General features: G+C 44.5%; 2 protein-coding genes across 2 annotated transcripts; one reads left to right on the forward strand and one right to left on the reverse strand.

Moving 5' to 3' along the window:
* Nucleotides 1-1,081: 1,081 nt before the first annotated feature.
* dzip1l (DAZ interacting zinc finger protein 1-like) lies at nt 1,082-30,902 on the forward strand. Its single transcript, XM_082957085.1, has 17 exons — nt 1,082-1,305; nt 2,964-3,247; nt 3,438-3,730; nt 5,665-5,749; nt 6,573-6,697; nt 11,431-11,592; nt 12,203-12,331; nt 12,879-12,941; nt 13,055-13,195; nt 13,326-13,356; nt 13,696-13,782; nt 13,860-13,993; nt 18,802-19,024; nt 19,251-19,380; nt 27,268-27,518; nt 27,765-27,901; nt 29,467-30,902. The coding sequence occupies exons 2-17, from the start codon at nt 3,022-3,024 to the stop codon at nt 29,638-29,640; spliced, it is 2,391 nt and encodes a 796-aa protein (XP_082813211.1). The 5' UTR covers nt 1,082-1,305; nt 2,964-3,021; the 3' UTR covers nt 29,641-30,902.
* Nucleotides 30,903-31,992: 1,090 nt separating this feature from the next.
* LOC106560615 (claudin-18) lies at nt 31,993-37,988 on the reverse strand. The gene is made up of 5 exons (XM_014123663.3): nt 37,524-37,988; nt 33,866-34,030; nt 33,569-33,713; nt 32,692-32,811; nt 31,993-32,446 (listed from the first exon to the last, which is right to left on the reverse strand). The coding sequence occupies exons 1-5, from the start codon at nt 37,741-37,743 to the stop codon at nt 32,311-32,313; spliced, it is 786 nt and encodes a 261-aa protein (XP_013979138.1). The 5' UTR covers nt 37,744-37,988; the 3' UTR covers nt 31,993-32,310.
* Between the last annotated feature and the right edge of the window lie 34,101 nt (nt 37,989-72,089).

Consider the following 72,089-nt stretch of genomic DNA (forward strand, 5'->3'; position numbering starts at 1 on the left):
TAATGACATTCTAGATGATTCTGTGATTCCAACTTTGTGGCAACAGTTCAGGGAAGGCTCTTTCCTGTTTCAGCATGACAATGCCCCCGTGCACAAAGCGAGGTCCATACAGAAATGGTTTGTTGAGATCGGTGTGGAAGAACTTGACTGGCCTGCACAGAGCCCTGACCTCAACCCCATCGAAGACCTTTGGGATGAATTAGAACGCCGACTGTGAGCCAGGCCGAATCACCCACCATCAGTGCCCAACCTCACTAATTCTCTTGTGGCTGAATGGAAGCAAGTCCCCGCAGCAATGATCCAACATCTATATATTTTTAATTGTATTTATTTAACCTCTATTTAACTAGGCAAGTCAGTTAATAACAAAATCGTATTTACAATAACGGCCTGCCAAAAGGCCTTCTGCGAGGTTGGGGGCTGGGATTAAAAATCAAATAAATAAAATATAAATATAGGACAAAACACACATCATGACAAGTGGTGGAAAGCCTTCCCAGTAGAGTGGAGGCTGTTATAGCAGCAAAGGGACCAACTCCATATTAATGCTGCCCATGACTTTGGAGTGAGATGTTTGACGAGCAGGTATCCACATACTTTTGGTCATGTAGTATGTATATTACATCTTCGGCCGTTGTCAGAAAGAGATGTGTGTTAAAAAGCCTAATGCCACATTCATATGCTATTCGGGAACTAGCAAACTCGGAAATGTCAGACTTGCTAAAAGGTTGTAGTTGTACACGTACTGCGTTCAATCAGTTAGCAAGTCAAACATTTCTGAGTTTCAGAGTTCCGACTAGTACTTGAACGCGGCACAATGGTGGTTTTCAAGACAACTGGGAACTCAGAAGGGTCGGAAAATCGGAGCTCTAGTTCCCGAGTTGGAATTCCGTGCTGGATGACTGTTGTAAATATTTTTTCCCAGTTGGAGCTCGTTTAATCCCGAGTTCCCCAGTTGTCATAAACGCACTGAAATTAGACCCATTAGGGACGAGCGTCACGTAGGAGTGACGTCATTTGACGCAAGACAATGGCCCAAAGGGGCGTTTCGTTTCCTAGGTAACAGTCGAAGCGTGCCTTGTTGCTGCACCTTACCCCTTGTAGAAGGCAGCCCTCCACCCATCACAGTTTTTCTGTGCAAACTAGCGAACACCGCATGCATTATTCGTGCAAATTACTTTTTTTTGTTGTAAAGTTGTACCTCTAGAAACCTTTCACTGAAATATTGCAAATTTGAGAAAAGTGCCAATAAATTCACTTCGCAGGAGCAAGCAAGAACACAAAACAGGGCAACGCCAAGGACAGGTAAGCAAGCTAGCTACGTAACTTGGAAACTTTCGATATGCTATGATGCATTTTCCGGTAACTCTTTGCTGTCAGATCCAGGTAGCTAGTTACGTCTCGTTCCATTTAGTACCGTGAGTTTAGCTAGCCACAATCCTAGTTGTGTGTACGTGATCCATGCGGGAAATTGAACTCACGACCCCTAATCTAATCTTGATTATTGTCCAGTCGTGTTGTCCAGTGCTGCAAGGATAGACCTATTGAAGCTGCAACTGGCCCAGAACAGAGTGGGACGTCTTGCTCTTCATTGTAATCAGAGGGCTGATATAAATACTATGAATGCCAGTCTCTCTTGGCTAAGAGTCGAGGAGAGGCTGACAGCATAACTACTTCTTTTTATAAGAAACATTATTGTGTTGAAAATCCCGAATTGTTTGCATAGTCAATTTACACAACACACACTTATCCCACCAGACATGCCACCAGGGTCTTTTCACAGTCCCCAAAACCAGAACAAATTCAAGAAAGCGTACATTATTACATAGAGCCCTTATTGCTTGGAACTTCCATCTCATATTGCTCAAATGAACAGCAAACCTGGTTTCAAAAACCAGATAAAACACCTCACACCTCTCCCCTATTTGACCTAGACAGTTTGTGTATATGCATTGATATGTAGGCTACTTGTGCCTTTTTTTTATGTATGTAGTTCTGTCCTTGAGCTGTTATTGTCTATTGATGTTCTGTATTATGTCTCATGTTTTGGAAGAGTAGCTGCTAATTTTGCAACAGCTAATGGGGATCCTAATAAAATACATCCCCAAAAAATACCCTTGGCGTTGCTAGCTAGCGCCTCCCTCATATCAACTGCCACACACGACCAGTGAAATCCCTCATGAAAGGAAGGCGGTGAGCTGTTGTTCTCTCTCCTGTTGAAAGGATAGCAACAAGGATGCAGCAACGATCCTGTTTGTTTGTGTTTTGTAAGGCCAGGCTACATTGGAACAATGGATTCTTATGAGCTGATCTGTTTACTTCATTAACTCCAAGGAGACAAGTCTATTAAGCTGCACTTAACACCAGTGCTGTGCCACGTGCAGTCATTCTTCTCCAGGTGTTTATTGAAACAAGATGAGTTATTACCACCAGTTAATGTTCGAGTTCAAGGGGAAGAAGCCCGGATGTGGAGGTCCTGGGCTGGTGCGGTTACACATGGTCTGTGTTGGACATAGTGCCAAATTTTCGAAAATGACCTTGGAGGCGGCTTATGGTAGACAAATGAACATTAAATTCTCTGGCAACAGCTCTGGTGGATATTCCTGCAGTCAGCATTCCAATTGCACACTCCCTCAAAACTTGAGACATCTGTGGCATTGTGTTGTGTGACAAAACTGCACATTTTAGAGTGACGACTATTTTCCCCAGCACAAGGTGCACTTGTGTAATGATCATGCTGTTTAATCAGCTTCTTGATATGTAACACCTGTCAGATGGATGGATTATCTTGGCAAATGGGAAATGCTCACTAACAGGGGATGCAAATAAATTTGTGCACAAAATTTGAGAAATCTGCTTTTTATGCGTATGGGAAATTTCTGGGATCTTTTTATTTCAGCTCATGAAACATGGGACCGACACTTTACATGTTCAGTGTAAATAGGGTTATCTTTCTTTCACAGCAACATCTCCTCCAAGGCCCACTACCCCACCTCCTTCCCTGCCACAGCCTACACCACCATGCCTGGCCAGTTCAGAACCTCCAGTGACCCTCCTGTGTCCAGCCTCCTCTCTTTCCCCTCCTCCTGGAGCCCTGGCCACCTGCACCCCCTACGTTTCCGAGTCCGAACTGAATCCATGGACTGGCGGCGCCTCTCTGCCCTGGATGTGGATCACGTGGCCAGGGAGATGGATGTGGTCGTATTGCAGGAGTACATATCTGCTGTCACCTTCTGTGATGTCACAGGTAACAGAGCAGGGTTGGTCCTGGGGTCAATTCCATTTCACTTCAGTCAATTGAAAAGCAATGACTTCAATTGGAACTGACCTGACCTTTGTCCATTTTTGTGTGTAAACCTCCCATTTTTTATTTGCTTATTGGTTTAATGCACCAAACTGTTTTAGATTTAAAATTGACACCAACTCCATCCCTGAAGGTGAGAGGTGTCCCCACTGCCGTAGTCCTGCTGACCCGGCCCTTGTCAAACTCCTACGTATGTCCCAGCTCAGCACAGAGTACCTGCTGCACTGTCAGGACTACCTGAGCTCCCAGGTGTCTGGGCTGGAGGACCGTCTACAGGGGGCCCTCTCTAAGGCAGACAGAGAGGGAGAGGAGAGGGCCAGGCTGGACTCTGAGCTACAGGCCACTAAACAAGAGAGCAAACTCAGGAAGAAAATGCTAGCCACACAGCAGCTTCTACTACAGGCTAGCTTCAACAACTACCACAAGGTAAACGTTATCTTTGGGCCGTTCCTCCTTTTACCATCCGGATGGACCATCAAATGATATTTTTTTTATTTCTACCCATCCCCAGAAGTGTCAACTCACTTCTGCGCTTTAATGCTGTCTTGAATTTATTCTTTCAAATTGGCTTGTGATACTTGGGTTTAGAATCAAGTGAGCATATTTGTAAATGTCAGTTTGATGAGCTCACAATGTCATTAAACCCATTTGTCCTCCTGGCCAAATAATTTAATTACTGTTACAGTTGAAGTCGGAAGTTTACATACACTTAGGTTGGAGTCATTAAAACTCATTTTTCAACCACTCCCCAAATTTCCTGTTAACAAACTATAGTTTTGGCAAGTCGGTTAGGACATCTACTTTGTGGATGACACAAGTCATTTTTCCAACAATTGTTTACAGACGGATTATTTCACTTATAATTCACTGTATCATAATTCCAGTGGGTCAGAAGTTTACATACACTAAGTTGACTGTGCCTTTAAACAGCTTGGAAAATTCCAGAAAATTATGTCATGGCTTTAGAAGCTTCTGATCGGCTAATTGACATCATTTCAGTCAATTGTAGGTGTACATGTGGATGTATTTCAAGGCCCACCTTCAAACTCAGTGCCTCTTTGCTTGACATCATGGGAAAATCAAAAGAAATCAGCCAAGACCTCAGAAAAATAATGGTAGACTTCCACAAGTCTGGTTCATCCTTGGGAGCAATTTCCAAAAGCCTGAAGGTACCACGTTCATCTGTACAAACAATAGTACGCAAGTATAAACACCATGGGACCACGCAGCCGTCATACCGCTCAGGAAGGAGACACGTTCTATCTCCTAGAGATGAACGTACTTTGGTGCGAAAAGTGCAAATCAATCCCAGAACAACAGCAAAGGACCTTGTGAAGATGATGGAGGAAACAGGTACAAAAGCATCTATATCCACAGTAAAATAAGTCCTATATCGACATAACCTGAAAGGCCGCTCAGCAAGGAAGAAGCCACTGCTCCAAAACCGCCATAAAAAAGCCATACTACGCTTTGCAACTGCACATGAGGACAAAGATCTTACTTTTTGGAGAAATGTCCTCTGGTCTGATGAAACAAAAATAGAAATGTTTGGCCATAATGACCATTATGTTGGAGGAAAAAGGTGGAGGCTTGCAAGCTGAAGAACACCATCCCAACCGTGAAGCACAGGGGTGGCAGCATCATGTTGTGGGGGTGCTTTGCTGCAGGAGGGACTGGTGCACTTCACAAAGTAGATGGCATCATGAGGGAGGAAAATTATGTGGATATATTGAAGCAACATCTCAAGACATCAGTCAGGAAGTTAAAGCTTGGTCGCAAATGGATCTTCCAAATGGACAATGACCCCAAGCACACTTCCAAAGTTGTGTCAAAATGGCTTAAGGACAACAAAGTCATGGTATTGGAGTGGCCATCACAAAGCCCTGACCTCAATCCTATAGAAAATTTGTGGGCAGAACTGAAAAAGCATGTGCGAGCAAGGAGGTCTACAAACCTGACTCAGTTACACCAGCTCTGTCAAGAGGAATGGGCCAAAATGTACCCAACTTATTGTGGGAAGCTTGTGGAAGGCTACCCGAAACATTTGACCCAAGATAAACAATTTAAAGGCAGTGCTACCAAATACTAATTGAGTGTATGTAAACTTCTGACCCACTGGGAATGTGATGAAAGTAATAGAAGCTGAAATAAATCATTCTCACTACTATTATTCTGACATTTCACATTCTTAAAATAATGTGGTGATCCTAACTGACCTAAGACAGCGGAATATTTACTAGGATTAAATGTCAGGAATTGTGAAAAACTGAGTTTAAATGTATTTGGCTAAGGTGTATGTAAACGCCCTGACTATCTCTGTACTGTACCCTCCACCCTGACCAAACTATGCTATTTTTCAGTGCCAATGCTGTGAGAAGTCCTTCATCAACTATTCCTACTTACAAGCCCACCTACAGCGCAGGCATCCAGAGCTGACAGACACAGGTTGGTTTTATAACTACACTCCTCAGACTTCTTTAGTACCTGATTTACTCTTTATTGTAAGTAGTCAGTCAACACAATGGCTATCATTAAACACACAATGCATTATAAAACACGATTATCTGGTTAGGTTTGAACAGTACTATGTTATGTGATTTAGAGTACATTTTTCAATAATGATATGTTCATTTAGTAGCCACTTAATAACTCTTTTATCAAAGTTACTTACAGAACTGTGACCATTGAAAGTGGCGCATATGCCCCATGCAGGAATTTAACCTTCGACCTCATGTTGCCTACCTACATCGTGCTCTAATAGTCACTGAGTGGTTGCACTGTCTGTTGTCCTCTCAGAGTGGCAGATCACTACTGTCTGTTGTCCTCTCAGAGAGGCAGATCACTACTGTCTGTTGTCCTCTCAGAGTGGCAGATCACTACTGTCTGTTGTCCTCTCCTCAGAGTGGCAGATCACTACTGTCTGTTGTCCTCTCCTCAGAGAGGCAGATCACTACTGTCTGTTGTCCTCTCCTCAGAGTGGCAGATCACTACTGTCTGTTGTCCTCTCCTCAGAGTGGCAGATCACTACTGTCTGTTGTCCTCTCCTCAGAGTGGCAGATCACTACTGTCTGTTGTCCTCTCAGAGTGGCAGATCACTACTGTCTGTTGTCCTCTCCTCAGAGTGGCAGATCACTGCTGTCTGTTGTCCTCTCCTCAGAGTGGCAGATCACTGCTGTCTGTTGTCCTCTCCTCAGAGAGGCAGATCACTGCTGTCTGTTGTCCTCTCCTCAGAGCGGCAGATCACTACTGTCTGTTGTCCTCTCCTCAGAGCGACAGAAGAAGAGGCAGGTGGAACAGATGGAGGATGGGATAGAGGAGCTGAGAGAGAGGCTGAAACTGGCCCAGACTAGACTGGACATCGAGAGGGAAGCAGAGGCCCTTAGAAAACAGCAGGTAACACCATACACAAGCGTATTGCCTACCTTGTGAGTGGGAGGGGAAAGGGTGAAGTCAAGGAGGGGATTAATGGAAGGCAGATGGAAGGCAGATGTCGGGAGGTTGAAGCCACTCAGTACGATGAGCCATCGTCAGGAAATGAGCTTATCGAGGTGTCAAGCTCATTGAGGAACTCTCCAAGGGCACCTGGTGGAAGATAGATTACAACAATGTTAAGCTTGAATGGACAAGTGATAGTGACAGCATGGAATTGAAATGAGATGGACAGGTGAGAGAGGGAGAAAAGAAAATCTCCACATAGGATACATTAGTAGTCCTGTTCCACCACCGCGACGACCAGATGCTCTCGGACTATGAGAGGAAACGTAGTCAGATGAAGAGAGAGCAGCTGGAGTAGCAGTGTTCTCTGAGGTTGATCCATGTCTCCGTCAGGGACAAAAGATATAGGGACTGAGATGAACTTGGCATTCTTGACCGCAGACAGGTATTTCCAAAATACTGCCGGAGACCAGGAATTCCTCATGGGTTGTGCACATGGGGTGCACTAAAAGGGTTGCAGCTAAGGGGTAGGGAGCGTCTGTAAAGCCTACAGGGAGAGGTGCGAACAGGTATAGAAAACACACACATAGTTGACAAAGCTTCAAAATGAGAATCTGAAAATAACCACGTTAGATACTCAAGTGAGATCGTGGGTTGGCGCCTTCCTCGAACAACTCTGTAGAACCGTCTTAGTTTTGGCGACAAGATTGCTGCTTACAGCTGCCTCTGAGAAAACAGGGGAGACTGAAGTACTAACACTAATTGCTAATTGCCTAGCAGAAGACAAACCACTTCCCCTCTAATGCAGGCACCGATTACCAAAACGACAATTGTCCCAAATTGTCCTGTCCCTTGATCCTGGTTGATGTGTCAACAATCATCTGCAAGTTATGAGCAGTCAGCACTTCCCACACCAAGTAGGCTGCTGGGAAGACAGGAAGCAGTTCACACACCAAGTAGACTATAGGGAAGACAGGAAGCAGTTCACACACCAAGTAGGCTGCTGGGAAGACAGGAAGCAGTTTAGTTCACACACCAAGTAGACTACTGGGAAGACAGGAAGCACTTCACACACCAAGTAGACTACAGGGAAGACAGGAAGCACTTCACACACCAAGTAGGCTACTGGGAAGACAGGAAGCAGTTCACATACCAAGTAGACTGCAGGGAAGACAGGAAGCAGTTCAGTTCACACACCAAGTAGACTACTGGGAAGACAGGAAGCACTTCACACACCAAGTAGGCTACAGGGAAGACAGGAAGCAGTTCAGTTCACACACCAAGTAGACTACTGGGAAGACAGGAAGCACTTCACACACCAAGTAGGCTACTGGGAAGACAGGAAGCACTCCACACACCAAGTAGACTGCTGGGAAGACAGGAAGCACTTCACACACCAAGTAGACTACAGGGAAGACAGGAAGCAGTTCACACACCAAGTAGGCTACTGGGAAGACAGGAGGCACTTAATATAGATGGCCCTAGCTAGCAAAAAGACAGTAGTAGACAGCAGATAAAGACAACAATTATACTTAGCACTCCTGGAGATATCAGGAATCCTCTAACTATAGGATGAAGCACACTGAGATGGAGCCTGAGAAGCTGGTTATATTCTCAGAAAAGAGGTGAAAACCACTCCCCCTCCAATACAGGCAGATTCAGGACAGTACTCCCCCTCCAATACAGGCAGATTTAGGACAGTACTCCCCCTCCAATACAGGCAGATTCAGGACAGTACTCTCCCTCCAATAAAGGCAGATTCAGGACAGTACTCTCTTTAGTACAGGTAGATTCAGGACAGTACTCCCCCTCCAATACAGGCAGATTCAGGACAGTACTCCCCCTCCAATACAGGCAGATTCAGGACAGTACTCTCCCTCCAATACAGGCAGATTCAGGACAGTACTCTCCCTCCAATACAGGCAGATTCAAGACAGTACTCTCTTTAGTACAGGTAGATTCAGGACAGTACTCCCCCTCCAATACAGGTAGATTCAGGACAGTACTCCTGCTCCAGTACAGGAAGATTCAGGACCGTACTCCCCCTCCAATACAGGCAGATTCAGGACAGTACTCCCCCTCCAATACAGGCAGATTCAGGACAGTACTCCTGCTCCAGTACAGGCAGATTCAGGACAGTACTCCCCCTCCAATACAGGTAGATTCAGGACAGTACTCCTGCTCCAGTACAGGAAGGTTCAAGACAGTACTCCCCCTCCAATACAGGCAGATTCAGGACAGTACTCCCGCTCCAATACAGGCAGATTCAGGACAGTACTCTCTCCAATACAGGCAGATTCAGGACAGTACTCCCCCTCCAATACAGGCAGATTCAGGACAGTACTCTCCCTCCAATACAGGCAGATTCAGGACAGTACTCTCCCTCCAATACAGGCAGATTCAAGACAGTACTCCCCCTCCAATACAGGTAGATTCAGGACAGTACTCCCCCTCCAATACAGGCAGATTCAGGACAGTACTCTCTTTAGTACAGGTAGATTCAGGACAGTACTCCCCCTCCAATACAGGTAGATTCAGGACAGTACTCCTGCTCCAGTACAGGAAGATTCAGGACAGTACTCCCCCTCCAATACAGGCAGATTCAGGACAGTACTCCCCCTCCAATACAGGCAGATTCAGGACCGTACTCTCTCCAATACAGGCATATTCAGGACAGTACTCCCTTTAGTACAGGTAGATTCAGGACAGTACTCTCTTTAGTACAGGCAGGTTCAGGACAGTACTCCCGCGCCAATACAGGCAGATTCAGGACAGTACTCCCCCTCCAATACAGGCAGATTCAGGACAGTACTCTCGCTTCAAAACAGTTAGATTCAGGACAGTACTCTCTCCAATACAGGTAGATTCAGGACAGTACTCCCCCTCCAATACAGGTCGATTCAGGACAGTACTCCCCCTCCAATACAGGTAGATTCAGGACAGTACTCCCCCTCCAATACAGGCTGATTAAAGGACAGTACTCCCCCTCCAATACAGGCAGATTCAGGACAGTACTCCCCCTCCAATACAGGCAGATTCAGGACAATACTCCCCCTCCAATACAGGAAGATCCAGGACAGTACTCCCCCTACAATACAGGAAGATTCAGGACAGTACTCCCCCTCCAATACAGGCAGATTCAGGACAGTACTCCCCCTCCAATGCAGGCAGATTCAGGACAGTACTCCCCCTCCAATACAGGAAGATTCAGGACAGTACTCTCTCCAATACAGGTAGATTCAGGACAGTACTCCCCCTCCAATACAGGCAGATTCAGGACAGTACTCCCCCTCCAATACAGGCAGATTCAGGACAGTACTCCCCCTCCAATACAGGCAGATTCAGGACAGTACTCTCCCTCCAATACAGGCAGATTCAGGACATTACTCTCCCTCTAATACAGGCAGATTCAAGACAGTACTCTCTTTAGTACAGGTAGATTCAGGACAGTACTCCCCCTCCAATACAGGTAGATTCAGGACAGTACTCCTGCTCCAGTACAGGCAGATTCAGGACAGTTCTCCCCCTCCAATACAGGCAGATTCAGGACAGTACGCCTGCTCCAGTACAGGCAGGTTCAGGACAGTACTCCCCCTCCAATACAGGTAGAATCAGGACAGTACTCCCGCTCCAGTACAGGAAGATTCAGGACAGTACTCTCTCCAATACAGGTAGATTCAGGACAGTACTCTCTCCAATACAGGCAGATTCAGGACAGTACTCTCTTTAGTACAGGTAGAATCAGGACAGTACTCTCTTTAGTACAGGCAGGTTCAGGACAGTACTCCCGCGCCAATACAGGCAGATTCAGGACAGTACTCCCCCTCCAATACAGGCAGATTCAGAACAGTACTCCCCCTCCAATACAGGCAGATTCAGGACAGTACTCCCCCTCCAATACAGGCAGATTCAGGACAGTACTCCCCCTCTAATACAGGCAGATTCAGGACAGTACTCTCTCCAATACAGGCAGATTCAGGACAGTGCTCTCTCCAATACAGGCAGATTCAGGACAGTACTCCCCCTCCAATACAGGCGGATTCAGGACAGTGCTCCCCCTCCAATACAGGCAGATTCAGGACAGTACTCCCCCTCCAATACAGGCAGATTCAGGACAGTGCTCCCCCTCCAATACAGGCAGATTCAGGACAGTGCTCCCCCTCCAATACAGCCACTGATTACCATTGACAGTCACTCAATTAGTCCATGTCAGCTAAAATGTTTTAGACTAGACTAACTTACCTATCTAAACTTGTAGTAATCATGGTTGAATTATCGACCGGTTGCCCCTATTTGATTTTGTTAGTCACTCTCACATAGACATCATTTTAAAAACTGTGAACATGTCTCTCTGCTCCATAGCAAAATGTGTAGAATGGCAGGAAATTAACTGTAAAACATTTTTCCCCCTCTGCTGTCAAGAGGGGGGCCAGCTAAAATATTTTTCTCATGAGGTGGGGGGGTTCCTCAAATAAATGTAAGTTAAGACACCCAAAAGGCTAGGGCCGGCACTGACTGCATATGTGGGTATAGATGTGGGTACGTGCAGACCCACGAGCCATTGTGGCCACTCATGATGAGTTCAGATGTGTTGTTGTCGTGTTCCCCCACCCCCATCAAAGTTGCCCATCCCAGATCTATATCTGTACTGCTGTGTCTCTCATGAGTGCTTCAATGGGTTTAACCACCAGGAGCTGGAAGATCAGCGAAGGAAAGACACCTCGGAGCGAGAGAAGGTGGAGAGCTGGAAGGAGGAGGAGAGGAAGAAGTTTAAAGAGGAAATGAGGGACCTGAAGCAGCTGTTTCTGCAGGAGTTCAGAGATATGGCCAGCAGGAGCTCCTCCATCGAGGCTGTGAGTCCTATTCCCATTTTAAAGGACATGCATGAACCAGGGGCTTAGTGGCGATGGTGGTAAAAGTGATGTTGAGCCAGTAGATAGTGTAGTGTTTTGCAGCCACTAGATGGCGCCAAAGTGTAAAGAACGAACAGGTTACAAAAGCTCAAGCACACCCTGCTGCTAGCCTACAACACAATCCAGTATCAGTCATTTTCTGAGGCCTTTTGAAGCTATAATCCTTAATGGTGAAACAGTCACATCCGTTTGGGATATTACAACAACAAGTGAGTTACTGCACACAACCAACGTTGTTTATTTCCGCTCTGACATCATCGCACGCACAGTAGAACATCACAATGAGTACTGCTATTTAATACAGGGTTTTTTTTCACAACGCTGCTGGACGCTCCTCTCATCCGTTTCATCATCAAAACAATAACAGAGCTGCTGAAGCGAACGGTGCCGCTGTTTCCCCCAAATGCAGATGCCATTTTTTGTTTGTTTTTAATACCTTGATGTATTTTTCTAAAACAAATACTTAATGCCAACATGAAAATAAATTCAGTTTTTCTTTACTTACTGTGTTGTCTCATGACTTAACAAGATGGGAAACTTGACTTGACAGAAACTGCAGGAGCTCCAGACCAGAGAAGAAGTGACTGTTTCTAACCTGGGCTCCTATCAAGAGGAGGATGAGCTGCAACAGAGAGAGGAGGCAGAGAAGAGGATGATGAAGAAGAAGATGTCTGAGCAGGTAAGACAGAAGAACACACTATGGGCTGGGCTGGGCTATGTTTTTCCCGGTACTCTTCTGGCCAGTATCTAATCTAATCTAATCTAATCTAATCTAATCTAATCTAATCTATCTATCTATCTATCTATCTATCTATCTATCTATCTATCTATCTATCTATCTATCTATCTATCTATCTATCTATCTATCTATCTATCTATCTATCTATCTATCTATCTATCTATCTATCTATCTATCTATCTATCTATCTATCTATCTATCTATCTATCTATCTATCTATCTATCTATCTATCTATCTATCTATCTATCTATCTATCTATCTATCTATCTATCTATCTATCTATCTATCTATCTATCTATCTATCTATCTATCTATCTATCTATCTATCTATCTATCTATCTATCTATCATCACCCAGCTGAGATGTCAGTATGTGGTCTATTAAGACATGTTGCTATGAAATCAGGAGAATCAACACAAAGCTTAAACTAAAATCCATGTTGGTGTTAGCACTGGCCTTTTTTCAATCTCTGTCCGTCTCCTTCAGAAGCGTGAGTGGAACAGACGGTTTAAGGAGGTCCAGAACAGGCACATGTTGGAAAGAGATGAGGTAAGATCCACGTCTGTGCTTTGGTGCCCCCTTCTTTAGATTTGTGTGTGTCGGGGGTTGGGTTGAATAGCAGACACTAAAGTATTCTCCTCCTAACGTGTTGTCCTCCTCAGCTGCAGAGTGAGAATGATAGGCTGCAGCTGGCCCTGTCTGTAGAACACAGGTCAGACCGACAAAGACTAGAACAACAGGTCACCTCCCTGTCTGCCAGGGTTCAACAGAAAGACCGGCTCATCAGGTCTCAGGAGGATAAGGTATGATCATCAGCTACTAACGCTATGCTGCTGTTGTTGATGCTGTCCGTCTATAATTACAGCAGTATGTTAAGTTGTTGTTTTGTTCGAGAGCGTTTTTATCAGGGTTGTATTACCATCTGTATTACAGATCAACAAGATGTCTAGAAGACCAGTGGCAGGTAATACAAAACACAGGCCTATTTATTCTAGACTTTTATTGTATTCAAGATACTATGTTCTAGAGAGGCAACTCTTGGGGAACTGGGGGGGGGGGGGTCTTGGAGGGTTCGGGTCCCCGTTTTTTGGCCTTGTTGGAAATCTGTCGACGTGCCCTTGAGCAGGGCATTGACCCTGGATGCTTCTGTGTGTCGCTCTGAATGGGAGTCTGTTGGATGACTGGTGTGGTGTAGTTGTTGAGCGGCTTCACTGCAAGTATATTGTATGTTTTGGATATTCAATAAAATAAAATAAAAGATATATATACTATGTTCTATGTTAATGTGATGGTTTTCTGTCAGATACTCCCATCAAACAAGCAGTCCAACACTCCACGGAGGAGGAAGAAGAGGAGGAGGAGGAGGAAGAAGAGGAAGAAGAGGAAGAAAGTATGTATGAATCATGTATCTTTTGTTAGTATTCTTTTTATAGAACAATACAGTCAACATCCTTCGATATCTCCTAGATCTGGAGGACTCTGGTGAGACCAGGAGGAGACTGTTGGAGTCCCTCCGGGGGAACCCCGCCTTGGTGAAGGAGTTCAGACCCATACTAGAAGAAACCCTGGAGGAGAGGCTAGAGAAGATGGGCCTCAGAAAGGTACATGTATTGAATCCATCACTCAGTCAATTAAATCAGCATTTGTCACAAAGTTAAAGTAAATACAGCGCATTGGGAAATTATTCAGACCCTTTGACTTTTTCCACATTTTGTTACCTTACAGCCTTATTCTAAAATTGATTAAATATTTTTTCCCCCCCCTCATCAATCTACAGTCGTGGCCAAAAGTTTTGAGAATGACACAAATATTAATTTTTAAAGTCTGCTGCATCAGTTTGTATGATGGCAATTTGCATATACTCCAGAATGTTATGAAGAGTGATCAGATGAATTGCAATTAATTGCAAAGTCTCTCTTTGCCGTGCAAATGAACTGAATCCCCCCAAAAACATTTCCACTGCATTTCAGCCCTGCCACAAAAGGACCAGCTGACATCATGTCAGTGATTCTCTCGTTAACACAGGTGTGAGTGTTTTCGAGGACAAGGCTGGAGTTCACTCTGTCATGCTGATTGAGTTCGAATAACAGACTGGAAGCTTCAAAAGGAGGGTGGTGGTGCTTGGAATCATTGTTCTTCCTCTGTCAATCATGGTTACCTGCAAGGAAACACGTGCCGTCATCATTGCTTTGCACAAAAAGGGCTTCGCAGGCAAGGATATTGCTGCCAGTAAGATTGCACCTAAATCAACCATTTATCGGATCATCAAGAACTTCAAGGAGAGCGGTTCAGTTGTTGTGAAGAAGGCTTCAGGGCGCCCAAGAAAGTCCAGCAAGCGCCAGGACCGTCTCCTAAAGTTGATTCAGCTGTGGGATCGGGGCACCACCAGTACAGAGCTTGCTCAGGAATGGCAGCAAGCAGGTATGAGTGCATCTGCACGCACAGTGAGGTGAAGACTTTTGGAGGATGGCCTGGTGTCAAGAAGGGCAGCAAAGAAGCCACTTCTCTCCAGGAAAAACATCAGGAACAGACTGATATTCTGCAAAAGGTACAGGGATTGGACTGCTGAGGACTGGGGTAAAGTCATTTTCTCTGATGAATCCCCTTTCCGATTGTTTGGGGCATCCGGAAAAGAGCTTGTCCGGAGAAGACAAGGTGAGCGCTACCATCAGTCCTGTGTCATGCCAACAGTAAAGCATCCTGAGACCATTCATGTGTGGGGTTGCTTCTCAGCCAAGGGAGTGGGCTCACTCACAGTTTTTGCCTAAGAACACAGCCATGAATAAAGAATGGTACCAACACATCCTCCGAGAGCAACTTCTCCCAACCATCCAGGAACAGTTTGGTGACGAACAATGCCTTTTCCAGCATGATGGAGTATCTTGCCATAAGGCAAAAGTGATAACTAAGTGGCTCGGGGAACAAAACATTGATATTTTGGGTCCATGGCCAGGAAACTCCTCAGACCTTAATCCCATTGAGAACTTGTGGTCAATCCAGAGATGTTCGATTGGGTTCAAGTCCAGGTTTTGTCTGGGCCACTCAAGGACATTCAGGGACTTGTCCCGAAGCCACTCCTGAGTTTATCTTGGCTGTGTGCTTAGGGTTGTTGTCCTGTTGGAAGGTGAACCTTCACCCCAGTCTGAGGTCTTGAGCTTTCTGGAGCAGATTTTCATCAAGGATCTCTCTGTACTTTACTCTGTTCATCTTTCCCTCGATCCTGACTAGTCTCCCAGTCCCTGCCGTTGAAAAACATCCCCACAGCATGATGCTGCCACCACCATGCTTCACCATAAATTGTGCCAGGTTTCCTCCAGACGTGATGCTTGGCATTCAGGCCAAAGAGTTAAATATTGGTTTCATCAGACCAGAGAATATTGTTTCTCATGGTCTGAGTCCTTTGGGTGCCTTTTGACAAACTCCAAGCGGGCTGTCATGTGCCTTTTACTGAGGAGTGGCTTCCATCTGGCCACTCTACCATAAAGGCCTGATTGGAGTGCTGCAGAGATGGTTGTCGTTCTGGAAGGTTCTCCCATCTCCACAGAGGAACTTTGGAGCTCTGTCAGAGTGACCATCAGGTTCTTGGTCACCTCCCTGACCAAGGCCCTTCTCCCCAGATTGCTCAGTTTGGCCTGGCGGCCAGCTCTAGGAAGAGTGTTGGTGGTTCCAAACTTCTTCCATTTAAGAATGATGGAGGCCACTGTGTTCTTGGGGACCTTCAATGCTGCAGATATTTTTTGGTACCCTTCCCCAGATCTGTGCCTCGACACAATCCTGTCTCGGAGCTCTACGGACAATTCCTTCGACCTCATGGTTTGGTTTTTGCTCTGACATGCACTGTCAACTGTGGGACCTTATATTGACAGGTGTGTGCCTTTCCAAATCATGTCCAATCAATTGAATTTACCACAGGTGGACTCCAAGTAGAAACATCTCAAGGATGATCAATGTAAACAGGATGCACCTGAGATCAATTTCGAGTTTCATCACAAAGGGTCTGAATACTTATGTAAATAAGGTATTTCTGTTTTTTATTTTGACAAAAAAAAAATATCTAAAAACCTGTTTTCACTTCGTCATTATGGGATATTGTGTGTAGATTGTTGATTTTCGTATTGTAAACAAAATGTGGAATAAAGTCAAGGGGTCTGAATACTTTCAGAATGCTCTGTATATAGGGTGTTCTCTCAGTGCTCTAGAATGTAGTGAAATATAAATGTCTAAATGGCATTTTATTTAGCCGATTGTCATCATGAATTACATACACTGCTCCAAAAAATAAAGGGAACACTTAAACAACACAATGTAACTCCAAGTCAATCACACTTCTGTGAAATCAAACTGTCCACTTAGGAAGCAACACTGATTGACAATAAATTTCACATGCTGTTGTGCAAATGGAATAGACAACAGGTGGAAATTATAGGCAATTAGCAAGACACCCCCAATAAAGGAGTGGTTCTGCAGGTGGGGACCACAGACCACTTCTCAGTTCCTATGCTTACTGGCTGATGTTTTGGTCACTTTTGAATGCTGGCGGTGCTTTCACTCTAGTGGTAGCATGAGACGAAGTCTACAACCCACACAAGTGGCTCAGGTAGTGCAGCTCATCCAGGATGACACATCAATGCGAGCTGTGGCAAGAAGGTTTGCTGTGTCTGTCAGCGTAGTGTCCAGAGCATGGAGGCGCTACCAGGAGACAGGCCAGTACATCAGGAGACGTGGAGGAGGCCGTAGGAGGGCAACAACCCAGCAGCAGGACCGCTACTTCTGCCTTTGTGCAAGGAGGAGCAGGAGGAGCACTGCCAGAGCCCTGCAAAATGACCTCCAGCAGGCCACAAATGTGCATGTGTCTGCTCAAACGGTCAGAAACAGACTCCATGAGGGTGGTATGAGGGCCCGACGTCCACAGGTGGGGGTTGTGCTTACAGCCCAACACCGTGCAGGACGTTTGGCATTTGCCAGAGAACACCAAGATTGGCAAATTCGCCACTGGCGCCCTGTGCTCTTCACAGATGAAAGCAGGTTCACACTGAGCACATGTGACAGACGTGACAGAGTCTGGAGAAGCCGTGGAGAACGTTCTGCTGCCTGCAACATCCTCCAGCATGACCGGTTTGGCGGTGGGTCAGTCATGGTGTGGGGTGGCATTTCTTTGTGGGGCCGCACAGCCCTCCATGTGCTCGCCAGAGGTAGCCTGACTGCCATTAGGTACCGAGATGAGATCCTCAGACCCCTTGTGAGACCATATGCTGGTGCAGTTGGCCCTGGGTTCATCCTAATGCAAGACAATGCTAGACCTCATGTGGCTGGAGTGTGTCAGCAGTTCCTGCAAGAAGAAGGCATTGATGCTATGGACTGGCCCGCCCGTTCCCCAGACCTGAATCCAATTGAGCACATCTGGGACATCATGTCTCACTCCATCCACCAACGCCACATTGCACCACAAACTGTCCAGGAGTTGGCGGATGCTTTAGTCCAGGTCTGGGAGGAGATCCCTCTGGAGACCATCCGCCACCTCATCAGGAGCATGCCCAGGCGTTGTAGGGAGGTCATACAGGCACGTGGAGGCCACACACACTACTGAGCCTCATTTTGACTTGTTTTAAGGACATTACATCAAAGTTGGATCATCCTGTACTGTGGTTTTCCACTTTAATTTTGAGTGTGACTCCAAATCCTGACCTCCATGGGTTGATAAATTGGATTTCCATTGATTATTTTTGTGTGATTTTGTTGTCAGCACATTCAACTATGTAAAGAAAAAACTATTTAATAAGATTATTTCTTTCATTCAGATCTAGGATGTGTTGTTTAAGTGTTCCCTTTATTTTTTTGAGCAGTATATATATATATATATATATATTATGTTATATTATATTTTTTATATATATATATATATATATATATATATATATATATATATATATATATATTATATAGGCTCAATTTTGTTTTGTGTTCCGCCGATTTGGTTTAGTAAAAAGCCCATGTTATCACACACCAACCTGCAGCTACTAGCTAGCTTGTGAGTTGACGTTTAAAGTTAACGCCATTCTGCCCACAGAGCAGTGACAGCGTTCTGTTGAGCAGCGACCACTGTTGACCGTGGCCCATCAGGACGTTTTATTCGCTCTAATCATGCTAAATTCTCAAGAGGTAGATTGTCTAACATTTTGAACCATATATGGAAGAGACATACGGGTTGAACTAATGTTTTTCTGATTTAATTCTCTCATTAACATTAAATGAAATAATCATTTTATGGGTGAACACCCTACATGCAAGGAGATCCATATATTCAAGACAGTACAGTACTCTCTCACTGAAGTCCAAATCTGTCATTTTATAATAACAAATACCTAATGGGAGAAGTGAAGTATCTAAAATACCTTATGTTACATTCCAGGGAACCAAGGGTATATCCAAAAAGTCCTTTAAGAGCCTGAGAGCGTTGTTATCTGGTCAGCGACATCAGATGTCCAGACAGAAAGCAGACCTTCTGGAGCTCAGAGAGAGCCTGGCCAGAGAGCTGACGCGCAGGGTGCACGCCCTGCAGAGGAGCCAGGGGACCACCGTACCTACTTTACCCAGACAGGTTACCATACCCAGTACCACCCCTCAGTCCCACAGTAAGGACCAACACCCACCTCCGTATTGTACCTAACCCTCAGGTCCAAGAGCCATGTAACACAGCCTCATCTCCACGGAGATGTGCTTCTCAGTACCTACGTTTTCACACACACTCTCCTGCTCTTAGTACAAGCGTTGGGCTCAATTATATTTCAATTTACTCAATTCAGGAAGTAAACTGAAATCCCCCAGATCTGCTTAGCACACTAACATGTTTGTCTTTAGAGAAGAGGAGTCCTAGCCGGGAGAAGAGTCCAGAAAGCAGACAGACACCAGTGAAGGTGAAGGCCTCTCAGAGGAGAGAGAAGGCGCCACAATCTCAACAGACACCAAGCACTCGTAGAAAAAAGAACAGGTATGCCCACAGTATATACTGAACGTACCCCACTGCCATGCCCACAGTATATACTGAACGTACCCCACTGCCATGCCCACAGTATATACTGAACGTACCCCACTGCCATGCCCACAGTATATACTGAACGTACCCCACTGCCATGCCCACAGTATATACTGAACGTACCCCACTGCCATGCCCACAGTATATACTGAACGTACCCCACTGCCATGCCCACAGTATATACTGAACGTACCCCACTGCCATGCCCACAGTATATACTGAACGTACCCCACTGCCATGCCCACAGTATATACTGAACGTACCCCACTGCCATGCCCACAGTATCTACTGAACGTACCCCACTGCCATGCCCACAGTATATACTGAACGTACCCCACTGCCATGCCCACAGTATATACTGAACGTACCCCACTGCCATGCCCACAGTATATACTGAACGTACCCCACTGCCATGCCCACAGTATATACTGAACGTACCCCACTGCCATGCCCACAGTATATACTGAACGTACCCCACTGCCATGCCCACAGTATATACTGAACGTACCCCACTGCCATGCCCACAGTATATACTGAACGTACCCCACTGCCATGCCCACAGTATATACTGAACGTACCCCACTGCCATGCCCACAGTATATACTGAACGTACCCCACTGCCATGCCCACAGTATATACTGAACGTACCCCACTGCCATGCCCACAGTATATACTGAACGTACCCCACTGCCATGCCCACAGTATATACTGAACGTACCCCACTGCCATGCCCACAGTATATACTGAACGTACCCCACTGCCATGCCCACAGTATATACTGAACGTACCCCACTGCCATGCCCACAGTATATACTGAACGTACCCCACTGCCATGCCCACAGTATATACTGAACGTACCCCACTGCCATGCCCACAGTATATACTGAACGTACCCCACTGCCATGCCCACAGTATATACTGAACGTACCCCACTGCCATGCCCACAGTATATACTGAACGTACCCCACTGCCATGCCCACAGTATATACTGAACGTACCCCACTGCCATGCCCACAGTATATACTGAACGTACCCCACTGCCATGCCCACAGTATATACTGAACGTACCCCACTGCCATGCCCACAGTATATACTGAACGTACCCCACTGCCATGCCCACAGTATATACTGAACGTACCCCACTGCCATGCCCACAGTATATACTGAACGTACCCCACTGCCATGCCCACAGTATATACTGAACGTACCCCACTGCCATGCCCACAGTATATACTGAACGTACCCCACTGCCATGCCCACAGTATATACTGAACGTACCCCACTGCCATGCCCACAGTATATACTGAACGTACCCCACTGCCATGCCCACAGTATATACTGAACGTACCCCACTGCCATGCCCACAGTATATACTGAACGTACCCCACTGCCATGCCCACAGTATCTACTGAACGTACCCCACTGCCATGCCCACAGTATATACTGAACGTACCCCACTGCCATGCCCACAGTATATACTGAACGTACCCCACTGCCATGCCCACAGTATATACTGAACGTACCCCACTGCCATGCCCACAGTATATACTGAACGTACCCCACTGCCATGCCCACAGTATATACTGAACGTACCCCACTGCCATGCCCACAGTATATACTGAACGTACCCCACTGCCATGCCCACAGTATATACTGAACGTACCCCACTGCCATGCCCACAGTATATACTGAACGTACCCCACTGCCATGCCCACAGTATATACTGAACGTACCCCACTGCCATGCCCACAGTATATACTGAACGTACCCCACTGCCATGCCCACAGTATATACTGAACGTACCCCACTGCCATGCCCACAGTATATACTGAACGTACCCCACTGCCATGCCCACAGTATATACTGAACGTACCCCACTGCCATGCCCACAGTATATACTGAACGTACCCCACTGCCATGCCCACAGTATATACTGAACGTACCCCACTGCCATGCCCTACAGTATCATACTGAACGTACCCCACTGCCATGCCCACAGTATATACTGAACGTACCCCACTGCCATGCCCACAGTATATACTGAACGTACCCCACTGCCATGCCCACAGTATATACTGAACGTACCCCACTGCCATGCCCACAGTATATACTGAACGTACCCCACTGCCATGCCCACAGTATATACTGAACGTACCCCACTGCCATGCCCACAGTATATACTGAACGTACCCCACTGCCATGCCCACAGTATATACTGAACGTACCCCACTGCCATGCCCACAGTATATACTGAACGTACCCCACTGCCATGCCCACAGTATATACTGAACGTACCCCACTGCCATGCCCACAGTATATACTGAACGTACCCCACTGCCATGCCCACAGTATATACTGAACGTACCCCACTGCCATGCCCACAGTATATACTGAACGTACCCCACTGCCATGCCCACAGTATATACTGAACGTACCCCACTGCCATGCCCACAGTATATACTGAACGTACCCCACTGCCATGCCCACAGTATATACTGAACGTACCCCACTGCCATGCCCACAGTATATACTGAACGTACCCCACTGCCATGCCCACAGTATATACTGAACGTACCCCACTGCCATGCCCACAGTATATACTGAACGTACCCCACTGCCATGCCCACAGTATATACTGAACGTACCCCACTGCCATGCCCACAGTATATACTGAACGTACCCCACTGCCATGCCCACAGTATATACTGAACGTACCCCACTGCCATGCCCACAGTATATACTGAACGTACCCCACTGCCATGCCCACAGTATATACTGAACGTACCCCACTGCCATGCCCACAGTATATACTGAACGTACCCCACTGCCATGCCCACAGTATATACTGAACGTACCCCACTGCCATGCCCACAGTATATACTGAACGTACCCCACTGCCATGCCCACAGTATATACTGAACGTACCCCACTGCCATGCCCACAGTATATACTGAACGTACCCCACTGCCATGCCCACAGTATATACTGAACGTACCCCACTGCCATGCCCACAGTATATACTGAACGTACCCCACTGCCATGCCCACAGTATATACTGAACGTACCCCACTGCCATGCCCACAGTATATACTGAACGTACCCCACTGCCATGCCCACAGTATATACTGAACGTACCCCACTGCCATGCCCACAGTATCTACTGAACGTACCCCACTGCCATGCCCACAGTATATACTGAACGTACCCCACTGCCATGCCCACAGTATCTACTGAACGTACCCCACTGCCATGCCCACAGTATATACTGAACGTACCCCACTGCCATGCCCACAGTATATACTGAACGTACCCCACTGCCATGCCCACAGTATATACTGAACGTACCCCACTGCCATGCCCACAGTATCTACTGAACGTACCCCACTGCCATGCCCACAGTATATACTGAACGTACCCCACTGCCATGCCCACAGTATATACTGAACGTACCCCACTGCCATGCCCACAGTATCTACTGAACGTACCCCACTGCCATGCCCACAGTATATACTGAACGTACCCCACTGCCATGCCCACAGTATCTACTGAACGTACCCCACTGCCATGCCCACAGTATCTACTGAACGTACCCCACTGCCATGCCCACAGTATCTACTGAACGTACCCCACTGCCATGTTTACAGTATCTACTGAACGTACCCCACTGCCATGCCCACAGTATATACTGAACGTACCCCACTGCCATGCCCACAGTATCTACTGAACGTACCCCACTGCCATGTCCACAGTATCTACTGAACGTACCCCACTGCCATGCCCACAGTATATACTGAACGTACCCCACTGCCATGCCCACAGTATCTACTGAACGTACCCCACTGCCATGCCCACAGTATATACTGAACGTACCCCACTGCCATGCCCACAGTATCTACTGAACGTACCCCACTGCCATGCCCACAGTATCTACTGAACGTACCCCACTGCCATGCCCACAGTATCTACTGAACGTACCCCACTGCCATGCCCACAGTATATACTGAACGTACCCCACTGCCATGCCCACAGTATCTACTGAACGTACCCCACTGCCATGCCCACAGTATCTACTGAACGTACCCCACTGCCATGCCCACAGTATATACTGAACGTACCCCACTGCCATGCCCACAGTATCTACTGAACGTACCCCACTGCCATGCCCACAGTATCTACTGAACGTACCCCACTGCCATGCCCACAGTATCTACTGAATGTACCCCACTGCCATGCCCACAGTATCTACTGAACGTACCCCAATGTCATGTACACTACCGTTCAAAAGTTTGGGGTCACTTAGAAATGTCCTTGTTTTTGAAAGAAAAGCTAATTTTGTGTCCATTAAAATAACATCAATTTGATCATAAATACAGTGAAGACATTGTTAATGTTGTAAATTACTATTGTAGCTGGAAACTGACGTTTTTTTTTTAATGGAATATCTACATAGGCGTATAGAGGCCCATTATCAGCAACCATCACTCCTGTGTTCCAATGGCACGTTGTGTTAGCTAATCCAAGTTTATCATTTTAAAAGGCTAATTGATCATTAGAAAGCCCTTTTGCAATTATGTTAGCGCAGCTGAAAACTGTTGTACTGATTTTAAAGAAGCAATAAAACTGTCCTTCTTTAGACTAGTTGAGTATCTGGAGCGTCAGCATTTGTGGGTTCGATTACAGGCTCAAAATGGCCAGAAACAAAGATCTTTCTTCTGAAACTCATCAGTCTATTCTTGTTCTGAGAAATGGCTATTCCATGAGAGAAATTGCCAAGAAACTGAAGATCTCGTACAACGCTGTGTACTACTCCCTTCACAGAACAGCGCAAACTGGCTCTAACCAGAATAGAAAGAAGAGTGGGAGGCCAAGGTGCACAACTGGGCAAGAGGACAAGTACATTAGAGTGTCTAGTTTGACAAACAGATGCCTCACAAGTCCTCAACTGGAAGCTTCATTAAATAGTCCCCGCAAAACACCAGTCTCAACGTCAACAGTGAAGAGGCGACTCTGAGATTCTGGCCTTCTAGGCAGAGTTGCAAAGAAAAAGCCATATCTCAGACTGGCCAATAAAAATAAAGGATGGGCAAAAGAACACAGACACTGGACAGAGGAACTCTGCCTAGAAGGCCAGAATCCCGGAGTCGCCTCTTCACTGTTGACGTTGAGACTGGTGTTTTGCAGGGACTATGTAATGAAGCTGCCAGTTGAGGACTTGTGCGGCGAAAATCAGCCGTTTCCAGCTACAATAGTAATTTACAACATTAACAATGTCTACACTGTATTTCTGAGCAATTTGATGTTATTTTAATGGGCAAAAATGTTTGCTTTTCTTTCAAAAACAAGGACATTTTGAAGAGACCCCAAACTTTTGAACAGTAGAGTATATACTGAACGTACCCTACTGTCATGTATACAGTATCTACTGAACATACCCCATTGCCATGTTTACAATATATACTGAACATACCCCACTGTTATGTATCTACTGAACATACCCCACTGTCATGTATCTACTGAACATACCCCACTGTCATGTCTTCCCTGTGGCTCAGTTGGTAGAGCATGGTGTTTGCAACACCAGCATAGTGTGTGCAACGCCAGGGTTGTGGGTTCGATTCCCACGGGGGGCCAGTACAACAAAAAAGTATACACTGCTCAAAAAAATAAAGGGAACACTTAAACAACACAATGTAACTCCAAGTCAATCACACTTCTGTGAAATCAAACTGTCCACTTAGGAAGCAACATTGATTGACAATAAATTTCACATGCTGTTGTGCAAATGGAATAGACAACAGGTGGAAATTATAGGCAATTAGCAAGACACCCCCAATAAAGGAGTGGTTCTGCAGGTGGGGACCACAGACCACTTCTCAGTTCCTATGCTTCCTGGCTGATGTTTTGGTCACTTTTGAATGCTGGCGGTGCTTTCACTCTAGTGGTAGCATGAGACGGAGTCTACAACCCACACAAGTGGCTCAGGTAGTGCAGCTCATCCAGGATGGCACATCAATGCGAGCTGTGGCAAGAAGGTTTGCTGTGTCTGTCAGCGTAGTGTCCAGAGCATGGAGGCGCTACCAGGAGACAGGCCAGTACATCAGGAGACGTGGAGGAGGCCGTAGGAGGGCAACAACCCAGCAGCAGGACCGCTACCTCCACCTTTGTGCAAGGAGGAGCAGGAGAAGCACTGCCAGAGCCCTGCAAAATGATCTCCAGCAGGCCACAAATGTGCATGTGTCTGCTCAAACGGTCAGAAACAGACTCCATGAGGGTGGTATGAGGGCCCGACGTCCACAGGTGGGGGTTGTGCTTACAGCCCAACACCGTGCAGGACGTTTGGCATTTGCCAGAGAACACCAAGATTGGCAAATTCGCCACTGGCGCCCTGTGCTCTTCAAAGATGAAAGCAGGTTTACACTGAGCACGTGACAGACGTGACAGAGTCTGGAGACGCCGTGGAGAACGTTCTGCTGCCTGCAACATCCTCCAGCATGACCGGTTTGGCGGTGGCTCAGTCATGGTGTGGGGTGGCATTTCTTTGGGGGGCCGCACAGCCCTCTGTGCTCGCCAGAGGTAGCCTGACTGCCATTAGGTACCGAGATGAGATCCTCAGACCCCTTGTGAGACCATATGCTGGTGCAGTTGGCCCTGGGTTCATCCTAATGCAAGACAATGCTAGACCTCATGTGGCTGGAGTGTGTCAGCAGTTCCTGCAAGAGGAAGGCATTGATGCTATGGACTGGCCCGCCCGTTCCCCAGACCTGAATCCAATTGAGCACATCTGAGATATCATGTCTCGCTCCATCCACCAACGCCACGTTGCACCACAGACTGTCCAGGAGTTGGCGGATGCTTTAGTCCAGGTCTGGGAGGAGATCCCTCAGGAGACCATCCGCCACCTCATCAGGAGCATGCCCAGGTGTTGTAGGGAGGTCATACAGGCACGTGAAGGCCACACACACTACTGAGCCTCATTTTGACTTGTTTTAAGGACATTACATCAAAGTTGGATCAGCCTGTAGTGTGGTTTTCCACTTTAATTTTGAGTGTGACTCGAAATCCAGACCTCCATGGGTTGATAAATTGGATTTCCATTGATTATCTTTGTGTGATTTTGTTGTCAGCACATTCAACTATGTAAAGAAAAAAGTATTTAATAAGATTATTTATTTCATTCAGATCTAGGATGTGTTGTTTAAGTGTTCCCTTTATTTTTTTGAGCAGTATATATAAAAAAAATGCATGAAATGAAATGTATGCATTCACTACTGTAAGTCGCTCTGGATAAGAGCGTCTGCTAAATGACTAAAATGTAAATTTAACGAATACCTGGGATAGGATAAAGTAATGTACTATTGTAAAGTGGTTGTTCCACTGGATATCATAAGGTGAATGCACCAATTTGTAAGTCGCTCTGGATAAGAGCGTCTGCTAAATGACGTTAATGTAATGTAATGTAATGTAAAAAATGTAAAATGTACTGAACATACCCCACTGTCATGTATCTACTGAACATACCCCATTGTCATGTATCTTCTGAACATACCCCACTCTTCTCCTGTCCTCTCCTGTACTGTTTTGTCTTGTCACGTATTGTACTTACTTTAACCTCCATGAGGAGTGTAACCCCTCCTCTATAAGTGTGTGGTATTAATGACAAATATGTATTTCTCTTTCAGCACCTCTCCCTAGCTTGGGATTTGTTTTGTAAGAATGTGTTTTGAATAGGTTTCGTTTCTATAATTGTGTCTGTTTTAATGTTTTATGTAAAAAAGAATATATACATTTCCCACCCCTCTTTTAAAAGCGCGTTAATGTCAGAAACATGTCTTTCTCTTTCAGCACCCCTCCCTTCAGTTCTGAGGATGAGGCATCAGGAGAAGACATTCCCTCTGTCACCAGCCCTGGCAGTAGGTCTGGCCCCTCTGTCACCAGCCCTGGCAGTAGGTCTGGCCCCTCTGTGAGGGTGGTGCAGTCTGGATCCAGCCCAAGGCAGAAGTACTCAATGTCTGATTCTACCCAGGGAGAGGACTGGTCTGGGACAGACACAGAGCTCTCAGAAGGGCCTACAAGTCTAACAACCCACCGTGGAGGTCAGACTGGTTTGTTTATTTGGATCGATTTTAGCCCACAATAAGGGCCAATCTATCATGAATCCAAAACGTATCATCTCACTATGTAAACCTTACAATTCTACAAATTGTGTTGTCATTGCATTGCTATACAGTAAGTTTTCATCTTGCCCAGGGTTGTATTTTATGTTTTTGAATAATGAGTAGTGAAGAAGTATCAGGATTATTTCAGCTGGGTCCCTTGTTTTGTGTTGACTGGGTCTGTAGTTAAAACCCTGACCAGAAGCTTGGAGAGACAATTGAGCTCTCCAATGAACAAGCCAGTAGGAGGAACCAGATTGGTGGTGCCACCAGCAGCAACCAAGGTCTTACCCAAACCCAGGACAGCGTTAAAAACCCTACAGGTAAGAAATACAGCACCTTCAGAAAGTATTCGCACTCTCTGACTTTTTCCACATTTTGATGTGTTACAGTCTGAATTTTAAATGGACACATTTTTTGTCACTGGCCTAGACACAAAACCCCATAATGTCAAAGTAGAACTATAAAAAAAAGTTTACAAATTAAAAATGAAAAGCTGAAATGTCTTGATTATTCAATCCCTTTGTTATGGCAAGCCTACATACTGTAGTTCAGGAGTAAAAATTTGCTTAACAAGTCACATATGTTGCATGGACTCACTGTGTGCAATAACAGTGTTTAACATGATTTTTGAATAACTACCTCTTCTCTGTACCCCACACATACAATTATCTGTACAGTCCCTCAGTCAAGCAGTGAATTTCAAACAGCAGGGAGGTTTTCTAATGCCTTGCAAAAGACACATATTGGTAGATGGGTAAACAAAAGAAAACAGACATTGAATATCCCTTTGAGCATGGTGAAGTTATTAATTTCACTTTGGATGGTGTACCAATACACCCAGTCACTACAAAGATACAGGCGACCTTCCTAACTCAGTTGCCGGAGAGGAAGGAAACCGCTCAAGGATTTCACCACGAGGCCAATGGTGACTTTAAAACAATTACAGAGAAAAGAAGAAAGCCTGTACAGAATAAAAATATTCCAAAACCTGCATCGTGTTTGCAACAAGGCACTAAAGTAATACTGAACCAATTGCGGAGCCTCCGGAGGAATGTAGAGGCCAAATTTAGCTCTGTACCGCATCGCCGTGCACCTCCCAAATTTTGTAACAATGTGGATTGCTCTGTATAGCTCCGCAATGACATGATTGGTTGATGGTAGGTGGGGGCGGTACATCCTGTATAAACACAAACTCACTTCCTTGAGAACTTCCTTCACAACAGCTCTGCTCAACAGCTCTGCGCTGCTCCGCAAAGTACAAGAAGTATGAATGCCCTGACTTCTGCAGAGGCCGTATCACCGTAAATGCTGCACGGCAAATGCAAACGTCGGATTGGCCATGCAGCGCCTTTTACCTAGAAAGCCTGACAGCTCTAGATTGCTGCCAAAGGTGCTTCTACAAAGTATTGACTCGTGTGTGTGTGTGTGTGTGTGTGTGTGTGTGTGTGCGTGTGTGTGTGTGTGTGTGTGTGAATACTTATGTGAATTTGATATTTCTGTATTTTATTTTCAATACATTTGCTAAGATTTCTAAAAACATGTTTTCACTTTGTCATTATTGGGTATTGTGTGTAGATGGGTGAAAATATATATATCAATTTAATCCATTTTGAATTTAGGCTGTAACACAACAACATGTAGAATAAGTCAAGGGGTAGGAATACTTTCTGAAGGCACTGTATACTCTAACACTTTACTTAAGGTTGTAGATATAATTATTTATAATTTGTTATAAGCATGTATGAGCCTTTATAATGTCTCTCTATGTATCAATATACTTTTATTGTATATTTTCTCTCTCAATACTTATATAGCATAGACCTGTTTCTTTGTGTGATACCTATACGAGTGATTCAATATTCATACATGTTCCATTTTGTCCTAGTTATCGGATGAGGAGAGCGACCTAGAATTGTCTTCCATCGAGGAGCTCCTGTCCCTGCCGGTAGGGGGCCAGTCTCAGTCCCTAAGGGGGCAAGGGAGCACCGAGGTGGGCCTGGGAGGAACCTCAGGAACCAGCGTGTGGAGCTCCTCAAACAGCAGAGCAGGAGGGCTTTAATGCACTTTTCATGTTTTTGATTTTATTTAGTGCTATGTATCCTTTATTTATCCAGATGAGTGCCTTTTTGAGATAGAAATCTATTTTTCAATGGGCGTATGTGATATATGAATTACTCTTTTTTCCAGTTTTAAAACAATTAACAGAAGATGCATTCCAACGTGATGAGGAGCTGGTGTGTAATACCAGTTATAAAACAATAACAGAATAAATAGCCTTTCAGTTGTATTCAATTTTCCAGAATCAAACTATACTCAGAAAAAATTGAAACGCAACATGTAAAGTGTTGGTCCAATGTGTCATGAGCTGAAATAAAATATTCCAGAAATGTTCCATATGCGCAAAAAGCATATTTCTCTAAAAAGTGTATTTCTATCAAATTTTTGGCACTAATTTGTTTATCCCTGTTAGCGAGCATTTCTCCTTTGCCAAGATAATCTATCCACTTGACAGGTGTGGCATATCAAGAAGCTGATTAAACAGCATGATCATTACAGGTATACAGGTAATTATATAGGTAACAAGCTGCGGTTAGGAGCACTCCCTTTAAGAGTGTGCTCCTAATCTCATCTTGTTACCTGTATAAAAGACACCTGGGAGCCAGAAATCTTTCTGATTGAGAGGGGGTCAAATACTTATTTCCCTCATTAAAATGCTGGGGACAATAAAAGGCCACTCCTAAAATGTGCAGTTTTGTCACACAACACAATGCCACGGATGTCTCAAATTTTCAGGGAGCATGCAATTGGCATGCTGACTGCAAGAATGTCCACCAAAGATGTTACCAGAGAATTGAATGTTCATTTCTCTACCAATGTCGTTTTAGATAATTTGGCAGTACGTCCAACTGGCCTCACAACCGCAGACCACGTGTAACCACGCCAGCCCAGGTCCTCCACATCAGGCTTCTTCACCTACAGGATTGTCTGAGACCAGCCACCCTGATAGATATCTGTCAGTAATAAAGACCTTTTGTGGGGGAAAAACTCATTCTGATTGGGTGGGCCTATGCCCTACCAGGCCCAACCATGGCTGCTCCCTTGCCCAGTCATTTGAAATCCATAGATTAGGGCCTAATGATTTTTTTCAATTTACTGATTTCCTTATATGAACTGTAACTCAGTAACAGTTGAAAATGGTGCATGTTGCGTTTTATATTTTTATTCCGTGTGTATATATAGGGACTTTCTTGGTAGGACTCGAACTATGTTGGTACTTTGAATGTGGTAATGACTTGTTTTTTTTTATAATCAGGAGATATAGTGCCTTCAGAAAGTTATGGTAAGCCTAAATAAGTTCAGGAGTAAAAATGTGCTTAACAAGTCACATAATACGTTGCATGGACAATGTGTGCAATAATAGTGGAAACACGATGCAGGTTTTGGAATATTTTTTTATTTGGTACAGGCTTCCTTCTTTCCTCTGTAATTGTTTTAAAGTCACCATTGGCCTCGTGGTGAAATCCTTGAGCGGTTTCTTTCCTCTCCGGCAACTGAGTTAGGAAGGTCGCCTGTATCTTTGTAGTGACTGGGTGTATTGATACACCATCCAAAGTATAATTAATAACTTCACCATGCTCAAAGGGATATTCAATGTCTGCTTTACATTTTTTTACTACTAATAGGTTCCCTTCTTTGCGAGGCATTAGAAAACCTCCCTGGTCTTTGTGGTTGAATCTGTGTTTGAAATTCACTGCTCGACTGAGGGACTTTACAATTATCTGCATGTGTGGGGTACAGAGATAAGGTAGTCATTCACAAATCATGTTAAACACTATTATTGCACACAGAGTGAGTCGATGCAACTTATTATGTGACTTAAGCACATTTTTACTCCTGAACCTAATTAGGCTTACCATAACAAAAGGGTTCAATACTTATTGACAGTTTGAGCTTTTAATTTTTAATGAATCTGTAAAAACGTCTAAAAACATAATTCCCCTTTGACAATATGGGGTATTGTTTGTGTGTGTGTGTGTGTGTGTGTGTGTGTGTGTGTGTGTGTGTGTGTGTGTGTAGGCCAGTGACACATATATCAATTTAATCCATTTTAAATGCAGGCTGTAAAACAACAAAATGTGGAAAAAGCAAAAGTGGTGAATACTTTCTGCCACTGTAGGGAATTAGTATTTTTTTTTTATTTTTTTTTTATGATTTTGATATAGCTACTGTTTTTTATTTTCAAATTTTAAAGGAAATTAACAATTCATATTTATAACATATTTCCAACTATTTGCACTATGAATAAATAATTAAATATTTCTCAAATCAATGTGTGAAGAAATTGATTGTTCATTAACCTTTTTTTCTATATTTTATACTGCGTTTGAAAATAAAAAAAACAAACATGAAGTTCTGGAAATTTGATTGACTTTTAATACAGATGCATTAGAAAATTACAATATTGTCCCCTGAAATGCAGAATAACAAAAACATAGAATATAAGAGAGCTCCAAGTACAAAAATAACTAATCAAACCTGAAGAAGGTTTTCCTATGAAACCTCTATGAAGGACACCCTCTATAGCAACCCTCTGAAACCTCTATAGCAACCCACTATGAAATCTTCTAAGCCCCTCAGAGCTACATGTGATTGGCATCGATACATTAAAACAGTTTTTGCTTATTTTCAGAGAACCTCTAAAACCTAACAGTACATAATATTATATTCTTCACACATATTGCTGGTTGGATTGTCTTCCATCCATACTCTGGGCTCTGAAAGACTCGTCATAGGCCGTTCTGGGTCTGGCATTAGCTTTGTAAACTGTTGTGTGTTGGGAAGCAGGCTTGTAGGCCATCCCATAACTGAGGTAGAAAGAAAACAAAATGATTATGGATTCTATTTGTGATTAAGAATAACACAAGAATATTCAGGAATTACTTGAAAGTTTGGTAACACTATAACTTTAATTTATAAGCTGTGTATGAGGCATGTGTTTCATGATTTGAAAGTTCTTGTATGTTTTGTTTTCTTGAGAATGATGCCATTTTATTGAGGGAATGAGCATGTTTCTCTCACTCATGATATGATGGAGAAAAATGAACCTTACTTTTGTCTCTTCTCCTCTGGTGGAACCATCCCCCGACAGGCCATACACATCATAACCCCTCCCACGACCAGCACGGCTCCGCCTATCCACCCCACAAAGAGGGCGGAGCCAAAGGTGTACCTGAGAAACCAAGGAGATACATTGACACGTTAAAAAAATGACAAATTGGCATCATCACCTTATAATTGATACCAGCTTATGTACCAAGGCTTGCCACCCAAATGCCACACTCTTCCTTACATAGTGTACTACTTTTAACCAGGGCCCACATATTCATTTTATACCACTTGTTCATGTCCACTAATAGAAACAAATGCCGTATCTTATCCCATAAGACTCTGGTCAATAGTAGTGCACTATATATGGAATAGGGTGCCATTTGGGACACAACAAAAGTGAATCCTTCTCATGTTGCAGTTTAAGGTGCCAGTGCAGTTAAAAAAAATATATATATTTTCCTATTTGTTTTGATGATATTTCCACACTATGAGGTCGAAAATAACCCCAAAAAATCCTGTAAGAGCTGTTTGAAAAATAATGCCTGGAATTTTTGGCCCAGATCATGACATCACAATCTGATCTGATTATTTTGACCAATGACCAGTCATCTTTTATTTGCATATGTATCCTCCTACTTTAAAGGGGTAAGCTGGGTCTAGACGATCCTATCCACGAATCAGGGCTGTGTACGTAAATATATTTACATTTGCATTGACACGCCCACACGATTAGACTGAGCGTTTTCAATTACACAAATGATACAAAAATATACTTGGAGTTACTCTATTTCAATAAAATTAAACACACACACTGATTTATTAGATTACAGTGACGATTAAAAAAATGAATAAAAGACTGTATGAGGGCTTTAATGTACCTGGGCGTGAGAGATCCTCCCATTCCCCCTAATCCTCCCCCCAGTACTCCTCCTCCTCCATATCCACCATCTGCATAGGTGGTGAACCGGAAGCTGCTAACGATTAGGTTGGCAAAGACCGACACTCCAGCAATGCCACAAACACCTAGGAGGATGGAAATTACATTGTGTCATTTTCAGATCACAGAAATGTGTCTTTTTGGCTTTAAACCCAAATTGAATGAGAATGATTTTGCTTGCCAGTTATGAACATCAATACCAAAACATCACAAAAACATTACCACAACATCACCTCACCTCCGAGCAGAAACATGACCCCAGAGGTCAACGTCATGGTAGCCTTGACGCTGTCCTCCATGTTCCCCATCTTCAGACACTTGAGGGCAAAGATGGCGACCAGACAACCGATGGCTCCCAGGACCATCCCCACTATCATCAGGGCCCGCACAGCTTGGAGCATAGCTGCAGGTCAAACCAAAACACACAGTCAGCTAAACTAGTCTACAGGTCAAACCAAAACACACAGTCAGATAGACTAGTCTACAGGTCAAACCAAAACACACAGTCAGATAGACTAGTCTACAGGTCAAACCAAAACACACAGTCAGATAAACTAGTCTATAGGTCAAACCAAAACACACAGTCAGATAAACTAGTCTACAGATCAAACCAAAACACACAGTCAGATAAACTAATCTATAGGTCAAACCAAAACACACAGTCAGATAGACTAGTCTATAGGTCAAACTAAAACATACAGTCAGATCTACTTGTCTTTATTTGGTACTTAGGTAACCCGTTATTGTGTGTATCCTATAAGTACTGCTTTCCTATTAGTATTCTATCCATCTACCAAAGTACTGTGGTATTCAATGTGGATTGCAGACATTCCAACATTTAAAAAGCTAAAACTACATTTATTCTAAAATCTACATTCAAAAGACAAAACAGTTGTATTGACTAGGCCCCTATAGTACTCCTGTTTTGTTGTATTGACTAGGCCCCTATAGTACTCCTGTTTTGTTGTATTGATTAGGCCCCTATAGTACTCCTGTTTTGTTGTATTGATTAGGCCCCTATAGTACTCCTGTTTTGTTGTATTGACTAGGCCCCTATAGTACTCCTGTTTTGTTGTATTGATTAGGCCCCTATAGTACTCCTGTTTTGTTGTATTGATTAGGCCTCTATAGTACTCCTGTTTTGTTGTATTGATTAGGCCCCTATAGTACTCCTGTTTTGTTGTATTGATTAGGCCCCTATAGTACTCCTGTTTTGTTGTATTGATTAGGCCCCTATAGTATTCCTGTTTTGTTGTATTGATTAGGCCCCTATAGTACTCCTGTTTTGTTGTATTGATTAGGCCCCTATAGTACTCCTGTTTTGTTGTATTGACTAGGCCCCTATAGTACTCCTGTTTTGTTGTATTGATTAGGCCTCTATAGTACTCCTGTTTTGTTGTATTGATTAGGCCCCTATAGTACTCCTGTTTTGTTGTATTGATTAGGCCCCTATAGTACTCCTGTTTTGTTGTATTGATTAGGCCCCTATAGTACTCCTGTTTTGTTGTATTGACTAGGCCCCTATAGTACTCCTGTTTTGTTGTATTGATTAGGCCTCTATAGTACTCCTGTTTTGTTGTATTGATTAGGCCTCTATAGTACTCCTGTTTTGTTGTATTGATTAGGCCCTATAGTACTCCTGTTTTGTTGTATTGATTAGGCCCCTATAGTATTCCTGTTTTGTTATATTGATTAGACCCCTATAGTACTCCTGTTTTGTTGTATTGATTAGGCCCCTATAGTACTCCTGTTTTGAGGGGCCACTTAACTATATTTTTGTGCCTGGAAGATAATCTTACTCCCTGCTCTTGAATGTAGTTGTATACAATTATTTAACCCATAAAGGTCTAAGCCTTTGTGTGTGTGTGTGTGTGGGGGGGGGGGGGGGGGGGGTACTAAGCTAACATTTTGAATTATTTTAAGAAGGTCATACCATGGATCATTTAGCTATTTGGTTTTGAATTTTAGGACCCCTTTAGGTCTCAATTTAAAAATATATATCATTTTCTGATAAAATATAGAATTTGGCTTTTACTGCAATAGCCCATAGAAACTTATTAAATAACACATTCATAAATTTCAAAACAATACATTCAAAAAATAAATCATAAGTAATAAGGTTTGAAGTGTCTGTCCTATATCTAGGAGATATAAAAAAGCTCAGGAAAAATGTTAGTTTTTTTGGGACACATTTTTAATCCAAACATTGTTTTTGCGGACTGACACAAAACTACTTCCATACTTCCAGAATCTTTTTTAACCGGTAACGGGTTACCTTCAGACAAGTCCCATGACACTTGTGGGAGCTGTAGAACACCAGCGTGTTCGTGAGAGTCTCCTCTTTCCATAGTGGGGTCATATTAGTTGTTAGGCCAAACCGTTCGGACGCTACAGACATTTTCATGAGAAGACCGATTTTCCGGGATATCTCGTGACGAACAGGGTTGTAGCTCTGCCACATTCCACTGCAGATGCGGAAGAATTACATCGACGGATGTGGTGGATTAAAACGCAGCCCGTGCTAAAACAAATGTCTCTGGTGCGTCTATCAACTCTAGGTTTTTAAAAAAGAAGATTGAACCGATCTAGTAAAGTTGTTTAAATCAACACAACTAGATTTTGTGAGACAAAAACAAACTTGACCTTTTATTGATCATGGCCTTGAACTCTATTCTTTAAAATGACCCACTTTACTAAACTAGATTTTGTTTCCCAGGAAGATAATCTCACTTCCCGCTTTTAACACGCACTCTTAAAGAACAAACACTGCTGAAGAAACTAGATTAGAAATGCTCAAAATGGTTTGTTTCAAAGTCAAGTGAAATAAACAAATGTTTGTTTTATTCCACTAATTAATGTGTACTTATATAAACAAATGTAATATATTTTTTTAGACAGAGTCACACCTTTGAGATGTACTCGACATACAAAGCTCAATCGAGATGTTACAACTGAGAAATGATAGTTCTGTAAACCCCACATGACTGTGGCAGCAGATATCAAAAACGCACCCAATGCACCCAGCATAAAGCCGCTAAAATAATCTTTGTGGCGGCCATTTTAGGTTCCCTTTTTGTTCGATGTCAAACCCCTCCTTGGCTTTGTGATGTAAATGAAGTCATGAAATGGCTGTCTATCCTCTGGTTTTTATCACTATGTACTCTTGAACAGGGAACGAACCTTATCAGGTGTTTGAAAAACATTTGCATGAGTTGCTGTCACAGTTTCGGGCAACGGTTGTATTTTCAGTAAGAGTTTCCGCGCTTTCGTTACTAACGAAGGGTGTGTCTCGACTGACCTTTTTATATGTGGTTCTCAGGTAACAAAATCCAAACTATTTAGACATTTCCCAATCACCACACTACAATATTGACCTACTTCTCAATTAGTCTATCCCCACGGTGGTGTGACTTTTACTGATCCATCAATATTACCATCTATTCATACATAATGTAAATTAACCTAGCATAAACTAATGTCCTACTTTTCCTGACTTTCTTGGCTTTATGTGTAATAAAATGGGAATTTGTCCCAACTTACTTTAGTCAGTTGCATTCAATGAACTATTGAACTGGATCCATAGTAACTGAGTAAACTAAACTATCACAGTAAATCAACAAGTTACTATTACGTGTTGAGTCATAGAGCTTGTGTCATGTCAACTTGTTGCTCTGGTCACTACTGTGTAGAGTAGAGGCTGCTGCAACTGTATGAGGACAATGGCGTTCGTTGTACCTGGTAGACCCAGGAAGTAAGGTTGGCAATGGTGAACGTTTAAAAATAAGGAAAACTCCAGCACGTCAGTGATCTTGATACACAACCATTTAATGGATCTAATTCATCAATGTTTTGGTCTCAGTCAACCTTTATCAGGATATTTGGTATAGTGTACGTACCTGGTAACCCCAGGATGGTGAAGTAGGGTCGGCACTCTGTGAATCCGGAGCTCTGCCGGACGCAGGATCTCCAGAGTCCTGAGTAGGAGAAGATGGCGGTCACAGGGTTGTCGTACAGGTCCTCCGTCGCCCACTGGTCCATCCCAGTGGCGGCTATAATCCCACCCACCCCCAGCAGGCTCAGCACAAAGCCCATCACCTGGCACAGGGTCGCCGCCATGATGCAGATGCCTCTCTCTCTTCTCTCTCGGTGGGAAACCAACTCCTGCCTCTCTCTCTGTGGCAAAGCTAACGTTCAACACTATCACAACCTTCTTCTTTCTCTCTCGGTAGGCAAAAATAACGAACCAAAAAAATCTGAACCTTAGCTACTGCAGAGTCTCTCAGCTTCTGATTGTTTCTAATGCCCCAATGCCAACACTGAGACTGGGCTTTTGACTCGCTGTGTTTGAAGTGAATCTGATACTGGCAGGCTTGACCTCATGAAAGACTGTTACATCTGTCCTTCTGTGTTTGCCCACTGTTGCCAAGTCATCCCCTGTGTCCCAAATGCCACCCTATTCCCTATATGGTGCACTACATTTGACCATGATCTCTAGTCAAAAGTAGTTCACTACATAGCAAATAAGGTGCCATTTGGGACGTACCCCTTACTGTTGGGTGGGGCGTAGGAGGTTACGGTTGGTGTAACGGTCACACAGAAAGTTAAGAGGTTGACCAATACTTTGATAACAAGACTATGTATTCAATTTCTGAATTGATACTCCACATTTAACCCAGGGGGGTTTTCCTCTCATTACATCAAGAGTTTCTCAAACTGATCTGAGAACCTAGAAGTCAAATGAACACTCATCCTACACTATTTAACATATTGTATCTTTGATGTCTATACTTTGCAGCCAGCAGCATGAAGTCCGATATTTCTCTATACAAGCAGTTTTTTTTTTTTGAATCATGCCTTAAACTTAAGGGTACTCAGTAAGTATCTAACGCATCCTTGATGTGGATAGAAAAGCATTTGCTACTTTGGTTCTGTGTTTTGTGCCTGTTTCTGTCCCTTTTTAATAATGATACCCGATGACTCTATTGACACACTGTAGTTCTGTATCACCACCAGCCAGCCAGCCAGCCAGTCAGTCAGCCAGTCAAGCTAAGGTAAATAGAAAATACTGATATGATTGTATCATTGTGGAGAACTGAAACCAATTTAACAAAGGCTGATATCTTGAAAAGAAATGTCAGGCACCTGCGTTCGAGAGAGAGACACAAAATATCTGTAATTTCAGGTCATTGAAACCTAACATCCAAAAGATGAAATGGATTTATCCAACAGAATATGTAGGTTCCTGACAGAAAAATATCTGTTATAGTAGCACAAATTTAATTTGGAAATGTATTTTTTTTTACTTTGCTAGAAGTACGTTATATATTTAATATTATAGAAAGTGACAGAAAGAATGATGGCTATACCTGAAAGCAATACTGGCTCATTCTAACAAACAGAAAGGCCAATGTCTCTATGTAGTTTATGAAAAATGTGAGAGTCAACAGAGATATCCTTTGAGACTGTATTGTAGTGGAATGGCCTTCTCAGGTCGTTAGAACTCTAATCAGTTAGATAAAGAGATTAGATGGGGGTCCGCCCAGAGAAATGGAACAGATATGGTGACTGTAGTAGACCACCTTAACTGTCTGATAAGACAGGACCAGAACACAAGTATTTTTCTCATTCCTGGGAACATTATAGCTCAATAAATACTCAGCTATAATATTTCATAAAAATTGTTTCTAGTTTTAGAAAAATGGAACTTAGGTGTCACGGATCCCTCCGGAACTTTCATTACGTACACCTGGCTCCTATTTCCCACTGATTCTATTTGTATATATGTGCCCTTTGGACGGTCGACTATTGTTACAATGTCCGTTGGAGCGTGTGAGTACCTGTGCTATGTGTTTTGGGCTTTCGTGCCATTGTGGATTGCTCAGATGATTATGGGTCTCGTCCCGTTTGTTAAACATTGTGTGCGTGTGTTAATTATTCGAGGTACTCCTCGCTCTTTTGTTTGGGGTTCATCCCTGTGTTTTGTTACGTGTTTGTTTGGTCTTCGTCCCCGTGCCTTTACACTGCACGCCGTAATATGGGCTTAATAAAAAATCCTATTACGCATTCCTGCTTCAGTCTCCGGATCCTTCACACCAATGTGACATTAGGCCGTATTCAAGTATTATACTAGTAGTAGTATTTTGTACATATTCACACAGCGACCTGACTACTTAGTGTTATCACTGTCAGTAGAGTGGTACTGTAGTTCTTGCAGCAGAGTAGACTATGGCCTAATCCAAAATGCACTCTATTCCCTACAGATGTAGGATCTTCTCTTAAAACGTGTAGTGTATTTGAGGTTTAAAAAGGCCTATGATTATAATCCATATGATAATTCACTTTTCCCAGTTGCTGCAGGATTGTTTTCTTGTTGTAGCACATACACATTATGACCCTACATCTGTAGATAGTGTACTACTTTTTACCCAGGCCAACAAAATCTCACGTTTTTACCAATTTCACTTCAGATTCTGACGTTTATTCATGTTTCTCCAAACATCATATTTCCAAGTGTGACACCCTGGGTTGCTCCTGCTGCTCCTCATCATTTAGTTTTTACAAACGTAAAATTTCGAAGTTAATGTTTTGGATCGGGTTACAACCTTAAATTGAGTGAAGGGTTAAGGTTTGGCATAAGATTAAGTAAAAAAAAAAAAATTGTCTAACGCTGATATTGAAGACACGACCTTTGTTTCTGGAGTCATGTGATTATAACCATCCACCACCTCTGTCTACAATACCCTAGCAAACCCATGCCTAGTTGATGGTAATTGTGCTCACTACTGCCCCTAGTGGCCGGTTATGAAAGCATTTCCAGACATCCTGAGGACATGGACAGACGTCCAATTTCGAAGTCAATCTTGAGCGATCTGGCTGCTTTATCAGCTCACTGTCATTTTACAAGTGCTGAACATGTTGTAGAAAAGTTTTCAGGGCTGTAACTTTTAGGGGGCATCTTTCTTTACACCGAGTTCCATTTCATTAGTGAATTTGGACTTCCATTAGTGAGGCCACAGAGAAAAGGAAGGAACACAAAACACACCTATCTCTGTTGAAAATGATGAAAGGCTGCCCTGGGAAATGGTGGTAAAATAGGTGCATTTATTTACTACCAACTACCTTCCTTTCACCGTCAGATGCCTGCCTTGACCTCCTCGACTGAGTCCTAAATGGCACCCTATTCCCTTTTTAACATGGGCCCCGGTATAACATGGGCCCTGGTCAAAAGTAGTGCACTTTATATGGAATAGGGTCCCATTGGGGAAAGCAGAACTCCTCCTCAAATGGGCTCTTGTTCTGCCAGCAATCACTTTACTACCAGCCTTTCACCACTAGAGGGCAGAGCTGGAGCAGGCTGTCTCCAACCAGGCTGTCTCCACCAGGCTGTCTCCACCATCACAGCAGGGGAGACGTTTGCAGAGAGCGTGATAAGAACGCCTTCATTCACGCAAAGAGGCCTTGAGCGGAAATGTGCCATTTGTATTTCTCAACGGGCCTCAGGAACTTTTAGAGAATGTGAACAGGTCAGAAGGAGGACAATTAGGATTTCAGCACACATTTGACTATTCTGTCAAATAGAGGCCATAAAGAGAGAGAGAGAGAGAGAGAGAGAGAGAGAGAGAGAGAGAGAGAGAGAGAGAGAGAGAGAGAGAGAAGGAGAGAGAGTGGAGAGGAACGGAGAGGAGAGGAAGGGAGTCTCACACCTCACCGTTCTGTTCCATTTTGAAGAATGACTGAAAACTTCTAAAATCCCTGAGCAATTAACCAATCGGAGTCTAGCAGGACGGTGTGACAGAGTGCACACATCATTGGCCGACAGGCGTGCATCCGTTATGCATTCAGTGGGGCGAGATCTAAATTAGAGAGTCAATTAACCAGGCTAATAGCCCTCTCCAATTTAATCTGAGAGACAATGAGGATTGAAGAAGATGCTTTATTAAAGACAATGCAATATCATCTATTCTGCCACGATTCCGAGGGCCGCCGCTCGCCTCCTTGTTGCCACTTCAATTAGCCCACTGCTTTCTATGATTAAGTGCCTATAATTATTTTTCAATTACGGCTTTGATCTGGTATGTACTGTATACAGCTACTTGGCGCAGCTGAAAGAATGAGGATGAGACAGTAAATTAGTTCCCGTCTGTTTGGCGTTGAGGGGGGTGCATGAGAGATTAAGTTTGCTGGACCTCCGGGACAGACAGACGGTAGCTACTCTACCTCGGCTGAAACTTGATAAAACAAAACTGTTCTGGAAAAAGAACTGGGCTTCTGTTAGTTCTTTCCCTGCTTGGTAGGGGAGTTAGAATCTGTCAGATTTTTGTGCACCGTCTTGTATCAGCACGATACACATTGCCTTGCTCCGAGTAGGCCTAGATCTTGGTTTAGTGTGCAGACAGTCTACCTAGCAACAAAGACTTACAATAGCCTACATGTCGGCATTTTTGGGGACCTGGCTATTGTTGACAGATAATCCTCTACAAAGAGTGTAACTGATTATCACGCTGTAAGATGTAGACTACCGTTCAAAAGTTTGGGGTCACTTAGAAATGTCCATGTTTCTTTAAAGAAAAGCGCATTTTGTGTCCATTAAAATAACATCAAATTGATCACAAATACAGTGTAGACATTGTTAATGTTGTAAATGACTATTGTAGCTGGAAACGACAGATTTTTTTATGGAATATCTACATAAGCGTACAGAGGTCCATTATCAGCAACCATCACTCCTGTGTTCCAATGGAACGTTGTGTTAGCTAATCCAAGTTACTCATTTTAAAAGGCTAATTGACCATTGAAAACCCTTTTGCAATTATGTTAGCACAGCTGAAAATAGTTGTGCTGATTAAAGAAGCAATAAAACTGGCCTTCTTTAGACTAGTTGAGTATCTGTAGCATCAGCATTTGTGGGTTCGATTACAGGCTCAAAATGGCCAGAAACAAAGATCTTTCTTCTGAAACTCGCCAGTCTATTCTTATTCTGAGAAATGAAGGCTATTCCATGCGAGAAATTGCCAAGAAACTGAAGATATTGTACAGCGCTGTGTACTACTCCCTTCACAGAACAGCGCAAACTGGCTCTAACCAGAATAGAAAGAAGAGTGGGAGGCCAAGGTGCACAACTGAGCAAGAGGACAAGTACATTAGAGTGTCTAGTTTGAGAAACAGAGGCCTCACAAGTCCTCAGCTGGCAGCTTCATCAAATAGTTCCTCAACGTCAAAAGTGAAGAGGCAAATCCAGGATGCTGGCCTTCTAGGCAGAGTTGCAAACAAAAAGCCATATCTCAGACTGGCCAATAAAAAGAAAAGATGGGCAAAAGAAAACAGACACTGGACAGAGGAACTCTGCCTAGAAGGCCAGAATCCCGGAGTCGCCTCTTCACTGTTGACGTTGAGACTGGTGTTTTGCGCGTACTATTTAATAAAGCTGCCAGTTGAGGACTTGTGAGGCGTCTGTTTCTCAAACTAGACACTCTAACGGTTGCTGATAATGGGTCTCTGTACGCCTATGTAGATATTCCATAAAAAAATCTGCCGTTTCCAACTACAATAGTCATTTACAACATTAACAATGTCTACACTGTATTTCTAATCAATTTGATGTTATTTTAATGGACACATTTTTTTAGCTTTTCTTTAAGAAACAAGGAAATTTCTAAGTGACCCAAACTTTTGAACGGTAGAGTAGTTCTGGTACCTAAAAAAAAACAGAGGAGGAGCTCAACAACAACAACAACAACAACATGTCAGCAGCAACGGAGCAGAGTTCCTGATCTGTTTGTGCACGACAAGATACTTAGCAGTACTTAATTCCACTATTTACCTGAGCTGAGGTTGATCAGAAGAGTAAGGGGGATGTGGAGGTGTCAGGCTAAACCACAGTCAACCAGCCTGGGTTAATTATGTCTATACAGCTGCAGGATTAGAGACAGGTGGGGAGGAGGAGGAGAGGAGTGGAGGAAGAGGATGTGGTGGTGGAAGTGGAGAGGTAGAGATGAGGAAAGGTGGAGATGAGATGGGAGGAGGAGAGGAGGTAGAGAGGAGGAGAGGAGAAGGTGGAAAGGAGAAGTCGAGAGGAGAGGAGGAGGTGGAGAGGAGAGGAGGTGGAGAGGAGAAGAGGAGGTGGAGAGGAGGTAGAGAGGAGGAGAGGAGGATAGGAGGAGATGGAGAGGAGGAGGTGGAGAGGAGAGGAGAGAAGGTGGAGAGGAGAAGAGGAGGTGGAGAGGAGGTAGAGAGGAGGAGAGGAGGATAGGAGGAGATGGAGAGGAGGAGGTGGAAATGAGAGGAGGAGGTGGAGAGGAGAGGAGGAGGTGGAGAGGAGGTAGAGAGCAGGAGAGGAGAGGAGTTGGAGAGGAGAGGAGGTGGTTTGGAGAGGAGGTGGAGGTGGAGAGGAGGTGGGGGTGGAGAGGAGGAGGTGGAGAGGAGGTAGAGAGGAGGAAGGATGAGGAGAGGAGGTGGGGGTGGAGGTTGAGAAGAGGAGGTGGAGAGGAGGAGAGGAGGAGGTGGAGAGGATGTAGAGAGGAGGAGAGGATGAGGAGAGGAGGTGGGGGTGGAGGTTGAGAAGAGGAGGTGGAGAGGAGGAGAGGAGGTCGGGGTGGAGGTTGAGAAGAGGAGGTGGAGAGGAGGAGAGGAGGAGGTGGAGAGGAGGTAGAGAGGAGGAGAGGAGGTGGGGGTGGAAGAGGAGGTGGAGAGGAGGAGGTGGAGAGGAGGTAGAGACGAGGAGAGAAGGTGGGGGTGGAGATTGAGAAGAGGAAAGGAGGAGGAGAGGAGTTAGAGAGGGGGAGAGGAGGTGAAAAGGGGAGGTGAAGAGGCAGAGAGGACATGTGACAGCCCTGCTTTGTGTTGGAAGCTTTAAGTACTAGGCTGCACCATGCCCTTTTGGCCCTATCTGACACACACAGGACTCACAAACTCTACCTTTCCTGCACTCCTGTCCTCACAACCAGGACACACAGTCTACCTGTCCTGCACTGCTGTCCTCACGAACCAGGATGCAGTATGCCACTTCAGGGCTTATCTGACAGACTTCATCTACCTGCAGTCTTGTGCTCACAAACCATGGAAGGAGGAAGTGTAGAGTACTTTCCTGTTTTACTTTTCTGTGCAAGGGACTGTGAGTGAGTGACAGCCTAGGGCAGATTATTGCCCTGAGTGGAGTCCTGCTGTGCTAGATAGCAGAGAACAAATGTAACCTCCGTGGTTGACAGGAGAATATGGTAGGTCAGCATTCTACATCCAAGCACTCCTTTACAAAACCCTGCTTTGGGAGAACCTTGTTGTAAAGCTTTTCGTATTCTTGCTAAGGATATGAGCGTTTTACATAAGCTTTCACAAATGTCAAAATGTCAAAAAATATGTATTTTAAAAACTTGCTAGCTCACTTTTTATATATATATTTTTATTTTTGTATTTTTTATTGTTTATTAACCCCTACACCACTGCTCTTCGGAGGACAATTATCTTTTAGTTTTTTTTTTTACAGCTTTTCTGTTACATATACATACATTTTCCATATACATTTTATATATACATTTTACACATACATTTTACACATACATTTTCCATATACATTTTCCATATACATTATATATACATTATATATACATTTTGCATATACATTTTATATATACATTTTACACATTTGTTTCACATGTATATTTTATATATACATTTTACATATACATTTTACGTATACATTTTATAGATACATTTTACACATACATTTCACATATATATTTTATATATCCATTTTATATATACATTTTACATATACATTTTACATATACATTTTACGAGCTCACTTTTTGCTTTAGGAGCAGGAGAACGAGATGTTTTTATATACTGGGTACAAGTCAAAGGGCCAATCTGCAGTTCCTACATACATTTTTGGATTTCTAAATTAATTATGTATACCCATTGATTCTTGAAGAATATAACTTATAAATGCCTCGTGAGCTTAGTTCAACTGTTGTACCCCATCAGAACCCAAAATATAAACTTGTTTTACTCCAATGTCTGTAAACAAATGACAAACATGGTTAAATATCATGGATGGTCAGTTCTTGGTCTGTATAGGTTAGAGTTATAATGGATGATCAGTCCCTGGTCTGTATAGGTTATAGTTATAATGGATGATCAGTCCCTGGTCTGTATAGGTTAGAGTTATAATGGACGATCAGTCCCTGGTCTGTATAGGTTAGAGTTATAATGGACGATCAGTCCCTGGTCTGTATAGGTTAGAGTTATAATGGACGATCAGTCCCTGGTCTGTATAGGTTAGAGTTATAATGGATGATCAGTCCCTGGTCTGTATAGGTTATAGTTATAATGGATGATCAGTCCCTGGTCTGTATAGGTTAGAGTTATAATGGATGATCAGTCCCTGGTCTGTATAGGTTAGAGTTATAATGGATGATCAGTCCCTGGTCTGTATAGGTTATAGTTATAATGGATGATCAGTCCCTGGTCTGTTTAGGTTATAGTTATAATGGACGATCAGTCCCTGGTCTGTATAGGTTAGAGTTATAATGGATGATCAGTCCCTGGTCTGTATAGGTTATAGTTATAATGGATGATCAGTCCCTGGTCTGTATAGGTTAGAGTTATAATGGATGATCAGTCCCTGGTCTGTATAGGTTAGAGTTATAATGGATGATCAGTCCCTGGTCTGTATAGGTTATAGTTATAATGGATGATCAGTCCCTGGTCTGTTTAGGTTATAGTTATAATGGACGATCAGTCCCTGGTCTGTATAGGTTAGAGTTATAATGGATGATCAGTCCCTGGTCTGTGTAGGTTATAGTTATAATGGATTATCAGTCCCTGGTCTGTATAGGTTATAGTTATAATGGATGATCAGTCCCTGGTCTGTATAGGTTAGAGTTATAATGGACGATCAGTCCCTGGTCTGTATAGGTTATAGTTATAATGGATGATCAGTCCCTGGTCTGTATAGGTTAGAGTTATAATGAAAGTAAAATCCTAATAGTCATCATTATAATAGTACATGACAGTATATATATACTTCTTTATGTGTTTATACTTTACAAACATTCATTTTCATTATGTAGTTCTCGAAATGTGTAGCAGACAAACCAGTCTAAAATCTCTAGGTTGACCAAACGGTTTAGTTAGATTATTTAACTAGGCAAGTCAGTTAAGATCAAATTGTTATTTACGATGACGGCCTACAGGGAACAGTGGGTTAACTGCCTTGTTCAGGGGGCAGAACGACAGATTTTTGTCTTATCAGCTCGGGGATTCGATCTAGCAACCTTTCGGTTACTCGGCCCAACGCTCTAACCACTGGGCTACCTGCCCAACGCTCTAACCACCGGGCTACCTGCCCAACGCTCTAACCACCGGGCTACCTGCCCAACGCTCTAACCACCGGGCTACCTGCCCATCCCCCATAACCACTGGGCTACCTGCCCATCGCTCTAACCACTGGGCTACCTGCCCAACGCTCTAACCACTGGGCTACCTGCCAACGCTCTAACCACTGGGCTACCTGCCCATCGCTCTAACCACTGGGCTACCTGCCCATCCCCCATAACCACTGGGCTACCTGCCCATCGCTCTAACCACTGGGCTACCTGCCCAACGCTCTAACCACTGGGCTACCTGCCAACGCTCTAACCACTGGGCTACCTGCCCATCGCTCTAACCACTGGGCTACCTGCCCATCGGGCTAACCACTGGGCTACCTGCCCAACGCTCTAACCACTAGGCTACCTGCCGCCCCGAGTAATTAAGTAATAGTCAAATGTATTTTAACAAAAGAGAAGAGAATCATATTAAAAGTAATGTGAGCATTGTATTGTGAAAGGCAATTACTTTATATGAACATGTCGTGCAATGTTAAATGTATTTGTAGATAAAACACTGGTTACGTTTTGGTGAAAAAGTGACTGCATGATTTTGTGTGTTGTACTTAGTCAATTGAAAATGTGTTTTGAGTTTTGTACTAAGAGTCGTGACAATTTACCATAAAAACAGTAATATAAACCTCATGCCAATCACTGGATCTTATAAAGCCACAAAATATATTTATCACTATTGATGACAGAGTGAAATATCAATAACTATGCTATTTGTCAGAAATGTGATTCCGTTTCTTCAATTCAGTACCATTTCCCTATGATAACTACATAGCAAACTGTCCTGGGGATGTTACTGTAATTACATTTGAATTGCTCTAAAACCATGAAATACTGTTTATTACCATCCATGTTATTTCAATTTCCATTTTAATGTATTCAATTAAAGAATCGGAACACTTTTATTTCACTTAATTTTTTTGCCATATTGTCCATAATTTCTGGTGGTCTAAATGTCTTGATGGAGGTATATTGTGGGAGAGAGAGAGAGAGAGAAAGAGAGAGAGAGGACGGAGAGAGAGAGCGAGAGCGATAGAGAGAGAGAGAAAGCAAGAGAGAGAGGACAGGGAGAGAGTGAGAGCGAGAGAGAGAGAGAAAGCAAGAGAGGACAGGGAGAGAGCGAGAGAGAGAGAGAAAGAGAGAAACAGAGAGAGCGAGCGAAAGAGAGAGAGAAAGAGAGAGAGAGAGAGAGAGAGAGAGAGAGAGAGAGAACAGAGAGAGAGAGCGAGAGAGAGAGAAAGAGAGAGAGAGAAAGCAAGAGAGAGAGGACAGGGAGAGAGCGAGAGCGAGAGCGAGAGAGAGAGAGAGAGATAAAGAGAGAGGACAGGGAGAGAGCGAGAGAGAGAGAGAAAGAGAGAAACAGAGAGAGAGAAAGAGAGAGCGAGCGAGAGAGAGAGAGAGAGAGAGATATAGAGAGAGGACAGAGAGAGAGAGAGAGAAAGCAAGAGAGAGAGGACAGGGAGAGAGCGAGAGAGAGAAAGAGCGAGAGAGATAGAGAGAGAGGACGGAGAGAGAGAGCGAGAGAGAGCGAAAGAGAGAGAGAGAAAGCAAGAGAGAGAGGACAGGGAGAGTGAGAGCGAGAGAGAGAGAGAGAGAGAGAGAGAAAGCAAGAGAGGACAGGGAGAGAGCGAGAGAGAGAGAGAAACAGAGAAACAGAGAGAAAGAGAGAGCGAGCGAAAGAGAGAGAGAAAGAGAGAGAGAGAGAGAGGGAGAGAGAGAGAGGACGGAGAGAGAGAGAGAGCGAGAGAGAGAGAAAGAGAGAGAGAAAGCAAGAGAGAGAGGACAGGGAGAGAGCGAGAGAGAGAGAGAGAGAGATAAAGAGAGAGGACAGAGAGAGAGAGAGAGAGAGAGAGAGAGAGAGAGAGAGAGAGAGAGAGAGAGAGTCATTAGCTCCTATAGTGTAATTAAAACACTCCCAGTTCTAAAGGGTCCTGGGCTGTTAAGAGCTGTGACATTACCATGCTACTGTGTTCTCTATTTACTGTACCCCAATCTACCCACAACCCCCTGTCTGTCTCCACTACCCCCTGTCTGCCTCCACTACCCCAACCTACCCACTACCCCCTGTCTGTCTCCACTACCCCCTGTCTGCCTCCACTACCCCAACCTACCCACTACCCACTGTCTGTCTCCACTACCCCAACCTACCCACTACCCCCTGTCTGTCTCCACTACCCCCTGTCTGCCTCCACTACCCCAACCTACCCACTACCCCCTGTCTGTCTCCACTACCCCAGCCTACCCACTACCCCCTGTCTGTCTCCACAATCCTCTGTCTGTCTCCACTACCCCCTGTCTGTCTCTACTATCCTCTGTTTGTCTCAACCACCCCTCTATACTGTATTGTACTGAGGTAAAATGAGAGATGGAGAGTTAGATAAGGGAGGAGAAAGAAAGAAAAAGAGAAAGAAGGAGAGAAAGAAAGGGAGAAAGAGGGGAGAACTGGGGCTCTCAGTCAGCACCCTGGAAGGTTCTCAGTCAGCACCCTAGAAGGCTCTCAGTCAGCACCCTAGAAGGCTCTCAGTCAGCACCCTGTAAGGCTCTCAGTCAGTACCCTGGAAGGCTCTCAGTCAGCACCCTGGAAGGCTCTCAGTCAGCACCCTAGAAGGCTCTCAGTCAGCACCCTAGAAGGCTCTCAGTCAGCACCCTAGAAGGCTCTCAGTCAGCACCCTGGAAGGTTCTCAGTCAGCACCCTAGAAGGCTCTCAGTCAGCACCCTAGAAGGCTCTCAGTCAGCACCCTAGAAGGCTCTCAGTCAGCACCCTAGAAGGCTCTCAGTCAGCACCCTGGAAGGTTCTCAGTCAGCACCCTAGAAGGCTCTCAGTCAGCACCCTAGAAGGCTCTCAGTCAGCACCCTGTAAGGCTCTCAGTCAGTACCCTGGAAGGCTCTCAGTCAGCACCCTAGAAGGTTCTCAGTCAGCACCCTAGAAGGCTCTCAGTCAGTACCCTGGAAGGCTCTCAGTCAGCACCCTAGAAGGCTCTCAGTCAGCACCCTGTAAGGCTCTCAGTCAGTACCCTGGAAGGCTCTCAGTCAGTATCCTGGAAGGCTTTCAGTCAGTATCCTGGAAGGTTCTCAGTCAGCACCCTGGAAGGCTCTCAGTCAGCACCCTAGAAGGCTCTCAGTCAGTACCCTGGAAGGCTCTCAGTCAGCACCCTAGAAGGCTCTCAGTCAGTACCCTAGAAGGCTCTCAGTCAGTACCCTGGAAGGCTCTCAGTCAGTACCCTAGAAGGCTCTCAGTCAGCACCCTGGAAGGCTCTCAGTCAGCACCCTGGAAGGCTCTCAGTCAGCACCCTGGAAGGCTCTCAGTCAGCACCCTAGAAGGCTCTCAGTCAGCACCCTGGAAGGTTCTCAGTCAGTACCCTGGAAGGCTCTCAGTCAGCACCCTGGAAGGTTCTCAGTCAGTACCCTGGAAGGCTCTCAGTCAGTACCCTAGAAGGCTCTCAGTCAGCACCCTGGAAGGCTCTCAGTCAGTACCCTAGAAGGCTCTCAGTCAGCACCCTAGAAGGCTCTCAGTCAGTACCCTAGAAGGCTCTCAGTCAGCACCCTAGAAGGCTCTCAGTCAGCACCCTGGAAGGCTCTCAGTCAGCACCCTAGAAGGCTCTCAGTCAGTACCCTAGAAGGCTCTCAGTCAGCACCCTAGAAGGCTCTCAGTCAGCACCCTAGAAGGCTCTCAGTCAGCACCCTAGAAGGGCTGAGAGGATTGGGAGGGCTAGGAGGACTGGAAAGGCTGGGAGGGCTGGGGCTCCATGGGAGCAGAGAGGAGAGGGGGGTGGGGGTTAGGAATTGTGTCTGAAGCATTTTGTATGACCTCCTCTCTGGCCCATCCATCAGGTTGGCTGCCTCATTATTCTAACCAGCCCGCTCTTTTCTTCTGTTGCGGGACGCCATCAGCTGCAATCTGCATGCCAATTATCGTCCAGACCCCCTGATACCCCTGCATGGAGAATGATCTGTCAAGGAAAAGGAAAAAAAAAAAAAACGAGAAGGCTTGTGCTACCTTAGCCCCCTTCTCTCTTACCCCCACCCCTTTCACACTGTACCACTGTACCCTCTCTCTCTACCCCCCCTCTCTAAACCCCCCACCCCTTTCACACTGTACCACTGTACCCTCTCTCCCTCCCTCCCTCTCTCTCTCCCTCCCTCTCCCTCTCTCTCTCTCTCTCTCTCTCTCTCTCTCTCTCTCTCTCTCTCTAGCCCCCTTCTCTCTCTATGCCTCTCTCTCTCTATTCCTCTCTCCACCCCCCCTCTCTAAACCCCCCCACCCCTCTCTATCCCCCCCTTCCACTCTCTCTATCCCTCCCTCTTTCTCCCGCTTCCCTGTACAGCAGTGACAGGGCTTCCTGGAAAATTAATCTATGGAAAGGAAAACGAGAAAAAAATTATAAATGTAGCTATTCTCCCATTCTGGCCGGTGCTGAGTTCCATTCTGTGGGCTCTGGAGGGCAAGAGAAGTGGAGCTGGTGATAATTGCCAGGGAGAGGGGGGCCCATAACAAAGAGATACTCTTCCCCTGAATGTTACACTAAGGGCAAAGAGGGGAGCCATGAAGCAGCCATCTTACACGCCTCTCCAGTTATGCTTCCAGCTTTCATTCCTTTTCTATTTCATCGTCAAAATTACAGATGAGATGAGCGGCTATTTCTGATCAACGTCCCGATCCTGAACTGTGGAGAAAGGCCACCTAAAGAGACAGGAGCACAGTTCATACACAAAGCCACAGAAATGTTAATAAGAAGCTATTCGTTTTAATTCATTAACATTCTGTTTGTGATGGCTGATCCATCATATATTTGTTATATCTTGTTGGAAGTGTTGTCCATTTGATTGATAAACTATATAATATAGATATAATCTATTCTATTTATATGGGTATAAGTTATGGGATCACCACATATGGCTGACCTGGTGTTGTAATACAAGCATTCCCATTGACTTGAATGGGGAGGGCCGTTTTGTATATTCTGTTTCTATGGGTATCCTATGTGGTTGAGATATAGCCAATGCAGGACATGACTTCTTAAATGAATCAATAAACAAAGAAGTCGGCTAATTAAAGACGATGAGGCGATGATTATAATGTCAGAGAAACATGAAAGAAAATGTCACTTTGTGTAGTGAGTCTTAAAGAGCGATCCCCTAACCCCTCTCTTTCTGGCTGAGACAACCCGTCTGTGGGAACGGAAGTTTATAGAAGCAACAGAACGGTCTAAAATCCTGTGTGTCGGCTGATTTTCAGCAAAGGGAAGAGACGAAGCAGCCGTTGAGAGGAACGGTCGCTCCGGAGAGGCGGCAGAGAATTAGGTTTACTCTGTCTGCCTTTGTGGTGCATGTGTGTGTGTGCCTCGATTAAATAAAGAAGATTCTCTAAGCACTTTAGGGCCATTTTGTCCGATTGTTTCACTCCCCCGTCTGTATCCTCCCTCAGAAAAAGCTTGATATAGACGGCAGCACAAAGCACAGCTCTCTCCCTCGCTACTCTACTCTTCCCTCTCCTCTCTGTCGCTCCCCTCTCTCTCCCCTATCATACAGAGCAGGCCCAGTCTAGTAGGCAAGAGGAGCCTCTGGAACTAGAACAGAAGAATTATTGTATGAGAAGCATATTACTTGTGGTGACAGTAAAAGAATGAATAGAATTAGTATTGTATTATAGTTGCGTCATAATAACATTAAAAATTGTGGCAATTTTAGTAGAACAGTAGAGTGCAAAAAAAATCCTGTACAATATCCAATTATGCGTTTCATTCTACTTTCTGCGTAGCCTCTGTCCCGAGTTTAAACACTGCAGAGTCTTCGCTCTGGAACTGTGCTGAACAAACTGCATTTGAATAACCAGCCATCCACAGAAAGAGAAGGGGGGGGGGGGGGGGAATGACTGTTTTAGCAGAGCTGAACCAGGGCCAGACTGCCACCGTAGCCTCCAGTCATAGTTAAACATCCAGTCGCAGAGTTGTCACTAGTCAATTACACCTCCCGCACTACGAGCCTTCTCCGCCTCGCTCTCACTGCAAGCCACGGGAAGACACTGAGACACTGCGGTCCTCATCCGAGAGAGATGAGACGACAGAGAGAAAATGAAGAGGAAATTAAGATTATTGTGAAGTGGGGGATTTTGTGCCCAAGTTGAACAGCCCATGTCAGAAGGTGAGCGCTGAATGCGAACGACCAAATGTCCCAAAAACAGAAAACCATTACTGACGATTACACAGAACGGAGAGACTTTGGTGCTGCCTTAATTGGAGCTTTGCCTGGGAATCAGTTTCCAATTACTTTTATGCTAGCCTACGGTTAATACTGTCACAATGGGCAGAAGGGAGAGTGGAAGACATTCATTCCTTCAGATGGTGGACTGAGAGGGAGACGGGAAGGGAGAAGGGACATTTCACTGCACCAGATACTACAGCGCACCTGGAACAAATTTGAGTTAAGTGCCTTGCTCAAGGGCACATCAATAGATAAACCTTGTTGGCTTGGATATTCGAACCAGCAACCTTCAGTTACTGGCGCAATGCTCTAACAGCTAGGCTACCTGCTCTAACCTCTAGGCTACCTGCTCTAACCTCTAGGCTACCTGCTCTAACCTCTTGGCTACCTGCTCTAACCTCTAGTCTGCCTGCTCTAACCTCTAAGCTACATGCTCTAACCTCTAGGCTACCTGCTCTAACCTCTTGGCTACCTGCTCTAACCTCTAGTCTGCCTGCTCTAACCTCTAAGCTACATGCTCTAACCTATAAGCTACATGCTCTAACCACTAGGCAACCTGCTCTGACCTCTAGGCTACCTGCTCTAACCGCTAGGCTACCTGCTCTAACCTCTAGGCTACCTACTCTAACCTCTAAGCTACCTGCTCTAACCGCTAGGCTACCTGCTCTAACCTCTAGGCTACCTGCTCTGACCTCTAGGCTACCTGTTCTAACCGCTAGGCTACCTGCTGTAACCGCTAGCCTACCTGTTCTAACCACTAGGCTACCTGCTCTGACCTCTAGGCTACCTGCTCTGACCTCCAAGCTACCTGCTCTAACCGCTAGGCTACCTGCTCTGACCTCCAGGCTACCTGCTCTAACCGCTAGGCTACCTGCTCTATCCTCTAGTCTGCCTGCTCTAACCTCTAAGCTACCTGCTCTAACCGCAAGGCTACCTGCTCTGACCTCCAGGCTACCTGCTCTAACCGCTAGGCTACCTGCTCTAACCTCTAGGCTACCTGCTCTAACCTCAAGGCTACCTGCTGTAACAGCTAGGCTACCTGCTCTGACCTCTAGGCTACCTGCTCTAACCGCTAGGCTACCTGCTCTAACCTCTAGGCTACCTGCTCTATCCTCTAGGCTACCTGCTCTAACCGCTAGGCTACCTGCTCTGACCTCTAGGCTACCTGCTCTAACCTCTAGGCTACCTGCTCTGACCTCTAGGCTACCTGCTCTAACTGCTAGGCTACCTGCTCTAGCCTCTAGGCTACCCGCTCTGACCTCTAGGCTACCCGCTCTAACCGCTAGGCTACCCGCTCTAACCTCTAGGCTACCCGCTCTAACCTCTAGGCTACCCGCTCTGATCTCTAGGCTACCCGCTCTGACCGCTAGGCTACTCGCTCTAACCTCTAGGCTACCTGCTCTAACCTCTAGGCTACCTGCTCTGACCTCTAGGCTACCTGCTCTAACCTCTAGGCTACCTGCTCTAACCTCTAGGCTACCTGCTCTAACCTCTAGGCTACCTGCTCTAACCTCTAGGCTACCTGCCACCTGACAAGGGAAGAAGGAAGAAAAAGAAGGGAGAAGGGAGAAGGGAAGGGAGGAGGTGTTTGTTGTTATAGATAGTCGAAGACTTTACTTTTATGCTAGCCTACGATTAATACTGTCACAATGGGCAGCAGGCAGGGAGAGACGTTCACAGAGATGGTGTACTGAATGAAAACGAGATGAGGGAGGTGCTTATTGTCACGGATGAAAAATGGTGGATGGAGAGCGTGTAGACTAAGGAAGGAAGGCTCAGACTTAGTTCTATGGTTCCAAACTACAGAAATTCTGTCGAACGTTGTCTATGGTGGTGGTGGAAATTGTTCCTAACCGTTGTTCTTATCATTGTCTCTTGAAAATAAAAATTACTACCCCTTATTTCTTCATATTTATTCAAGAAGTATCCATTTCTGGGCCTCCTCATCTACTGGTCATCTATCAAAATGGCTGATATGCTACCTCTCTTGCTTACCTTTCATCTTTGAGTTTACCATATAAGCTCATAGAGTGGATACCAAAACTGGAAGCACTGCTAGGGTATACAGTACAACTCTAGTTGAGATAATAATGCCAGTCAAAGGGTCCACAGCTTGGCACAGTCGTCATCAGGTCCTTTATCTTCCACTTGTGGATTGTTTCTCGATCTCTCATCTCCATCAACACAGTGGAGTGGTTTACCATGTCCAATTACTACTACAGTAATTAGAGTGAGAGCGGGGGAGACCAAGGGAGAGCGGGGGAGTGGACCCAAAAGCCTGGGCCTGTATAAATAAAGCCTCTCAGAGTTGGAGTGCTAAACTAGGATTAGTTCTGCGTTTTAGGTCATAATAAAGACAATGATATTGACGGGGGGGACGGGGGGGACGCGGGGGCCTGATCGTAGATCTGCAGTCCTACTCTGAGATGTTTTATGAATCAGGGCCCTGGGGTTGAAGTCTTAATGAATGTAGTCTCTCTCCAATAGCCAACCTGTTCATAAGCATCCAGTAGAAGGGATGTCCTATCACTCACTACACTCTGTCAAACACTCTTAGAATAAAGGGTTCCAAAAGGGTTCTAAATGGAACCCAAAAGGGTTCTATCTGGAAGGAAAAGGGGTTCTACATGGAACCCAAAAGGGTTCTACCTGGAAGCAAAAGTGTTCAATCTGGAACAAAAAGGGTTCTTCAAAGGGTTATCCTATGTGGACAGCCGAAGAACCCCTTTTTCTAAGAGTGTACTCCATTGGCTATTGACTTTGTAATAAGGAGCCATGGCCGTGGACTTTGTAATAAGGAGCCATGACTGTGGACTTTGTAATAAGGAGCCATGACTGTGGACTTTGTAATAAGGAGCCATGACTGTGGACTTTGTAATAAGGAGCCATGGCCGTGGACTTTGTAATAAGGAGCCATGGCTGTGGACTTTGCAATAAGGAGACATGGCTGTGGACTTTGTAATAAGGAGCCATGGCTGTGGACTTTGTAATAAGGAGCCATGGCCGTGGACTTTGTAATAAGGAGCTATGGCCGTGGACTTTGTAATAAGGAGCCATGACCGTGGACTTTGTAATAAGGAGCCATGGCTGTGGACTTGGTAATAAGGAGCCATGGCTGTGGACTTTGTAATAAGGGGCCATGACTGTGGACTTTGTAATAAGGAGCCATGGCTGTGGACTTTGTAATAAGGAGCCATGGCCGTGGACTTTGTAATAAGGAGCCATGGCCGTGGACTTTGTAATAAGGAGCCATGGCCGTGGACTTTGTAATAAGGAGCCATGGCCGTGGACTTTGTAATAAGGAGCCATGGCTGTGGACTTTGTAATAAGGAGCCATGACTGTGGACTTTGTAATAAGGAGCCATGACTGTGGACTTTGTAATAAGGAGCCATGGCTGTGGACTTGGTAATAAGGAGCCATGGCTGTGGACTTTGTAATAAGGAGCCATGGCTGTGGACTTTGTAATAAGGAGCCATGACTGTGGACTTTGTAATAAGGAGCCATGACTGTGGACTTTGTAATAAGGAGCCATGGCTGTGGACTTGGTAATAAGGAGCCATGGCTGTGGACTTTGTAATAAGGAGCCATGACTGTGGACTTTGTAATAAGGAGCCATGACTGTGGACTTTGTAATAAGGAGCCATGACTGTGGACTTTGTAATAAGGAGCCATGGCTGGAGCTTTCAGCAGCCATTAATACTGAATTAAGAGCTTTACTGATGCACTCAAGAATATGGTACAATCTCAGCAATTCATCTGCTAGCTATAAATTAGAGCATTATACCAGGAAGACAAATAGCAGGGTGGCAAAGCCGTCCGTCCGGAGTGTGAGTGTGTTTGTGTAAGATAATGATAATTAGCCATGTCTCCAGAAGACCAATACATAATATTTGATGGGCGTACAGTATATATACAGTATGTATGTTTAGAACCCAGAGTTTTCCTTGATCATGTGACGTAAGGATAAATGTTAGCAATAAGATCATTGTAAATCCATGGGTAGGCAATGAATGAACAATGACGTTTATACTGAAGATGAGCTTTTTTGTTTTTGGGGGGAATCTCACCACAGGAAATATAGGGGTTTGGAGTTTTTCCTGATTACGTCACATGTGCAGGGAAAACTCTTGGGGGAACGTTCAGCGGCACACAAGGTTTTTGAACGTTTGGATAGAAATGTGTTACGTAGAACATACATGCCTTTCCAACATGTAGAACAAGGAATCGTGTTGGCTCTATTCATGAGATTTCTATCTGCTACGTTCAACAACGTTTTTTGGTAACTGAACGTGGTACTGGTCGTTCTCTCATGTGTGTCTTAGTTTAATTCTCAAGATATATATTGTTCACTGAAGACTCATCTGTCTTAAGATACAATTATTTGAGTATCCTATCAGAACATCACACATTTTACGTCCTCCCTTTGAAATATAACATTTCAGTCTTTCTCTAGCACCGGTGTCATATTGACCTCATTTCTCCATTCAGTGAGTTCCTACTGAGAACTACAAAGAATAGAATTATTACCTCCGTGGAGTATTTCATTTCATCCTCTATAATCTTTTTCTCATTCATGTATTATTAGTTGGATTTACTACAAACAGATTAAATGGGAGTCATAAAGGGCTGAGGTAATTTGTTAATTGCTTTGGGCACCTTTATTTTGTTCCCTCACCCCTCTCAAAGTTAGTGGTGTGGAGAGAAATTCCTCTGCCGAGTTTGTAGATTAGTGCCTGGCATTATTACAGGGAGAAAACAAAAGAGAGGAGCTCAGTGTCTCTACTCTGTCTGCACTGTCCCTATGGGTCCCAATCAAAAGTAGTACACTACATAGGGAATAGGATGTAATTTGGGACACTGTCTTCTGCTGCACATTGCCACAGCAGCTCTGCTCAGCAAGTCTTCGTTTCAGAGACATCCTAGATTTTTATCGAAAGATGAATTAAACCTTGACTTTCAGTCGACTCAGCAAGAAGAGAGTTCTCCGCGATTGATATTATATCATTTCACATTCTGCACTCTCTGGGTATGTAAATGTAGAGCGTAGATCTGTTTTTCCAATAAAAGTGCTTGACACTGATTTGCATGTATTTATTTATTTAATTCTCTCCGTTTTCTTTTGCAGACCTTTTCAGTTCGGACCCCAGTCTCGGAGGTGCTGTGGGGGAAAAAAAAAAGAAAATTAAAATCCATCAGCTAATGTGTCGGCTGGTAATGAAATAAGAATCTTGACACTCACTCCTATTGAAATGCAAAAGAGGTGTCCTGGCGTTACCCAAGCAATTTATCATAAAAGCCAGTGAATTTCTATTTAATATACATGAGGTACAGTGAATTATTATAGGACTTGCCATTATAACAAACTTCTCAAAGTGCACAGACAAAAGGGGTCAAGTATATTATTTTGGCTTCCGTCCCTCAGATGGATAATCTAAGTGGCTCTCGCTGGAGTTAGGAATCTCTCTTTGAACATCTTTTATACTTCAGCCCATTTACGCTATTCAGTTATTTCTCTACCCTATATTTCTCTTCTCTGTGGATAGAAAAGGGAGAGCAAGAGAAGGGGAGAGACAGAGAAGAGAGATAGAGAGAGAAGAGAGAAAAAGAAAGGGATTAAGACTGTGAGAGGACAAGAGAAAGAGAGAAAGAGAGAAAGAAAGAAAGAGAGAGAGGACGAGAGAGAGAGAGAGAGAGAGAAAGGATGAGAGAGAGGACGAGAGAGAGAGAGGACGAGAGAGAGAGGACGAGAGAGAGAGGACGAGAGAGAGAGTGAGAGAGACAGAGAGACAGAGAGAGAGAGAGAGAGAGAGAGTGGATGAGAGAGAAAGAGGACGAGAGAGATTGAGAGGACGAGAGAGAGAGAGAGAGAGAGAGGACAAGAGAGAGAGGACAAGAGAGAGAGTGAGAGAGACAGAGAGAGAGAGAGAGAGAGAGAGGACGAGAGAGAGAGGACGAGAGAGAGAGAGAGAGAGAGAGAGAGAGAGAGAGAGAGAGGACGAGAGAGAGAGAGAGAGAGAGAGAGAGAGAGTGAGAGAGACAGAGAGAGAGAAAGAGAGAGAGAGAGAGAGAGGACGAGAGAGAGAGAGGACGAGAGCGAGAGAGAGAGAGAGAGAGGACGAGAGAGAGAGAGGACGAGAGAGAGAGAGAGAGAGAGAGAGAGAGAGAGAGAGGACGAGAGAGAGAGGACAAGAGAGAGTGAGAGAGACAGAGAGAGAGAGAGAGAGAGAGAGAGAGAGAGAGAGAGAGAGAGGACGAGAGAGAGAGAGGACGAGAGCGAGAGAGAGAGAGAGAGAGAGAGAGAGGACGAGAGAGAGAGGACAAGAGAGAGAGTGAGAGAGACAGAGGGAGAGAGAGAGAGAGAGCGAGAGAGAACTGGTTATATCTGAGGAAGGGCTATTCCAGACCTCTAATTCATCTCTGCCAGAGTCTCGAGGCTTTAATGTTGTTTTTTTCTACCTCTCCACCTCTCTAAAATGTGGCTTAGTGCTTGTTGTACCCCTTTCACCTTGATTTGACACCCAGGGGTACTGGGTTAGTTTTTCTACTCTTGTTGCTCATGGCAACACTTTTAGAGTTAGCATCAAAAAAAAAAAAAATGCAAAGAACCAAACCATTAATACTGAGGAGAAACATAGCCTAAATCTGTCACAAGGATTACCAGTATCTAAACACCGCAACACCCAATACAACTGTGATCCAATAAGACATTAGACAGTTCATAGAAGATGTATGTAGTCAACATGTGATCCAATAAGGCATTAGACAGTTCACAGAAGAGGTATGTAGTCAACATGTGATCCAATAAGGCCTTAGACAGTTCACAGAAGAGTTATGTAGTCAACATGTGATCCAATAAGGCCTTAGACAGTTCACAGAAGAGTTATGTAGTCAACATGTGATCCAATAAGGCATTAGACAGTTCACAGAAGAGGTACGTAGTTAACATGTGTCGTGCAGGCATATTGGCCTAAAAATGTAGGTGTTGTGTGCAAGGCATGCTGTGAGGTCAAGTTTCTTGACAGCGGTACAAAAAACGTTTCAGAGTTCGATCAATCTATTTTCCATGATAAATATGACTAGTAGGTTGCCATCAACTCTAGGGCATTAAAGAGATGTAGTCATTGAGGAGTATTACCCAATACAAGATAATGTCATATAAAGTCTAATGTACCTTCTGATTGATGTGTATATCATTGCTATAGATACCCATGATTCATGCATCCTTCAGCAGAATGACAGATGAACAGGAGCAGCTACAGAATTACCTTCATCAGCTGAGGCAATGTGGTTTGATATACATATGAACACCACAGGTCCGCACGCGTATACATACATAGGAACAACACGGGTCCACACGTGTATAGATGCATAGGAACAACACGGGTCTTCATTATCATTCCACATCTTCATCATCATGCCACATCTTCATCATCATGCCACATCCTCATCAGATGAGGTCCAACTCATTATTGGCAAAAATACATGAGAGACAAAATAAAAACCCATCATAATGATGCATAATGAATCATAATGAATCATAATGACGCATAATGAATCATAATGATGCAAAATTAATCATAATGACGCATAATGAATCATAATGACGCATAATGAATCCTAATGAATCATAATGACGCAAAATGAATCATAATGACGCATAATGAATCCCAATGAATCATAATGACGCATAATGAATCCTAATGAATCATAATGGTGCATAATGAATCATAATGACGCATAGTGAATCATAATGAATCATAATGGCGCATAATGAATCTTAATGACGCATAATGAATCATAATGAATCATAATGACGCATAGTGAATCATAATGAATCATAATGACGCATAATGAATCATAATTTCAAGTCTATGTACAGACTTTAAATCACTGGCCACTAATAAATGAAACACTAGTCACTTTAATTAATAATGTTTACATATTTTGCATTACTCATCTCATATGTATATGCCTTATTCTATCCTAGTCTACCGTATCTTAGTCTATGCCGCTCTGACAATGCTATTCCAAATATTTATATATTCTTATTTCCATTCCTTTACTTTAGATTTGTGTGTATTGTTTGGAAATTGTTAGATATTACTTGTTAGATATTACTGAACTGTCGGAGCTAGAAACACAAGCATTTCGCCACACCTGCAACAACATCTGCAAAACACGTGTACGTGACAAATTAAATTAAATTAGATTTGATAATCTACTGTTAATTCCTTTTTTAATTTTTTATTGACACTGTAGGAAGGCATTAGTCTTCGGTGTGTGTCATGTCATTGTCGATGTCCATGAACACTAGTCAAGATCCCACTTAAAGCATTGATCAAAAGGTCTTTTAAAAGGTCCTTAAATGAAAACAGCCCGAGGTGTCGAAGAGGAAGGGCTTTTTTTAATGCAGCCCTGTATCAGCCCTGTATGCATTAGGCTGTAGACTGAAGGCTGGTTGTCATATCAATCTACCTCGCTTGTACTCAGTCATAACGTATAATTTATATGACACAATTTGACTGAGGCATGATAATGCCATTATAATAATGGAGAATGTCTTCAGATTGTCTTCCCCAAGAGAGCTCTCAACAAATCACCACGTCTCACACCAACCAGGGCCAAAGATTAATGACGAAACATGGCAAGGACAAATTAGAGTGTTTTCACACACTGATGGGCGGAGACATCAGGCAGCAAGTAAGCATACTGGCATCTACTTAAATATCCCGCAGCTGAAAACATAACGGCACCATGCACTCAGATCTACTCTCTGGTGATGACCCTCTTTGCATACAGACATCTCTATTGGCCCTCTGATACAGAAGAACATTGTCATACTACCAGTGTTAGTTGTTTTGTTTTGATTCATATAGTAGATCAGGTTCCCATTTGGAATGTCAGACACAGACACCAATACTCTGTATCTCTATCAATCCCATAGATGTAGAATCACTAGAATAGTTACACACAATATGGCCGCCGGTCCACCCATCACAGAACGTTGACTGACCTGAATGAGAAAATGCTTCTAGATATGCTATTTCTATGGGCCCCTCTGAGTAACTGTGACATCCTATGAGGAGGAACCCAACCTACTGACGGTGCTACCCACAGAAGCCTCGGAATATAACTATTTTTGGTTCCAAGTGGAACCCTTTCACTAATACAAGGTTCTACGTGGAAACCTTTCACAAATGCAAGGTTCTACGTGGAACCCTTTCACTAATACAAGGTTCTACGTGGAACCCTTTCGCTAATACAAGGTTCTACGTGGAACCTTTTCACTAATACAAGGTTCTACGTGGAACCCTTTCACTAATACAAGGTTCTATGCAGAACCTTTTCAACACCAAAGGGTTCAACCTGAAAACCAAAAAGGGTTCTCCCTATGGGAACAAACAAAGACAGTATACCCCAGGGGCTCTTGAAAGGCAATGGGAGGCCCTCTCCCACTTGGTTCCTCATTTCTGTCACTGTTATGTGTGTTTAGGAGACAGTGCTGATTAAACTATCACAGCACTCCACTCCTCTTCCTATTACTTCCTATTACAAATTCACTGAGCCCAGATCCTCTCCCAGACCCTCTCCCAGACCCTCTCCCAGGCCCTCTCCCTCTACCAGACCCTCTCCCAGGCCCTCCCAGACCCCCTCCCAGACCCTCTCACAGGCCCTCCCAGACTCTCTCCCAGGCCCTCTGCCAGGCCTTCTCCCTCTACCAGACCCTCTGCCAGGCCCTCTCCCAAACCCTCTCCCAGTTCCTCTCCCAGGGCCTCTCCCTCTACCAGACCCTCTCCCAAGCCCTCTCCCAGGCCCTCTACCAGGTCCTCTCCAAAGCCCTCTCCCAGGCCCTCTCCCAGGTCCTCTCCTAAGCCCTTTCCCAGGCCCTCTCCCAGGCGCTCTCCCAGACCCTCTCCCAAGCCTTCTCCCAGGCCCTCTCCCAAGCCCTCTCCCAAGCCTTCTCCCAGGGCATCTACCAGACCCTCTCCCAGGTCCTCTCCCAAGCCCTCTCCCAGGCCCTCTACCAGGTCCTCTCCCAAGCCCTCTCCCAAGCCCTCTCCCAGGCCCTCTCCCAGGTCCTCTCCCAAGCCCTCTCCCAAGCCCTCTCCCAAGCTTTCTCCCAGGCCATCTACCAGACCCTCTCCCAGGTCCTCTCCCAAGCCCTCTCCCAGGCCCTCTACCAGGTCCTCTCCCAAGCCCTCTCCCAAGCCCTCTCCCAGGTCCTCTCCCAGGTCCTCTCCCAAGCCCTCTCCCAGGTCCTCTCCCAAGCCTTCTCCCAGGGCATCTACCAGACCCTCTCCCAGGTCCTCTCCCAGGTCCTCTCCCAGGCCCTCTACCAGGTCCTCTCCCAAGCCCTCTCCCAAGCCCTCTCCCAGACCCTCTACCAGGTCCTCTCCCAGGCCCTCTCCCATGCCCTCTCCCAGACCATCTCCCAGGCCCTCTCCCAGGCCCTCTCCCAGACCCTCTGCCAGGCCCTCTGCCAGGTCCTCTCCCAGGCCCTCTCCCATGCCCTCTCCCAGACCATCTCCCAGGCCCTCTCCCAGGCCCTCTCCCAGACCCTCTGCCAGGCCCTCTACCAGGTCCTCTCCCAAGCCCTCTCCCAGACCCTCTCCCAGGCCCTCTCCCAGGCCCTCTCCCAAGCCCTCTCCCAAACCCTCTCCCAGATTCTCTCCCAGGCCCTCTCCCAGGCCCTCTCCCAGGCCCTCTCCCAGACCCTCTCCCAAGCCCTCTCCCAGGCCCTCTACCAGGTCCTCTCCCAAGCCCTCTCCCAGGCCCTCTTCCAGGCCCTCTCCCAAGCCCTCTCCCAAGCCCTCTCCCAGGTCCTCTCCCAAGCCCTCTCCCAGGTCCTCTCCCAGACCCTCTACCAGGTCCTCTCCCAGGCCCTCTCCCAGGCCCTCTCCCAGACCCTCTCCCAGGCCCTCTCCCAGGCCCTCTGCCAGGCCCTCTCCCAGGCCCTCTCCCAGGCCCTCTGCCAGGCCCTCTCCCAGGCCCTCTGCCAGGCCCTCTCCCAGGCCCTCTCCCAGGCCCTCTGCCAGGCCCTCTCCCAGGCCCTCTCCCAGGCACTCTCCCAGGCACTCTCCCAGGCCCTCTCCCAGACCCTCTCCCAGGCCCTCTCCCAGGCCCTCTGCCAGGCCCTCTCCCAGGCCCTCTCCCAGGCACTCTCCCAGGCACTCTCCCTCTCTCCTCTCAATTTAAGAGCCTGAGTGAATGGAGACAAATGTGCATCTATTTGTCACATGAGCCAAATACAACAGGTTTAGACCTTACAGTGAAATGCATACTTACAAGCCCTTCACTGTAAGGTCTACACCTGTTGTATTCGGTGCATGTGACAAATAACATTTTATTTTATTTAATTTGAGTAAAATCACTTGGAGATGAATGGCTGGTGTTTTTATTGTCTTTTATGTCCAAGAACTTCAATTCTTTTGCTAAGAAAACTTGGGGAGCCGAATAAAATCACCCAGTTGGGTAACCCTGCCCTATATAGTGTCCTAGTTACAAGTAGTGCATTATAAAGAGAATAGGGTGCCATTTTGGATGCCCATTTTGTACAGTACCCTGTATGTATATCAATATGGATGGTAGAGTACCCTGTATGTATATCAATATGGATGGTACAGTATCCTGTATGTATATCAATATGGATGGTACAGTACCCTGTATGTATATCAATATGGTTGGTATAGTATCCTGTATGTATATCAATATGGTTGGTATAGTATCCTGTATGTATATCAATATGGTTGGTACAGTACCCTGTATGTATATGGATGGTACAATATGGATGGTACAGTATCCTGTATGTATATCAATATGGATGGTAGAGTACCCTGTATGTATATCAATATGGTTGGTATAGTATCCTGTATGTATATCAATATGGTTGGTATAGTATCCTGTATGTATATCAATATGGTTGGTATAGTATCCTGTATGTATATCAATATGGTTGGTATAGTATCCTGTATGTATATCAATATGGTTGGTATAGTATCCTGTATGTATATCAATATGGTTGGTATAGTATCCTGTATGTATATCAATATGGTTGGTATAGTATCCTGTATGTATATCAATATGGTTGGTACAGTACCCTGTATGTATATCAATATGGTTGGTATAGTATCCTGTATGTATATCAATATGGTTGGTATAGTATCCTGTATGTATATCAATATGGTTGGTATAGTATCCTGTATGTATATCAATATGGTTGGTATAGTATCCTGTATGTATATCAATATGGTTGCGTTTAGATAGCCAGCCCAATTCTGAACTTTTTTTCACTCATTTGTATTTTCACAAATCAGATCAACTGATGTGAAGAGATCTGACGGAAAAAAGTGGAAAAAAATATCAGAATTGGGCTGCCTGTGTAAACACAGCCGTAGAAGTCATGTTCTGTCTGGATTACTCAGGATGCAAGTTATTTGTGAAATGACTAATGCCACTCCTCTTACCAAGACCATCTGAATGACTAATGCCACTCCTCTTACCAAGACCATCTGAATGACTAATGCCACTCCTCTTACCAAGACCATCTGAATGACTAATGACACTCCTCTTACCAAGACCATCTGAATGACTAATGCCACTCCTCTTACCAAGACCATCTGAATGACTAATGCCACTCCTCTTACCAAGACCATCTGAATGACTAATGCCACTCCTCTTACCAAGACCATCTGAATGACTAATGACACTCCTCTTACCAAGACCATCTGAATGACTGATACTGTCTGATGTTGTATATCAATAGGAGTTCATGTAGTTGTATAGTTAATAATCATGTATTGTTAAATATATGTAAAACAAACAAAAAAAATGTTTCCTGATCTTTCTTATATCTGTCAGATTGTTTTGGGGGACTATCTGTTGTTCCATGTAGTGAATTTGTTATTCAATGTGTTTGTATGGGCTAATAGTAGTAAGGCCAAATACAATTTTTCATCAAATACATTTTGTATATATTTTTGGGATAATTCAAGGGGTCTTAAAATTCAAACTTAAATAGCAGAATTATCCTTGGTATGACCTTCTTAAAAAATTCCATATAGCTTATTAGAACCCCCCCCCCCCCCCCCTCCCTCGGCTTGGACAGGGCTTAGACTGTAATGGGTTAATAATGATGTGTAATTAACAACCATGTTCAATGCATATTCAGAAGGGACATGTTTTCCCTTCCACATAATACCACACAGCGATATCTACCGTAAGAGGCAAACCATAATGCTGCTATAGCGTTTAAACTGAAGCTTCTGTGGTGCTATGAAAACTGCAAAAAAAATAAAAAAAAATGGATGGTGACTTTTCAGTGGAGAATGTCTTAGGCTATAGCACAAAGGGTTAGTGCTCTCAATGACTGGGACACTTTCTTTAGCGGAACCTACGGTGGTATTCTATTGTGCTTTGAAAAAAAGAGCTTTGAAATGCATTAGCCGCTACACAATTTCTGAAGAAAGACCAAGCATGGTATTGAGACATTGGCAATAGAACATTAAAAAAAAAATGGGAAACTAGCAATTTTAAAAGATTCTCCCAACCCCCTTGAGATCTTTTCCTTTATTGTTTGCTGACGACTTGATGCAGCAAAGCTCTATCAGTATTTTCCAAATCACTTTTTCTTCTTCTGCCGTGACAAATTTATTTTCAGGCTCCATAAAATAGCCTTTTCTTATTTCAAGCAGCAGAGTGTGCAGTGGAAAATCTTTCACATAATGTATCCTTAAAAGCACATTACTCTGTCCCATACACCGCTAAGAGTTAAAGAACACAGTTCATATTTACAGTTTGTGAAGGGGAAAATAGGAGAAAAGAAGGAAAGGATTTTATGCCGGGGAATAAAAAAAAAAACCACCCACGTACACACACTCACTCACTGCAGCCGTTGAACAATTGCTATTCACAATCCTATCCTTAATGCCTAAGACCAACATAAAAGAAGGGAGTTTAAGAATATAGGGATAAACCTTTTCAGCTTTTCTAAGTCTTAAGGCTGGTTTATGCTCCATGAATACCCAGCATCCCCTGCCAGTGCTGTTGCCACTCTAAATAGATATTACAATGATTTGGGAACAATGCATTCCACTGATTCCCTCAGACACAAAAATACATATATGTGTATATATAGTGAATAGGAAAGCAAACATTAGCGCTCGCTGACAATACAAGCATTTTTGATGTAGAAGGGGAAAGCGAGATTAATGTCTGCGGGAGAGAAAAGGCGAGGAGATAGCACTTTGGTGTTTGGTGGGGAAAGCTGCGGCGGGGAGATGCTTTGGGAAGCTAAATCCCCCCTTAGCACAATGCTGGGCTGCTGATACAAGCGACAGACATGGGGTCACCTCCCCTCAAGGGGACAATGGAGACACAACAACAAACTGAACTGCGGAGCAGGAAGACATGAAGTAGACACAACAACAAACTGAACTGCAGAGCAGGAAGACAGGAAGTAAACACAACAACAAACTGAACTGCAGAGCAGGAAGACAGGAAGTAAACACAACAACAAACTGAACTGCAGAGCAGGAAGACAGGAAGTAAACACAACAACAAACTGAACTGCAGAGCAGGAAGACAGGAAGTAAACACAACAACAAACTGAACTGCAGAGCAGGAAGTCAGGAAGTAAACACAACAACAAACTGAACAGCAGAGCAGGAAGACAGGAAGTAAACACAACAACAAACTGAACTGCAGAGCAGGAAGACAGGAAGTAGACACAACAACAAACTGAACTGCAGAGCAGGAAGACAGGAAGTAGACACAACAACAAACTGAACAGCAGAGCAGGAAGACAGGAAGTAAACACAACAACAAACTGAACTGCAGAGCAGGAAGACAGGAAGTAGACACAAAAACTGAAAAACATTTAAACATGTCTAGTAAACATCTATCTGACATGACTTTTCCTATTATTGTTACCACAATTCTTTGGATTTATCAAGGTTGGAGTCAATTCCATCTATCCAGAAAGTGAGCTGAAATGACATTTGGGGATTGGTCAAGAGAAACATCAGTCTAGATGGCCCAGAGCATTATGGTAAAGAGAAACATCAGTCTAGATGGCCAGAGCATTATGGTAAAGAAACATCAGTCTAGATGGCCAGAGCATTATGGTAAAGAGAAATATCAGCCTAGATGGCCAGAGCATTATGGTAAAGAGAAACATCAGTCTAGATGGCCAGAGCATTATGGTAAAGAGAAACATCAGTCTAGATGGCCCAGAGCATTATGGTAAAGAGAAATAACAGCCTAGATGGCCAGAGCATTATGGTCAAGAGAAATATCAGCCTAGACGGCCCAGAGCATTATGGTTTAAGAGTAACATCAGTCTAGATGGCCAGAGCATTATGGTAAAGAGAAATATTAGTCTATATGGCCAGAACAGCCCACCCCCACTCCCCGGAAATCACACTTGCATAAGTATTCAGACCCTTTACTCAGTGCTTTGTTGAAGCACCTTTGGCAGCAATTACAGCCTCGAGTCTTCTTGGGTATGACGCTACAAGCTTGGCACATCTGTATTTGGGGAGTTTCAAGTCCGGGCTCTGGCTGGGCCCTTAAGGACATTCAGAGACTTGTCCTGAAGCCACTCCTGCATTGTCTTGGCTATGTGCTTAGGGTCGGTGTCCTGTTGGAAGGTGAACCTTCGCCCCAGTCTGAGGTCCTGAGCGCTCTGGAGCAGGTTTTCATTTAGGACCTCTCTGTACTTTGCTCCGTTCATTTTTCCCTTGATAATGACTAGTCTCCCAGTCCCTGCTGCTGAAAAAAAAACACAGCATGATGTGACCACCATGCTTCATCGTAGGGATGGTGCCAGGTTTCTTCCAGACGTGATGCTTGGTATTCAGGCCAAAGAGTTCAATTTTGGTTTCATCAGACCAGAGAATCTTGTTTCTCGTGGTCTGAGAGTCCTTTAGGTGTCTTTTGGTAAACTCTAAGCGGGCTGTCATGTGCCTTTTACTGAGGAGTGGCTTCCGTCCGGCCACTCTACCATAAAGGCCTGATTGGTGGAGTGCTGCAGAGATGGTTGTCCTTCTGGAATGTTCTCCCATCTCCACAGAGGAACTCTGGAGCTCTGTCAGAGTGACCATCGGGTTCTTGGTCTCTCCCTGACCAAGGACCTTCTCCCTCGATTGCTCAGTTTGGCCAGGCGGCCAGCTCTAGGAAGTCTTCTAATATTTAAGAGAGTCCTTCGACCTCATGGCTTGGTTTTTGCTCTGATATCAAGTAAAATAAATTCTTATTGGTCACATACACATATTTAGCAGAAGTTAATACGGGTGTAGCGAAATGCTTGTGTTCCTAGCTACAACAGTGCAGAAGTATCTAACAATTCAAAACAATACACACAAATCTAAGGTAAAATAATGGAGTTAAGAAATCTATAAATATTAGGACGAGCAATATCAGAGTGGCATTGACTAAAATACAGTAGAATACAGTATATACATATGAAATGAGTAAAGCAGTATGTAAACATTATTAAAGTGACTAGTGTTCCATGTCTATGAATATAGGGTAGCAGCCTCTAAGGAGGAGAGTTGAGTAACCGGGTTGTAACCGGCTAGTGATGGCTATTAACAGTCTGATGGCCTTGAGATAGAAGCTGTTTTTCAGTCTCTCGGTCCCAGCTTTGATGCACCTGAACTGAACTCGCCTTCTGGATGTTAGTGGGGTGAACAGGCCATGGCTCGGGTGGTTGATGTCCTTGATGATGTTTTTGGCCTTCCTGTGACATCGGGTGCTGTAGGTGTCCTGGACGGCAGGCAGTGTGTCCCCGGTGATGCGTTGGGCAGACCGCACCACCCTCTGGAGAGCCCTTCAGTGATACAGCCCGACAGGATGCTCTCAATTTTGCATCTGTAAAAGTGTGTGAGGGTCTTAGGGGCCAAGCCGAGTTTCTTCAGCCTCCTGAGGTTGAAGAGGCGCTGTTGCGCCTTCTTCACCAGACTGTCTGTGTGAGTGGACCATTTCAGATTGTCAGTGATGTGTACGCAGTGGAACTTGAAGCTTTCCACATTCTCCACTGCGGTCCCGTCGATGTGGATAGGGGCGTGCTCCCTCTGCTGTCTCCTGAAGTCCACGATCAGCTCCTTTGTTTTGTTGATGTTGAGTGAGAGGTTATTTTCCTGACACCACTCTCCCAGAGCCTTCACCTCCTCCCTGTAGGCTGTCTTGTCATTGTTGGCAATCAGGCCTACTACTGTTGTGTCATCTGCAAACTTGATGATTGAGTTGGAGGCGTGTGTGGCCATGCAGTCATGGGTGAACAGGGAGTACAGAAGGGGGCTGAGCACGCACCCTAGTGGGGCCCCTGTGTTGAGGATCAGCGAAGTGGAGATGTTGTTTCCTACCTTCACCACCTGGGGGCGGCTTGTCAGGAAGTCCAATAGCACAGGGCGAGTTCAAACCCAGGGCCCTGAGCTTAATGATGAGCTTGGAGGGTACTTTGGTGTTGAATGCTGAGCTATAGTCAATGAACAGCATTCTTACATAGGTATTCCTCCTGTCCAGATGGGATAGGGCTGTGTGCAGTGCGATGGCGATTGCAATGTCTGTGGATCTATTGGGGTTGTATGCAAATTGAAGTGGGTCTAGGGTGTCAGGTAAGGTAAGGTAGAGGTGATCTGATCCTTAATAACCAGCCTCTCAAAACACTTCATGATGACAAAAGTGAGTGCTACAGGGCAATAGTCATATAGTCTTATATAGACAGGTGTGTGCCTTTCCAAATCATGTCCAATCAATTGAATTTACCACAGGTGGACTTCAATCAAGTTGTAGAAACATTAATGGATTAATGGAAACAGGATGCACCTGAGCTCAATTTCGAGTCTCATAGCAAAGGGTCTGAATACTTATAGTTGAAGTCAGAAGTTTACATACTCTAAGTTGACTGTGCCTTTAAACAGTTTGGAAAATTCCACAAAATCATGTCATGGCTTTAGAGACTTCTGATAGTCTAATTGACATCATTTGAGTCAATTGGAGGTGTACATGTGGATGTATTTCAAGGCCTACCTTCAAACTCAGTACCTCTTTGCTTGACATCATGAGAAAATCTGAAGAAATCAGCCAAGACCTCAGAAAAATAATTGTAGACCTCCACAAGTCTGCTTCATCCTTGGAAGCAATTTCCAAATGCCTGAAGGTACCACGTTCATCTGTACAAACAATAGTACGCAAGTATAAACACCTTGGGACCACGCAGCCGTCATACCGCTCAGGAAGGAGACGTGTTCTGTCTCCTAGAGATGAACGTACTTTCATGCTTAAAGTGCAAATCAATCCCAGAACAACAGCAAAGGACCTTGTGAAGATGCTGGCAGAAACAGGTAAAAAAGTATCTATATCCACAGTAAAATGAGTCCTATATCGACATAACCTGAAAGGCCGCTCAGCAAGGAAGAAGCCACTGCTCCAAAACCGCCATAAAAAAGCCAGACTATGGTTTGCAACTGCACACGGGGACAAAGATCGTACTTTTTGGAGAAATGTCCTCTGGTCTGATGAAAGAAAAATAGAACTGTTTGACCATAATGACCATCGTTATGTTTGGAGGAAAAAGGGGGAGGCTTGCAAGCTGAAGAACACCATCCCAACCGTGAAGCACTGGGGTGGCAGCATCATGTTGTAAGGGTGCTTTGCTGCAGGAGGGACTGGTGCACTTCACAAAATAGATGGCATCATGAGGTAGGAAAATTATGTGGATATATTGAAGCAACATTTCAAGACATCAGTCAGGAAGTTAAAGCTTAGTCGCAAATGTGTCTTCCATTGCTCTACCAACTGTGGCTCAGTTGGTAGAGTATGGTGTTTGCAATGCCAGGGTTGTGGGTTCAATTCCCACGGGGGACCAGTACGGGGGAAAAAAA

The sequence above is a fragment of the Salmo salar genome, chromosome 10 (genome assembly GCF_965601325.2).
Source record: "Salmo salar chromosome 10, fSalSal1, whole genome shotgun sequence".
In the NCBI taxonomy this organism is placed as follows: Eukaryota; Metazoa; Chordata; class Actinopteri; order Salmoniformes; family Salmonidae; genus Salmo; species Salmo salar.

What these genes read in the sequence shown, in the direction of transcription:
- dzip1l (XM_082957085.1), top strand. Translation starts at nt 3,022, where the DNA reads ATGCCTGGCCAGTTCAGAACCTCCAGTGACCCTCCTGTGTCCAGCCTC. An exon ending in TCCAGAGCTGACAGACACAG is followed by an intron (nt 5,750 to 6,572) that starts GTTGGTTTTATA and finishes TCCTCTCCTCAG; the next exon opens with AGCGACAGAAGAAGAGGCAG. An exon ending in TCAGGTCTCAGGAGGATAAG is followed by an intron (nt 13,196 to 13,325) that starts GTATGATCATCA and finishes TCTGTATTACAG; the next exon opens with ATCAACAAGATGTCTAGAAG.
- LOC106560615 (XM_014123663.3), bottom strand. Translation starts at nt 37,743, where the DNA reads ATGGCGGCGACCCTGTGCCAGGTGATGGGCTTTGTGCTGAGCCTGCTG. An exon ending in CACCATCCTGGGGTTACCAG is followed by an intron (nt 34,031 to 37,523) that starts GTACGTACACTA and finishes TTTGACCTGCAG; the next exon opens with CTATGCTCCAAGCTGTGCGG. An exon ending in GGAGGATCTCTCACGCCCAG is followed by an intron (nt 32,812 to 33,568) that starts GTACATTAAAGC and finishes TTGGTTTCTCAG; the next exon opens with GTACACCTTTGGCTCCGCCC.